The sequence below is a fragment of the Prionailurus viverrinus genome, chromosome B1 (genome assembly GCF_022837055.1).
Source record: "Prionailurus viverrinus isolate Anna chromosome B1, UM_Priviv_1.0, whole genome shotgun sequence".
Classification (NCBI taxonomy): Eukaryota; Metazoa; Chordata; class Mammalia; order Carnivora; family Felidae; genus Prionailurus; species Prionailurus viverrinus.
In genome coordinates this window covers 150018120-150084603 of record NC_062564.1, presented here as the reverse complement: position 1 = coordinate 150084603, position 66484 = coordinate 150018120, and the positions used below count along the sequence as shown (strand labels likewise).

Below are 66484 nucleotides of genomic sequence, written 5' to 3'. Positions count from 1 at the left end.
TCTTTCCTGCTTTGTCAAAGATTAGTTGCCCATACCTTTTTGGGTCCATTTCTGGGTTCTCTATTCTGTTTCGTTGGTCTGAGTGTCTGTTTTTGTGCCAGTACCATACTCTCTTGATGATTACAGCTTTGTAGTATAGCTTGAAGTCTGGGATTGTGATGCCTCCTGCTTTGGTTTTCTTTTTCAAGATTGCTTGGGCTATTCAGGGTCTTTTCTGGTTCCATAGAAATTTTAGGATTGTTTGTTCTAGCTCTGTGAAGAATTCTGGTGTTACTTTCATAGGGATTGCATTGAATATGTAGATTGCTTTGGGTAGTATCGACATTTTAACAATGTTTGTTCTTCCTATCTAGGAGCATGGAATCTTTTTCCTTTTTTTGTGTGTGTCTTCAATTTCTTTCATAAGCTTTCTGTAGTTTTCAGTGTATAGCTTTTTCACCCCTTTGGTTAGATTTATTCCTAGGTATTTTATGGGTTTTGGTGCAACTGTAAATGGGATCAATTCCTTGATTTCTCTTTCTGTTGCTTCATTGTTCGTGAATAGGAATGCAACTGATCTCTGTGCATTGATTTTATATCCTGCAACGTTGCTGAATTCATGAATCAATTCTAGCAGTTTTTTGGTGGCATCTTTTGGGTTTTCCATATAGAGTATCATATCATCTGCGAAGAGTGAAAGGTTGACCTCCTCCTGGCCGATTTGGATGCCCTTTATTTCTTTGTGTTGTCTGATTGCAGAGGCTAAGACTTCCAATACCATGTTGAATAACAGTGGCAAGAGTAGACATCACTGTCTTGTTCCTAACCTTAGGGGGAAAGCTCTCAGTTTTTCCCCATTGAGGATGATATTAGTGTTGGGTCGTTCATATATGGCTTTTATGATCTCAAGGTATGATCCTTCTGTCCCTACTTTCTTGAGGGTTTTTATCAAGAAAGGATGCTGTATTTTGTCAAACGCTTTCTCTGCATCTATTGAGAGGGTCATATGGTTTTTGTCCTTTCTTTTATTGATGTGATGAATCACTTTAATTGTTTTGTGGATATTGAACCAGCCCTGCATCCCAGGTATAAATCCCACTTGGTCGTGGTGAATAATTTTTTTAATGTATTGTTGGATCCGGTTGGCTAATATCTTGTTGCGTATTTTTGCATCCATGTTCATCAGGGAAATTGATCTCTAGTGCTTTTTAGTGGGGGTTTCTGTCTCCTTTTGGAATCATGGTAATGCTGGCCTTATAGCAAGAGTTTGGAATTTTTCCTTCCATTTCTATTTTTTAGAACAGCTTCAAGAGAATAGGTGTTAACTCTTCCTTAAATCTTTGGTAGAATTCCCCTGGAAAGCCATCTGGCCCTGCACTCTTGTTTTTTGGCAGATTTTTGATTACTAATTCAATTTCCTTATTGGTTATGGGTCTGTTCAAATTTTCTATTTCTTCCTGTTTCAGTTTTGGTAGTGTATCTGTTTCTAGGAATTTGTCCATTTCTTCCAGTTTGCCCATTGTATTGACATATAATTGCTCATAATATTCTGTTATTATTGTTTGTATTTCTGCTGTGTTGGTTGTGATCTCTCCTTTTTCATTCTTGATTTTATTTATTTGGGTTCTTTTTCTTTTTGATCAAACTGGCAGGTGGTTTACCAATTTTGTTAATTCTTTCAAAGAACCAGCTTCTCATTTCATTGATCGGTTCTGCTATTTTTTTGGTATTGATAGCATTAATTTCTGCTGTAATCTTTATTATTTCATGTGTTCTGCTGGTTTTGGGTTTTATTTGCTGTTCTTTTTGCAGCTCCTTAAGCGTAAGGTTAGGTTGTATATCTGAGATCTTTCTTCCTTCTTTAGGAAGGCCTGGATTGCTATATACTTTTCTCTTATCACCGCCTGTACTGCGTCCCAGAGGTTTTGGGTTGTGGTGTTATCATTTTCATTGGCTTCCATATACTTTTTAATTTCCTCTTTAATTTCTTGGATGGCCCATTCATACTTTAGAAGGATGTTCTTTAGTCTCCAAGTGTTTGTTACCTTTCCAAATTTTTTCTTGTTGTTGATTTCAAGTTTCAGGGTGTTGTGGTCTGAAAATATGCATGGTATGATCTCGATCTTTTTGTGCTTGCTGAGGGCTGATTTATGTCCCAGTACATGGTCTATTCTGGAGAACGTTCCATGTGCACTGGAGAAGAATGTATATTATGCTGCTTTAGGATGAAATGTTCTGAATATATCTGTTAAGTCCATCTGGTCCAGTGTGTCATTCAAAGTCATTGTTTCCTTGTTGACTTTTTGATTAGATGATCTGTCCATTGCTGTGAGTGGGGTGTTGAAGTCTCCTACTATTATGGTATTACTAATGAGTTTCTTTATGTTTGTGATTAATTGATGTATATCTTTGGGTGCTCTCAGATTTGGTGCATAAATGTTTACAGTTGTTAGGTCTTCTTAGTTATAGAGCCCTTGATTATGATATAATGCCCTTCTGCATCTCTTGATACCGTCTTTATTTTAAAGTCTAGATTGTCTGATAGAAGTATGGCTATCTTCGGCTTTCTTTTATTGACCATTAGCATGATAGATGGTTCTCCATCCCCTTATTTTCAATGTGAAGGTGTCTTTAGGTCTAAGGTGGGTCTCTTGTAAACAGCATATAGATGGATCTTGTTTTCTTACCGTTTTATTACCCTACATCTTTTGATTGAGCATTTAGTCCATTGATGTTTAGAGTGAGTACTGAAAGATATGAACTTATTGCCATTATGATGCTTGTAGAGTTGGAGTTTCTGGTGGTGTTCTCTGGTCCTTTCTAATCTTTGTTGCTTTTGGTATGTATGTATGTATGTATGTATGTATTTTCTATATATATTCATCTTTTCTCCCTTCAGAGAGTCTCCCTTAAAATTTCTTGCAGGGCTGGTTTAGTGGTCACAAACTAAATCCTTCAATTTTTGTTTGGGAAACTTTTTATCTCTCCTATTTTGAATGACAGCCTTGCTGGATAATTCTTGAGTACATATTTTTCTGATACAGCACATTGAATATATCCTGCCACTCCTTTCTGGCCTGCCAAGTTTCTGTGGATAGGTCTGCTGTAAATCTGATTTGTCTTCCCTTGTTGTTTAGGGATTTTATTATCCCTTTTTGCTTTCATGATTCTCTCCTTGCCTGAGTATTTTGTTTAATTGACTATAATATGCCTTGTTCATGTTTGGTTTTTGTTGAATCTCATGGGAGTCCTCTGTGTTTCCTGGATTTTGATGTCTGTGTCTTTCCCCAGGTTAGGAAAGTTTTCCACTATGATTTGCTCACATAATCCTTCTACCCCTATTTCTCCTCTTCCTCCTTTGGGACCCTGATGATTCTGATGTTGTTCCTTTTTAATGAGTCACTGATTTCTCTAATTCTTAAATCGTGCTCTTTTGCCTTAATCTCCCTCTTTTTTTCTGCTTCATTATTCTCTATAAGTTTGTCCTATATTGCTGATTCTCTGTTCTGCCTCATCCATCCTTTCTGCTGCTGCATCCGTCCATGATTGCAGCTCAGTTACAGCATTTTTAATTTCATTCTGGCTATTTTTTACTTCTTTTATCTCTGTAGAAAGGGATTCTAATCTATTTTTGACTCCAGCTAGTATTCTTATTATCGCGATTCTAAATTCTGGTTCAGACATCTTGCTTGTATATGTGTTGGTTAAATCCCTGGCTGTCGTTTCTTCCTGCTCTTTCTTTTGGGGTGACTTCCTTTGTTTTGTCATTTTGAAGGGAGAAAAGGAATTAATGAGGTAGAAAAATTAAAATGAAAAAATTAAAAAAATATGAAAGTTAAAAAATAAACACTCACACACACACAGAAAATCTAATAAATGGTGCTAGATCCTAGGTGTGTTTTGGTCTGGGTGTTGATAGTGGTTAGACAGAAAAAAGGGGGGGGGAAGGAAATCATTTGAGAGTTTGAAAGAGTGATACACTGAAGTAGACTAAAATGAGATGATGGGAGTAAAATAGAATTTGAAAAAAATTACACAAAAGTGAAGAATATAGTAGAAAAAAATTAAAGAAAAATATTTTTAATAAAAACTAAAAATAAAAATGAATTTTTTCTTTTTGTATTCAAAAAAAGAAAAGAAAGAAATGATTGAAAATTTGAAAAAGTGAATACACTGTAGTTGGAAGGAAATCATTTGAGAGTTTGAAAGAATGAATACACTGTAGTTGACCAAAATAAAATAATGGAAGTAAAATAGAATTTGAAAAAATTTACATAAAAGCAAAATATAGTAAAAAAATTAAAGGAAAATATTTTTAATAGAAATTGAACATAGAAATGAAGTTTTTCTCTTTCTGCATTCAAGAAAAAGAATAGAAACAAAAAAAAAGGAAATCGTTTGAAAATTTGAAAAGGTGAATACACTAAAGTAGACTAAAATAAAATGATGGAAGTAAGAGAGTTTGAAAAAATTTACACAAAAGTAAAAAATATAGTAAAGAAATTAAAAATATTAAAAATTGAAAATAAAAATGAATTTTTCTGTATTCAAGAAAAAGAAAAATAGTGTAAAGAGAAAAAAAAAAAGAAAATTGAATAGATGGACCTACAGATTGAAATAGGAGTGAAATTACTTCGTTTTCCCATAGAAATCAGACTATGTAGCGCTTTATAGTCCATAAACTAAGTAGGTGGTGAGACTTGTGTTCTTGAAGAATGAGGTGGCCTCGTTGGGCGGGGCTCATTGTAACGGCTCCGTTCTCCACTAGATGGCACTGCTAGTCCACGGGGGTGGATTGTTGTGGTGCTCGTAGGTGTGTATGCGCATGTGTGGGAGAGGTGAAAATGCCATCACACAGCTACCCAGTCTCTAGTATTGGATCTATGTTCTCCCTGATCGGCAATCGCGCACTTGTCCTCTGTCTTCAGCTTTCATCTGCTCCCTGCTTTTTCACTGTTCATGACCAGGCCCCAACCAGGCACTACCTCTCTCCCAAGTTTTGTATCAAATGCGGCTTTTTACCCTGGTCTCTTACTTCTGAAGGACTGTGGTTTTGACCCGTTCTGCCCCTCTGTGGGAGGGTCTCACTGAGCAATGGCCAAAAGCTGGCTGCACCCAGGAACGCTTGTGGGACCCTGCTGCCCGTGCCCCGAGACTGTGGCCAGGTGCCTGTCTGCCTGCCCCATAAAATTTTGCGAGATAGTGTAGCAGCAGCTTTTCAGGGATTATGGAAAATCACAACACATATCTGGCACCAGGCTTCACCCGTAATGACCTTGTTCCAGCACCAGCGAATGTGGCTGTTTTCTGGGGTCTGCTGCGACCGGTGGCTTCAGTAGTCTCCACCAAATGTCCTTCCAGCAGTGGAACTGATTTTCCCCGTGTGGCCTGAGAACCTCCCGGACCCCACTCTGTTCCTGGCGATTCACCCTTCTCACCAGAGCACCTCCAGGTATCGAGCTATGGAGTTGCAGACTTTGCGTTCCCCTTGTTTACAGTCTTGATGGAATTTAAACCCTCTCCTTTCTCCTTTCTCCTTTTCCCTTTTTAGTTTAGTCCCTGCGGCTGTTTCTAATTTTCCACTTTCTCTCCAACTGCTTTTGGGGAGGGGTACTTTTCCCGTATTCCTCCCCCTCCCAAGTCGCCATCCTCTCTATGCCTGCAAAAGTGGCTCCCTGCCCTCTACCGGCTTCTCTCTCCCCCAAGTTCACCTCTTCGTGCCACATACCTGCTGAATTCTGTGGTTCAGGTTGTGCAGATTGTTGTGTTAATCCTCCAATTAGTTTTTTAGGTGTATAGGATGGTTTAGTGTTGGTCTGGCTGTATTTCATGGACGCGAGACACACAAAAAACTTTCATGTTGTTCTGCCATCTTGGCTCCTCCAATATCTCAATAACTTGTATTTGAGTTCACAGATTCTTCTGCTTCATAGAATATGCTGTTGATGATCTGTATTCATTTTTTCATTTCATTCATTATATTCTTCAGACCCAATATTTCTGTTTGTTTGGTCCTCATATAAGCAAAATATCCTCTTTAATTTTTTTCTAACTTTATCTTTGGCTCATTTTTTTATGATTTCTATCTGTATTGAAACTCCCATTGTGTACATAAATTGTTTTTCTGATTTCATTGATTTTTCTGTGTTCTCTTAAGCTTACTCTGCTTCCTTAGAACAATCTAATTTGTAATTTTTCCAGGCAATTCACAGATTTGCATTTCTTTGTGTTCTTTGGTGGTGTCATATTTCCTTGACTATTCTTGTTCCTTGAAGTCTTGTGTCAGTTTTCACATTAAAGAAGTGATCATTCCCTCCAGGGTTTGCTGACTGGCTCTGGGGGAAAAAAAAAACACCTTCACCAGTCAGTCCAACTAGCTTTCTCAGTCCTTTTCTATGGATATGTCTGCTCCTTACTTCTTGTTCCCTCTTGAGGGGATGTCTTCAGATTGTATGACTTATCCTAACCCACAAAAACAGACCTAGTGTTGAGAGCTTCCCATTCATTTTCCCTAGGACAGAGCCCTGAAATGTTTAAATTTGTGTAAACTCTCCCAATCCCACAGATTCAGGCCAGCCTTTTTCACTTGCCGAAAAGCTGTCTACAAAGGCTTAGTCTCACCACAATGGGGTCATGCACCTTGAGCTATCAAGCTAATAGGAGTGAGGTACATGCAGTGTTGGGGACAACTGTGGGCCTAGCTGGGGAAGGGAGGTGTGAAGATGAGATGTCCCCAAAAGCTGGTAGGCAGGCTTCCTGATGGAGTCCATAATTCTTGCTGATATCACTTCAGAAAACAATTGCTAATAATCAAAAAGCTCAAAGAAAGCTGATGTGGATAACATAAGATTAGAATATCAGTCAGGATTCATGGGTCCATTTCAGAGAATACAGATTTTAACATATACGAAAAAGAGAGTTAACATATTTTACCCAAGACTGACATTCTCTGAAATAAACTTTTTGAAAGTCAGGAAAGTTTCTTTGTATAAAGTGAGTAATGAGAGTGTAAAAATGAAAGTAGGGATGTTAGAAAACTATTACAGTAAATCCAAGTTGGATATGAAAATGTCTAGGTTTAAAGTGATAGTAACAACTGACAGAGAAGAACAGATCAATATATAACTTGGGAGTAGAACTTATAGATACGGTGATCAATTGAATAATTGTTCAATCCTGTTTTTTATTAGTCAGATATGATATTGGAAATGATAATGTTATTATGATATATTTCTTACTGACTAATTCCTTGTATAAAATCAATTTTTTTTTAAGAAAAAATTTTTTTATTTTTTTGAGAGGGAGAGAAAGAGAGAGCACAAGTAGGGAAGGGGCAGAGAGAGAGGGAGACACAGAATCGAAAGCAGTCTCAGGCTCTGAGCTGTCAGCACAGGGTCCCATGTGGGGCTCGAATCCATGGGCTGTGAAATCATGACCTGAGCCGAGGTCAGACAACCGACTGAGCCACCCAGGCGCCCCTAAAATCAACTTTTTAAGCAAAAGGATTATTGATAAATTTATTGTCCTAAATATCATTGGACCCATTTCTACATGGGGTGGTGGTTTCCAGGTGTAGGGATCCAAGCAAAAAAAAAGAAAATAGAATTTTACATTATAAAAAGTTTGTTAGAACAAGAAAGTAAAGAAAATAGAATTGAATGTGCTGGAAGGAAGAATAAGATTATTAAGGTATCTTCTTCATGACTTGCCTTTATTCTGTTTCTTTTCAACATAATATGAATCTGATCTAGAATCAGAACTTGAATTCATATATGAAGTAATAGCAAAAGAAAAAAAATATTTTTTTCTCTTAAAGATAGATGTGATTTGGCAGAAAGGGCACTGAATTCAGCATGAGAACATTTGGATTTAAATTTTCTCCCTGCCCTAATGCCTCTGGCACATATACTCTGCTTCTGGAAGTAGGTGATAACCTCTTTCCTCTAGAATTCCTAGCAGAGTTGTCCGTAAGAAAAATACTACACAGACCATTCTGTTCAAAGGAACTTAAGATACCAGAGAAAAAGTTACCAAAATACCCAGTCTTAATTGAATATGCTTCACATGGTGATGGATTTTAACATCATTTAGAATTTATTCTCAATTTGTTTAAGCCTTTTTGTTTTCATATCCTCTAAAAGAAGTTTTAAAACTCTCATTCTATTTTCTTCCTAACTCATTTCGTTGTTTGTACTGATTAAGAACATTTTTTTAATGTTTGTTTATTTTTGAGGGGGAGGGAGAGAGAGAACACGCGCTCGCACGAGTGGAGGAGGGGCAGAGAGAGGGAGACACAGAATCTGAAGTGGGCTCCAGGCTCTGAGGGGTCAGCACAGAGCCTGACGGATGGCTCAAATTCACGAATCACTAGATCATGACCTGAGCCAAAGTTGGATGCCTAACTGACTGAGTCACCCAGGCGCCCCAACTGTATTGATTTTTTTTTTTTTTAAAAAAAAACAGCTGCATTTGGTAAAACCAACTATGTACTCCAAAGTTCAGCTCAACCTACTATAAATTGAGAAAGTCATGAAAGAGATCTGTGGGATTGTGAACTTCATGAACTTGGTTTAAGCCTCGGTTTAGTTAGAGCAAGAGTTGATCATGAGGACTATAAAAGGTTTCTGGGTTCTTTTCATGCTACATCTATATTTCTTCGACTCTGGAAGGACTGGGAAAATACTTGTGTGGCCCTTGGATTTTAGTCACTGGATTAATTTAAAAGTTATCCTGGATCAACTCCAGCTTCATGGGCATGAGGTAACTGTCCTGGTACCTTCACCAAGTTATCTGTTTGATCATACCAAGATTCCCTTTAATGTGGAGATCCTTCAACTTCCAGTAACTAAAGAAACTCTCATGGAAGAGCTCAATGGTATTCTCTATGATGTTTCCTTTGAACTGCCAAAACTTTCATGGTGGAGCAGGCAAGGAAAACTGACAGAACTTGTCTACAGGTTTTCTAGGACAGCCAAAAGAATGTGTGAGAGTGCTGTCACAAATAAGGAGTTACTCAGCAGGCTACAAGCAGCTAAGTTTGATATCTGTTTAGCTGATCCCTTAAGCTTTTGTGGGGAATTGTTGGCTGAGCTCCTCAATATTCCATTTATATACTCTTTTCGATTTTCTTATGGGAATGTCATTGAGAGACTGTGTGCTCAGCTTCCTATCCCTTCTTCATATGTTCCTGGCATCACATCAGGATTGACAGACCGCATGACTTTTGTACAGAGACTAGAGAATTGGTTACTGTACATAGTGACTGATATTATGTTTTTATATTTTGTATTTCCGGAATGGGATGGCTATTACAGCAAGGCTTTAGGTAAGATATATTTGCATGCATTAAAGATTCTTACTTCATAAGAAAAAGGGTGCCTGGGTGGCGGAGTTGGTTAAACATCTGACTCTTGATTGTGACTCAGGTCATGATCTTGTGATCATGAGATCAAGCCCGAGGCCTGCTTGGGAGTCTCTCTCTTTCTCCTCGCTCTTTGCTTCTCCCCCCACTCATGCACTCACACCTGTGTGCTTTCTCTCTCAAAATAAGCACTTAAAAAATAAAATAAAATGTAAATATTTACCTGACGATATAAAATCTTAAAAAAGGTATTTAAAAAAATTTTTTGTATGTGTTTTATTTATTTTTGATAGAGTGCAAGTAGCAGAAGGACAGAGAGAGAGGGTTAGAATCTAAAGACAGGCTCCAGGCTCTGAGCTAGTTGTCAGCACAGAGCTTGATGCAGGGATTGAACCCACAAACTGTGAGATCATGATCTGAGACCAAGTCAGACATTTAACTGATTGAGCCACTCAGGTGTCCCTTAAAAAAATATTTTTTTTTTAATATGAAATTTTTTGACAAATTGGTTTCCATACAACACCCAGTGCTCATCCCAAAAGGTGCCCTCCTCAATACCCATCACCCACCCTCCCCTACCTCCCACCCCCCATCAACCCTCAGTTTGTTCTCAGTTTTTAACAGTCTCTTATGCTTTGGCTCTCTCCCACTCTAACCTCTTTTTTTTTTCCTTCCCCTCCCCCATGGGTTCCTGTTAAGTTTCTCAGGATCCACATAAGAGTGAAACCATATGGTATCTGTCTTTCTCTGTATGGCTTATTTCACTTAGCATCACACTCTCCAGTTCCATCCGCGTTGCTACAAAAGGCCATATTTCATTTTTTCTCATTGCCACGTAGTATTCCATTGTGTATATAAACCACAATTTCTTTATCCATTCATCAGTTGATGGACATTTAGGCTCTTTCCATAATTTGGCTATTGTTGAGAGTGCTTGCTATGAACATTGGGGTACAAGTGCCCCTATGCATCAGTACTCCTGTATCCCTTGGATAAATTCCTAGCAGTGCTATTGCTGGGTCATAGGGTAGGTCTATTTTTAATTTTCTGAGGAACCTCCACACTGCTTTCCAGAGCGGCTGCACCAATTTGCATTCCCACCAACAGTACAAGAGGGTTCCTGTTTCTCCACATCCTCTCCAGCATCTATAGTCTCCTGATTTGTTCATTTTGGCCACTTTCTCACACCATTCACAAAAATAAACTCAAAATGGATAAAGGACCTAAATGTGAGACAGGAAACCATCAAAACCTTAGAGGAGAAAGCAGGAAAAGACCTCTCTGACCTCAGCCGTAGCAATTTTTTTACTCGACACATCCCCAAAGGCAAGGGAATTAAAAGCAAAAGTGAATTACTGGGACCTTATGAAGATAAAAAGCTTCTGCACAGCAAAGGAAACAACCAACAAAACTAAAAGGCAACCAACGGAATGGGAAAAGATATTTGCAAATGACATATCGGACAAAGGGCTAGTATCTAAAATCTATAAAGAGCTCACCAAACTCCACACCCGAAAAACAAATAACCCAGTGAAGAAATGGGCAGAAAACATGAATAGACACTTCTCTAAAGACATCCAGATGGCCAACAGGCACATGAAAAGATGTTCAGCGTCGCTCCTTATCAGGGAAATACAAATCAAAACCACACTCAGGTATCACCTCACGCCAGTCAAAAAAATATTTTTAAGTGAGGACCCAAGCTTTTTAAGTAAAAAACAAAAAAAAAAAATTTTTTTTTGGTTTTGGATGATTGATTTTTTACAAATTATCACAGGAAGAATATTCTCTATGTATACACATAAATCCTGGTTGCTGCTACTAATGTTTTTGGAATATCTAGAAAACTGTGTGCTGAATTTGACATAATTCTGGACTATTCCTCTCTTGTTTAGTTTTGCTTTTATACAGTCTGGTTTTTGGGTTTTTTTTTTTTTTTTTCCTGATCGACTTGCTTTTTCTCAGGCTTTCTGTTTGCATCCAATTTAGATTTTATTGCTGGTTGCAGGGTTTAGCATGTGACAAGCACAAAACTAGAAAATAAATAAATATATATTGGTTTCATATGCAGTTCTCTCCAAATGGCAAAATGTGATTTTTTTTCCCCTAAAAGACCATGTTTCCAGATTTTTAAATCCCACTGTTTTGTTTTTTTTTTGTTCTTTTCAAAATTGCATTAGAGGTCAAATTGTGAGCTTTGACCCTGAGCACACTGTTTCTCTCTTATTTCAGCAATTCCTTTTACCTCTTTATATTCTACATTCCCATACTATAGATTAGTTCAATGGGAAGTTCCATTATAATTCTTTTTCCAGGGGCGCCTAGGTGGCTCAGTTGGTTAAGGTGTTCCAACTTCAGCTCAGGTCATGATACCACAGCCTGTGGGTTCAAGCTCCTTATTGGGCTTTGTGCTGACAGCTAGGAGCCTGGAGCCTGCTTCGGATTCTGTGTGGAGCCTGCTTCGGATTCTGTGTCTCCCTCTGCATCTGCCCCTTCCCAACTTGCGCGCTCATTCTCTCTCTCTCTCAAAAATAAACATAAAAAAAAAAAGCTATAAGGATAGAAAGTATCTTCATTATTATTTTATGCTTGCCTAGTCTTCCAATTTACAAGTCTGCATATTTTGGACATCTTACATCCTTGTCTTTCTCTGTAAAGTATATTTTAAAAGCAAAATCACTCTTCTCAACAACTTGGTCCCTGGGCATTACTACTGGCATATTAACAGTAACAAAATAATCACTTACCCTCCCTATGAAGTTTTTCTATGTAACCCTAAAGATTTAGAATATTAATACCTTAAGTGTAAATTTTAACATGGCCAAATAACTTATCAACTATTACCGTTGAATCACACTTCCTTGTGATGGGAGACATTTTCACATTATACATATTAGTTTCACTTTGCTTTTAGGTTTCTCTCTATTCATTCTTCTCAATGCCAGAACAAAATAATGTCAGGAAAAAAACTCCCACATAAGATTCTTAAGTTATATCTCTGGAGCTTAAGAGTATAAATTCCTACTATGTTTGTTTATTATAAAATGTTTGTAGATAGCCTTTTGCATCTTTCCTCTCAAATGAACTTTACGGAAAGTTTATGAAGCTCTATGTGTTTACTGAGTTAAGTTTACACTGAATTCAGAGATCAATCAGGGGAAAACTGACCTCTTGCACATCTAAAGTTTTTCAAAACAAATTTTTATTCAGATCTTTTTTATAACAATCAGTAATATTTTACCATTCTTTGCTAAAACTCTTACTTATTTCTAGCATTATTTTTATAGTCTAGTTACCATTAATATCTCTTTTTTATAGTTATAAAGATAAAGGAGATCTGTTGGTGCTTTTGTATTTCACTCTTGAATTCAGCAACCTAAATATAATCCCTTAGCAACTCTACTAGTATTTAAATTAGATTTAGATTAGACTGACAATTCATAAAAAGTCAGTAAGTAATGACAGTCATTTTTTTTTTTGTTTCAGAAGTTGATCTCACTTTTTGGTTTGTTTTGGAGGGTTGTTTTTTGTTTTTGTGTGATTTTGTGAGAGAGAGAGAGTGTGTGTGTGTGTGTGTGTATGTGTATGTGTGTGTGCTGCGTATTCCATTGACTGACTGCTCCAGTAAGATCATGAGTAATATGTGATAACCAAAACTCTTTTCTTGTTATGAATTTTTGCACTTTTACTGAGATACAGTTGAGGTATAACATTTTATAAGATACTCATCGCAATGATTTGAGAGATGTATTACTGTGAAATGATTACCATAATAAGTTTGCACCCATTACCTCACATACTTATAATTGTTTTCCTTATGGTGAGAACTTTTAAGATCTACTCTCTTAGAAACTTGCAAATAAACAAAATAGTATTCTTATCTATAATGATTATGTTGTACACTATATTCCCCAGTATTTATGATCTTATAACTGGAAATGGACATCTTTTGACAACCTTCGTCCCATTCATCCACTCTACACTCTGCCTCTGGCAACCACGAATCAGATCTCTCTTATCATGAGTTTGATTTTTCTAGATTCTGCATATAATCGATATCAAACAGCATTTGCCTTTGCTGATGAAGTATGCTGCCCAAGATATGCCAGTGATTAGTTCAGGATAGTATAAGATCTAACACACAGCACTGTGACTTTTTCTGGGCCTTCTGTGGATGGAAGCAGGTGCTTATTTCTTCTAGATTTGGCCCTAAAAACATGTGGACAGAAACTGCTATGCCCATCACTTACCCATGGTCAGGGGCCAAACAGCAAAAGGCAAAACTGAGCAAAGGTAACAGTATCTCATCTTGGAGACATTTTCTGAGTCATGAATAAAGCGGTGAGTGATCTGTTGCTGGATCTAAGTTGTCTGTTTATTTCTGGTTCCAGAAACTTAACATGAAGTTTTGGAACCTCTTTTATAGTGAACCATCATTGGGGCGCCTGGGTGGCGCAGTCGGTTAAGCGTCCGACTTCAGCCAGGTCACGATCTCGTGGTCCGGGAGTTCGAGCCCCGCGTCAGGCTCGGGGCTGATGGCTCAGAGGCTGGAGCCTGTTTCCGATTCTTTGTCTCCCTCTCTCTCTGCCCCTCCCCCGTTCATGCTCTGTCTCTCTCTGTCCCAAAAATAAATAAACGTTGAAAAAAAAAATTTTATAGTGAACCATCATTGATGGAACATGACTGTCTCTGATTCTTAGCTCTTGGCACCCTAGAATATTCTTTTTGGGAATATATCAGTAATCTGAGAAAGAAGAATGTGAAGGCTTGATAGGTAGATGGAAAACATTTCTTTGACTCAGAAGTTTAAAAATTCTATTACTTTAGTAGAATAAAGTTATTTTTTATTTAGGTTATTCAGAATTTAGGATCTTCATTATGTAATGTATTCCAAGTATTTTTTGAATTATTTTTGAAAAAAATACAACCCATAATTCTTATACAATCATTAAATGAATCATAAATATATATATGTATATGTATGCATATATATACATACACATACATATATATATACATATACATACATACATATATATATACATACATACATATATATACATATATATATATATATATATATATATTCAATCATTGAGGAGGAAACCAGTTAAGAATGCAAGTGTGGTTCAAATATATTTTGAGGAGCTACTTGTAAACAACTGGGGGGAAAAAGTAATGTTAGGGTAATACTACTAAAGTTAGACACAAAACTGCTTAATGTCATATAGAGCAATAAAATCATAATTTGGGGAATGATATTTTCTACCAGACAGAAATATGCAAGCTAACATTTAACCTAACTATATGTGGACTCAAAAGTAAATAGGGAATCAGTAATAAAAAAGTAAAATATAGGCACATTCTTCTAAAGAATTAAATAATTCTTCCATCATTTATTGTTTAAGAGTGTCTCAGTATGACATCAAAAAGGCATGCTGTGGTTTCTTTTGACTTCCAAATTTGAGACAATGGTTTCTAAAAATCTCTTTATCCAAATCAATTATTTTTACTTCCCTTGTACTATATTGACTTCATTTCAATAAATTGCATTAAGTGTCCTAAATTAATCTCTCAGGAATGGAAATTCAACAGCAAAAAGATATTATCTTGTCATGAAGAAGTGAATCAACCATTATGACCCAGCAGTTCTACTCTTAGCTGTGTATCCACAATAAATAAAAACATATGCCCACACAAACATATACATGAATGCTCATAGCAGCATTATTCATAGTAGCCCAAAATGAAAACAACCTAAATGATCATCAACTGATAAATGGATAAAGAAAATGAAGCATATCCATATGAAGAAATCTTATTAAGTGATAAAAAGTAATGAAGAACTGATACAGACTACAACATGGGTGAACCTTGAAAACATTATGCTAAGTGAAAAATGGGAGCACAAAAGACCATTTGTAATTTATTTATATGAAATGAGTGAGATTATTCTGGAACAGACCAATACAGACTGAAAGTAGAGTAGTGGTTGTCAGAGGCTGCAAAGAAGGGGAAACAGAATGACTGCCAATGGATACAGGGTTTTTTAGAGGCGGTAATGAAAATATTCTAAAATTAAATAATGGTGATGGCTGCATAACTTTATGGATATACTAAAAACTACCGAACTGTGTATTTTAGAAAGAAGTATTGTATGGCATATAAATTGCAAAACTGTTATAAAAAAGGTGGGGTGAGTGAAGCATTACACAAAGAGAAGAAGATTACATCCATGGCTGACACCAGGAAGTCACTAAAATGGAGTATGTACTGAGTATGAAGTTGGATTTTCAATACCATTGCCATTACCAGAATCAAACCCATAAATTACTGAGATTTGTTTGTGATTGCTTATACAGATAGATTGTCCTGGTCAATTCAAAATCCCTCATATTTTCTGATCAAAATTTTAGCATATTTAGAATTATCAAGGAGAATATTTAAAAGGCCTTATGGTGGAAAACTATATAGTTACAATTTCCTCATATCAGCAATACTGAATATATATTTCAAAAGGACACAAAACCTCTGGGTAAGTTTCCTTATACCATAGTAATTGACTAGAATTCAGAAATAAAGCTCTGGCTCCTAAAAAAGGAAAATCATTTAATTCAGCCACTAATTTGAGTTTTTATTCTGTTAATGTTCAATTGGTTGCCACATCAGTTGAAAGGCACTCCTTTGTTGCTGTCAGTCAACTAAATATGTCAGAATAGCTAATATTTTGCTATCAAAGAGTACAAACTCTTGTGAAACAGGAACTTTAATTTTGCATAGCAAGGGAGATAAGACTTTTCAAAAATGTATTAAAAGATTTCTATTCCTGGCTGGGTGTGAGTAGGTGTTTACAGCACACTCGAAAACACGAGAAGACAGATGAATTTCAAAGGTCAGTTTTTAAAGAAATCAAAAGGCTTTTGGAGCAACAAGAATGAGACAAATTGTAATTCCAGAAGAGTCAGAGACCCTACTACAATGAGCCAAGGATCACTGCTTGTTTCTTATCCTTTGCTGAGAGTATTTGCCAATTCTGAGCATGAAGTAGGGCTCAGGCTTAGCTGAAGAGAGACTCCGTTGGCAGGAGAAAGCAGCAGGCTTTTGGTCTTGTTCTAGACTTAAATCCTTGCTTGGTTATTCAAAATCTCACTATTATGTGCCTTCAGGGGGAAAAGGTGAATTGATTTTGTGTGGTTTGCATGGGCCCAATATTGGTTCTTTAAAGGTTTTTCTTAGAAAATTAGATGGTCAAACATTTCCTATTTAATATACCAGTTTTCCATTATCCTTCATTTCTATTCAGGAAAACCTGCCACATTATGTGAGATTATGGGGAAAGCTGAAATGTGGTTGATTCGAACTTACTGGGATATTGAATTTCCTTACCCTTATTTACCTAACATTGAATTTGTTGGAGGACTGCACTGCAAACCTGCAAAGCCCCTGCCGAAGGTAAATAAGTGTTTATTTTTGATTGTTTAACTTTTTATCTCCTGGAATTATTTCTAGTTTATTATTTATAATGTTTAATCCCTAAACTGAAAACATAGACACAGCAATTAATGGACATTATTTTCTTAGACTATTATACTACCATAGGTATCTTATAACATTATCATGGCAACCACTAGTGATGTTGTTCATCAGCTATGCCACATATTTGCTAAGGATGAGATTCCTAGCCCCTGAGTATAGTGGAACCATGGAGTACTCTGCACAATGAGACTGAGCTAAAGTGGTATGTATCCCTTCTAGGCCCACTATTTAATTGTCAGATCTGGTTACTACAGAGTTCTCTTTTCCTTTGTTATGTCAAAGGGCTACAGATAGTAGCTACAGGTAATGTTCTAGATAATATATCAACCCGAGTTCCCGATTAAAGAATGGATAAACCAGCTGCAGCTCAATAGATAAGGATTCAACATAAGAAAAAAATAAATTGTTGTCTTAGGCCACTGAGATTTTGTAGCTGCATGTTATATAGCATAACCTAGTCTTAGAAATGGATAATAGTGGGGAAATTATAATACTCTGAGAATATTTCATATAGAGCTATAATGGCCCATCCACAAAACCTGGCAAAAGTTCAACAATGATGAACTGTTTGGTTTTAACAAAGAAGAGAAATTAGACTGAAAAGGTTATCAGGAGATAGTTTATTAAAAAAAAAAAACAACAAATGGGCAATACTAAGTATTCTTCAAATTTAAGATCAATGAAAGATCAGTGTATAATTTTTAAACAGCAATGTGATACAGCTTACCTTTTCATAAACATTGACTATTGTTTGGAATGAAGCAAGATTTAACACAGGGAAATGAGCTGAGATACAGTTGCAATAATTCCTGCAAGAGACTATAGAGATCCAAACTATAATATGATAGTAATTTTTGAGTAGAAGTAGAGAGATTTAAGAAGTACTTACAAAAAAAAATCATTATGATTTGGTGATTGGCTGGAGGTGGGGATTAAGGGAGGGAGTTCGAGAATGAATCCTTGGCTTGTTGTTTCTGTGTATATGTCTTTGTTGGTTTCTTACAGGCAATTTAGCAGAGAATAGTGGCATTTACTAAAGTGAAGAATTAAAGGGGAGCAGCTGTGAGGGAAAATAATGTGTTCATATTTGGGCATGCTAAATTTGAGGTACCAGTGCGATGTTAAGTAAGCAGCTGTTGAATACAGTGTCTTAATCTCAGGGGATAGGCAGTATTTGTGTTTTTCTTCTTTTAATTTTAATACACTGTTTTTAGAGCCATTTACATTCACAGCAAAATTTAGCAGCAAATATAGAGAATTCCCACCCTTTCCTGCCTCTTTCCTACACACAGCTTCTTCCACCATAAATATCCCACACTAGTGGGGCACAGTTGTTACAATCAATATCAACCAATTTCCATAACTTAAAGTTAATTCTTTATGTTATATATATTATAGGTTTTGATACATGTATAATGTCATGTATCGGCCCTTATAGTATCATACGGAACAGTTTCACTGCCCTAAAAATCTCCTATTCTCCACTTATTCATCTATCCTATCCCTAAATCCCTGGGATCACCACTTTTTTACTGCCTCCATGGTTTTGCCTTTTAAATAAGCAATGGTCTTAAATTAGGGATGTCAAGGGATAAAAAAAACATGATTCCATATTGGGTGCTTATCGTGAACATTAAGTTACCCAGAGTAAAAACAGAAGTTGGGGTGGAGCATAAGACTATGAACTAGATGCCTCTGTGAACGGGGGCTGTTCCTAAAAGATTGACAATTGGCATTAGGAATCATGGGTTATTGATATTGATATGTTTTTATGATTAAAAACATAAGATGAAGATACTTTTTTAAGGCATAGGAAAGGAAACCGTTGGAAATACAGTCAGAAGAGAGGAGAACACAGATCAAGTGTCTATCTGGACCCTGACTGATATAAGTATGGTAGAATGAATAGAGTATACTTAAAGGATTATAGGGCAAAATCCAGTTTTCAGTAAGACCAGAAAGTATATGGAATACTCATCGAAGAGACTGAGAATATTTGGGAATTTTTAAACCATGTAACAGGAAGTTTTACTTTATTTTATTGTATAAATTAATATTTTGACAACTTAAATAATATTGGAAATCCATTCTATATTATTCTAAACTATTGCTTTTGCTCAGAAAGTAATCACTTAGGGGCATCTGGGTGGCTCAGCCTATTAAGCTCCAACTATTGATTTTATCTCAGGTCATGATCTCACAGTTTATGATATCAAGGTCCATTTTGGGCTCTGTGCTGACCTTGTGGAATCTACTTGGGATTTTCTTTCTTCCTTTCTCTCTGTCCCTCCCCTACTTGCTCTCTCAAAATAAACAAACATTAAAAAATAAGTAATCACTTAAATATTCTGAGCCTTCTTTATGTTATTTCATAGTTTTTGATAAAATACCCATGCACTGTATAGATTCAATTCTAAAGACAAAGAAAAAACTGTCAGGATAGTGTAAGATTTACTTATAGGCATATTTGCTATATCTTAATAATTCAGTACTATTCAGAACCCTCCTATTGCCTTATTACTGATACCATAACATACCATATGTGTTTACATAATCTATGTTTGTGTGTATTTACATAATTATTTATTTCACCAGTAATATATGTTTCTCCAATGCAATCTTATTTCCCCTATCTCTTCCCACCAGAGCATAGTAGGACACTACAAAAGTGTACAAACACTAACTCAAAAACAGCACACAAATGTGGTTATTATTTGTGGAAAGAATCAAGTTTTATCAGATTTTGTCATGTTTCTTTCTGTTAGAGCCTCAAACCTCATGATTACTTCACTTTTCATCCTCATTATGGGTTACTTTGTACATTCACATTGACTCTTCTATTTGTAGGTAACATACATTTAGTGTCCTTAATCTGCTTTTTATAATTAGGGATATTGCTGAAAATCCTGCAATATTCTAATACCAAAACTAAACACCTGAATTATCCAGGGAATGAAATTTTGTGAAAATGCTTGCATATTAAAGAATTAACAAATAGGTGGATTCTGAGTGAAACAAATTGCTCTCCATCATGTGGGTGATCTAGTCAGTTAAAGGCTTGAACAGGCTTATTTAGATTTTAAATTATTATTACAATATCATATAAATATATGTAGGAGATAAATATTCACTTCCCTTTTTTGTCTCAATAATATATATATTATTACACCACTCCTAATAATCTACTCAGTGTGATTTTTTTTCTCACTGATTGTCTCACTAACTTCTGACATCACTCTTATCCCATGGAAGGCTTTCATATACTCAGTTCTTTTTCTGGTCTTACTATTTTGTTCTATTGTTCACATCATCTAGTAGGAGATCAGAGCAATCATTTTACATATTTCATGTTACATATTACGTATTATTATCTGAGGTACTCCCAAGTATTTCCTTTTATTTTCCAAAGTTCATTAATTATTTATGAAAGATATTCTTCTACATACATTATAGAATATTTGCCGATTTCTCAAGAAGATTTTGCTGTAATTGAAAATTAAAGAGACTGTTGGGTTTACATATTAAGTCAATCCATCTATCATCACAGTGTGATAGTTAATTTTATGTGTCAGCTTGCCTGGGCCAAATACTTAAATATTTTGTCAACTGTTATTCTGGGTGTTTCTGCAAGGTAATTTTTGGATAAAATTAACATTTAAATAGGTGGATTTTCAGTAAAGCAAATTGCTCTCCATTATGTTGGTGAACCTCTGAAGGCTTGAATGAAACAAAAGTCTGACCATTCTGAAGCAAAAGAGAATTCTGACAGCAGACAGCCTTCAGACCTGAAAGACAGTATTGGCTTTTCTCTGAGTCTCCAGACTGATAGCCTATCCTGCAGATTTTGGACCTGTCGGCCTCCATAATCATGTGATCCAATTCCTTAAAATGAATCTCTTTCCTGTCTTCCCCTTTCAATCATCATACATTTTTTTTTCTTGTCTTACTTGATTGGCTTAGTTTATTTAGTACTTGAAAATGGGATAAAAAGATTGCTTTTGACTTCAACATGATTAAATATGCCATTTTTATCTTTAATGCAAAGCCATATATTTCCATAATATTATTGTCACTTATAGGTATTATATTATAGGTATTTCTGTGTTACTTATCTGATAAGTTGAATGGCTACCTGATTTCTAAATGTGGTACTGGAAGCTTATATAAAGTACAAATGTAACCAAAAGAAAATTTAAATTTAGAAACAGAAAAAAAGTAAGTATGCCATTAGCATATCATTATTCTGGCTGTGAATGAAAATAAAGGTTCATGATAATCTTCTTAGCATCCAAGGCTAAATATAAAGTGAAGTACCAGAAGAATTTAACTTAAAGCAGTAATCAAATGCCACATTTGGGGCATTATGGAGAGGATGTTAGAGGCAGTAGAGAGTACTAAGTATGGTCACTGGCTGTACAGTCAACAAGCTTCACTTAGAAATTTGGTTCTGCCGGCTACTGCTGTGTAGCGTTGGACAAATTACTTAACCTCTCTGAAACAGCTCTCCCATGTGGAAATGTATACGTATCTCTTAAGTTCACCATATATATCTAAGTTAAATAATGCATCCAAAGACCTCAGCACATGGCAGGAGATAACACATAGTCAATAATTTGTAAACACAGGCACACACAAACATACCTCAAAAGTGTTTAGAACACATTGGAAGGGAACCTCCAAAGTAAATTATTTTTATTTGCCTGATAACCAGTGATCATATTTCATACTCCAAAATGGTTAACATGGAAAGACAGAACTGTTCAGTAATTCAAACACAGTGCTAAAGTTATATGGCTTTCTTGTTCTTGTAAGCTCTAAATTTTCATTATTACAAAGACTGTTTTCTTTACAGGAGTTAGAAGAGTTTGTCCAAAGCTCTGGAAAGGATGGAGTTGTGGTATTTACTCTGGGTTCAATGATCAAAAACCTCACAGAAGAAAAGTCTAATCTAATTGCATCAGCCCTTGCCCAGATTCCACAGAAGGTCGGATAATCTTATCTTTTTTTGAGGGGCAGCCATTTTAAAATCCATGAAGTTCTCCTTAAAAATCTACTTAACGAATGTTAAGAAAAGCTATTAGTATTGTTAATATCAATTTAACTGAACTTTGAGGAAAAAGCATTAAATGCTAGAGAGGGCCACTAAAAACATTTGATTATTATCTTGCTTTAAACTTGGCATTACTATCAGGAACATATATTGTAGTATTTTTATTTTTACTAATAGGATAAAATAAATCATTCACTAATCTGAAGCAATCTGTTGGCTCTATGTCTAGGATTTAAGGCTTCTATGTAATCTAATCTTATTTTGTTGTTCTTGTTTATTTTTAAGTCTGAGGCACACATGCCAGTTATAATGAATATGATAGTAAAGGAAAAGATATTTTAAAAATATGAACTTAATTCATAATTGGGACTATATATAATTGGGACTTTTAATTGATGGTTTTGAACCAGATCCTGGTTTAGCCTGGAACTGACAACTTAGCTTCCTAGAATACTCCTAAATAAGGATTCTCTTAAACAGTTAAAAATTTTAGTAATACAGTAAAAAATTTGTGCAGTTCACTCTATGATGTTCTTAGCAAAATCTGATTTTTAAGTTAATAACATTCTAGGTTATAACTTAATAATGTTATTAAACTACCAGGGATATTTTTTTGTTTTCTAGCTTTAGTCAAAATAGACAATTACATGTATTTTTAAGTTCCAAACAATCATGACAGTGCTTAAATTCATAACTAAATTCCTTTGGAAAATTGTTTGTGGAAGCAGTACCCATTTAAATATTTAATTTTTAAAAATCTTCATAAAAGTATTAAATTTTTAATTGTATTGAAATATGTTTAGAGGTGACATCAAGGTAAAGTAGGAAGCACCAAGGAAGCACCTAAACAGCAATTATACTAGCAAAAACTCTGAAGTAACTATATTAGAACTCTACAGTCTATCTGAGCACTTGCAATTTGCGGAGAAATATTGGCTGATCAATTGTAATTAATTTTGGTCAATTGTAGTTAATTTTGGCATTGCAGGAGCTTCAGATCCTGTATCACCCAGCCTCATGGCAGCTAACCTGCCTCTATTACTGTGTGATTTGGTGGAGCCAAGATGGACAAAAAGGATCTTATCCTCTAAATATTATGATTCTGCATTCTGATTGCTAACTACTGCCTTCCATCCACTGATATGTAGAAACAAAAGTTGGTCATAATTATTTCAACACCCATTAGTTGAAGCAGCACTGTTTTTTTTTTTTCTTTTTCCCTCTTTTCTCTGCCTGTGAGCCAGACATTAAGGAATGAGGCCATTCAAAACAACCTGACATACAATGGAATTTAGAAAGCAATGTCCATGTCAAGGGAAAGATACAGGTTCAAAAAAAATGCTTTAGATATAGAAGATCTAAAGCATTCACCTCAGTCTGATTCCTAGCAAAGAGACACTTTTCAATAATGAAAATAAATAAGCCTCAAACCCTAAGGAAAGAGAGAATCCTATTTCCAGGGGCACTGGGTGGTTCAGTTGGTTGAGCATCCCACTCTTGATTTCAGGTCAGGTCGTGTTCCAAGGTCATGGAATCAAGCCCTGCATTGTGCTCCATGCTGAACATGGAGCCTGTTTAAGATTCTCTCTCTCTCTCTCTCTCTCTCTCTCTCTCTCTCTCTCTCTCTTCCTCTCCCTCTCCCCCTCTGCCCAATACCCTGCCTGTATGCTCTCTCTCTAAAATTAAAAAAAAAAATTGCCTAAAAAAATCTGATTTCCAAAGTTATTATATTGATTACAAAAATCGTTTGTCCAGTTCTCAACAACAAAAAAAGTGACAAGGCATACAAAGGCATATGTAAAACTATGGCCTATCAAAAGGACCAAAATATATTGAGAGAAACCGTTCCTTTTTTTTAAGTTTATTTACTTATTTTGAGAGAGAGAGAGAATCCTAAGCAGTCTCCACACCAGCAGTGTGGAGCCCAACACAGAGCTCAAACCTATGAACCGTGAGATCATGACCTGAGCCCAATCAGATGTTTAACCAACTGAGCCACTCAGGCACCCTGAGAGAAACCATTCCTGAAGAAGCCTAGCTGTTGGAAGTACTAGATAAAGAAAACAATTGCCCTAAAGATGCTCAAATAGTTAAAGGAAGACCCTGATAAAGAGAAGAAAATGATGTAGGAACAAAATAAGAATATCAGTAAAGAGAAGGATATCATAAGAATGACCAAAAAGAAATTCTGCAGCTAAAAATTATAATAACTGAAATAAAAAATTCACTTCAGGGATTCAAAATCAGATATGAGCCAGCAGAAGAATCAACAAACTTGAAGAAAGAATAATTGAAATTATCAAGACAGAAGGACAAAAAGAAAAACAAAAGTGAACAAAGCCTAAAGGACTTATGGGATAGTATAAAGTGGAAGAACAAACACACTCTGAGAGTCCCTGAGAGTAATGCGCAAAAATAATTTGAGGAAATAATGGCTTAAAAGGTCCCAAATTCAATGAAAGACACAAATCTAAAAATCCCAGAAGCTTAATGAATTTAAAGTAGAATAAACTCAAAGGGATCCACACTAAGATACATAATCAAGTTGTTGAAAGACAAAGACAATGAGAGAATCTTGGGAAGCAACTCAACACATAAAAGGTGACTAGACGATTTCTCAACAGAAACCTTGAGGCCAAAAGGTAATGGGTTGATATATTCAAAGTGCTGAAAGAAAAAATTGCCAACTGAGAATTTCATTTCAGGCACATTTCTTTCATATATGAGGTCAGAAATTAAAACATTAACAAATAAACAAAAGCAAGGGAGATCATTACCACTAGACCTCCCCTGCAAGAAATGAAAGGTCTTTATGGTGGAAATGAAAGGCTACTAGACAGTAACACAAAATCGTGAAAAAATAAAGATGTGCAGCAAAGGTAAAAACTAAGGCAATTACAAAAGCTAGTATTATTGTAGTTGTAATTGTATTCGACTTTTTACTTTTTTTCTTATTTTTTTTTAAATTTAATTCATTTTTTAAATTCACATCCAAGTTAGTCAGCATATAGTGCAACAGTGATTTCAGGAGTAGATTCCTCAAAGTCCCTTACCCATTTAGCCCATCCCCCCTCCCACAATCCCTCCAGTAACCCTTTGTTTGATCTCCATATTTAAGAATCTCTTATGTTTTGTCCCCCTCCCTGTTTTTATATTATTTTTGCTTTCCTTCCCTTATGTTCATCTGTTTTGTCTCTTAAAGTCTTCATATGAGTGAAGTCATATGATTTTTGTCTTTCTCTGACCAACTAAATTCGCTTAGCACAATACCCTCTAGTTCCACCCACATAGTTGCAGATGGCAATATTTCGTTCTTTTTGATTGCCAAATAATACTCCATTGTATATATATACCACCTCTTCTTTATCCATTCATCCATTGATGGACATTTGGGCTCTTTGCATACTTTGGCTATTGTTGATAGTGCTGCTATGAACTTTGGGGTGCATATGTCCCTTTGAAACAGCACACCTGTATCCCTTGGATAAATGCCTAGTAGTGCAATTGCTGAGTCATAGGGTAGTTCTATTTTTAGTTTTTTGAGGAACCTCCACACTGTTTTCCAGAGTGGCTGCACCAGTTTGCATTCCTACCAACAATGCAAAAGAGATCCTGTTTCTCCGCATCCTTGCCAACATCTGTTGTTGCCTGAGTTATTAATGTTAGCCATTCTGACTGGTGTGAGGTGGTATCTCATTGTGGTTTTGATTTGTATTTCCCTGATGGTGAATGATGTGGAGCATTTGTTCATGTGTCTGTTGGCCATCTGGATGTCTTCTTTGGAGAAGTGTCTATTCATGTCTTTTGCCCATTTCTTCACTGGATTATTTGTTTTTTGGGTGTTGAGTTTGATCAGTTCTTTATAGATTTTGGATACTAACCCTTTATCTGATATGTCGTTTGCAAATATCTTCTCTGATTCTGGTCGGTTGCCTTTTAGTGTTGATGATTGTTTCCTTCCCTGTGCATAAGCTTTTTATTTTGATGAGGTACCAATAGTTCATTTTTGCTTTTGTTTCCCTTGCCTCAGGAGACGATGTGTTGAGTAAGAAGTTGCTGTGGCCAAGGTCAAAGAGGTTTTTGCCTGCTTTCTTCTTGAGGATTTTGATGGCTTCCTGTCACATTTAGGTCTTTCATCCATTTTAAGTTTATATTTCTGTATGGTGTAAGAAAGCAGTCCAAGTTCATTTTTTTGCATGTCGCCGTCCAGTTTTCCCAGCACCATTTGCTGAAGAGACTGTCTTTATTCCATTGTATGTTCTTTCCTGCTTTGTCAAAGATTAGTTGGCCTTACGTTTGTGGGTCCAGTTCTGTGTTATGTATTCTGTTCCATTGATCTGAGTGTCTGTTTTTGTGCCACTGTATTCCTCTTTTTAAAATCTTCTCAAAAATTTAATTGTATTCTACTTTTTAAAACCTTCTCAAAGATTTTTTTTAAAATGCATAAATAGCCATTATTAATCTAATCTATTTTTATAAACATAATGTATAAATGTGTATCTTGTGTCATCAGGAACAGAGAGTGGGGGATGTAGCTATGAAGGAGCAGAGTTAACGTATCCTATTGTACTTTACAACTTATAAGCCAGAAAATAAATCACAAGAGTAATTACAAATACTTTGAAAATGAATGAAGACAATACACCAAAATTTATGAGATGCAATGAAAGCAGTGCTCAGAGGAAAGTTTATAGCTATAAATGTCTACATTGAAAAAGAGGCAAGATCTAAAGTCAACACCTAATTTTACACCTTAAAGAACCACCTAAAAAGAACACCTAAAAAGAAAGCTAACTAAACCCAAAGGTACCAGAAGGAATGAAATAACATTAGAGCAGAAATAAGACAGAATAGAAAAATAATAAAGAAAATCAATGAAACCAAAAGTTGGTTCTTTGAAAATATCAACAAATTTCTGAAACTTCTAGCCAGGCTGGCAAAGGGGAATTAAAAAAAAGAAAAAGAAGATGCAAATAATTAATATCAGAAATGAACCTGGGCAGATTACTGACTTCACAGAGATAAAAAGGATTATAAGAGCTTATTAGGAACAATTGTATATCAACTAATTAGACAACCTAAAAGAAATGGATAAATTCCTTGAAAAACACAATTTACTTTAAAAAAGAAACAAATATTTCAACAAACCTATACCAACTCAAAACATTGAATTGGTAATCAAAAACCTCTCAATGACAAAAGGTCCTGGACATATAGCTTCACTGGTAAATACTACCAAACAGTTAAGAAATAATTAAATAAACTAATACTTTTCAAATTCTCCAAAAAAATTGAAGAGGAGGGATCACTTCCTAAATGGTTCTGAGGCCAAATCTGCCCTTATACAAAAACCAGATAAAGACAGTAAAAGAAAATAAAATTACAGACCAAGATCCCTTGTAAATATAGATGTAAAAATACTCAATAAAATATTTGCAAATAAAATCCACTAGAAAAAAATTAATTATTTAAAAAAATGATATCCACTATAATATTGAAAGGTGTTTCACCATAAATGGGATTTATCCCAGGAATGCCAGAGTAGTTCAGCCGAAATAAATTAATCAGTGCAATACATCACATTAATATTTATGAAGGAAAAAAAAAATCACATGATTATTTCAACTTACCCAAAAATGGAATTTGATAAAATCCAACATTCTTTAATAATAAAAAAATCTCAAAAATCTAGGAATAGAGGGTAAATTCCTCAATATATGATAAAGAGTAAACTCCGAAAACCCGTAGCTAACATCACACTTAATGGCAGAAACTAAAAGTTTCTCCCTAAAATCAAGAACAATACAAGGATGCCTAATCTCATTGCTGCTATTTAGCATTGTACCAGAAGTTATGGTCTGGGCATATTACACTAGAAAAAGAAATGAAAAAGCATCCAAATTGGAACAAAAGAGTAAAATAATGTTTATTTGCAGATGACATCATCCTATACATAGAAAATCCCCAAAAATCCACAAAGAGCTAATAGAGCTAATAATCAAACTCAACAAAATTGTGGAATCAATACACAAAAATCAGCTGTGTTTATACACACATATTTGAACAATCTGAGCATAAAATTAAGAAAACAATTCCATTCCCAAGAGCAACCAAACAAATCAAATACTTAGGAATAAATCTAACCAAGGAGGTGAAATATTTGTATGTTGAAAACAACAAAACATCATTTCTTCAAGAAACCAGAGAATATCTAAATAAGTAAAGTCATACCATGTGCATGGATAGAAAAACTTAACATGGTTAAGTTGTCAACATGATCGAAAGCAATGTACAGATTTAATGCAATGCCTATCAAAATTCTAACAGACTTTTTTGTACAAATGAAAATCCAATCCTCAATTTCATATGGAACTGCAAGAGCCATAAATTGACAAAACAATCTATGAAAAAGGATAAAGTTAGAGGACTCCCATTTTTCAACTCTGAAATTTGAAATTTACTATAAAACCACAGTAAATTAAACAATGTGGAACTGGCAGAAGAGACATATAAACCAGTGGCATGAAAGACAGAATAAAAGTTAACCCTCACATATATGATCAGTTGATTTTCAACAAAGGTACAAGACCAGTGGGGAAAGGAGAGTCTCTGAAAAAGTGCTGGTAAAATCCTGATATCTACATGCCAAAGAATGAAGTTAAAACCCTATCTTACACCGTATACAAAAACTAACTCAAAATGGATCAGAAACCTAAACTTTAGAAGAAAAACTATAAAACTTATAGAAGACAATATTGGAGGAAAACTTCATCACATTGGATTTGGCTTTGATTTCACAGATATGACACCAGAGGCATAGGCAACAAAAGAAGAAAATGGACTTCATCAAATTAAGAACTTTTGTGCATCAAAAGATACTACCAAGAAAGTAACACAACATACAGATTTGGAGAAAAGCTTTGTAAATCATGTATCTGATAAGGGATTAATGTCTACAATACATAAAGGACACCTAAAACTCAACAACAAAAACCCAATTCAAAAATGGAAAAGGACTTGAACAGATATTTCTCCAAAGAATATATACAATGGCCAATAAGTACATGAAAAGGTGCTCAACATCATTAATCATTAAGGAAATTGCAATCAAAAGCACAAAAGATATAACACTTCAAATCCATTAGTATAGCTATTATTTAAAAATTGGGAAATAACAAGTGTTAGTGAAAATGTGGAGAAATTGGAACTCTTGCACATTGTTGGTAGGAGTGCAAAATAATGTAGTATCTATGAAAAACAGTTTTGTTTTTCAAAGAATTAAACATAAAACTCTCATATGACCCAGTGTTTACAATCCTACCTACATATCCAAAAAAAAAAAAACCCAAACAAATGAAATCAGGGACTCAACGAGATATTTGTACACCAATGGTCATAGCAGCATTATTCACAACCACCAAATAAATGGATAAACAAAATGTGGTATATACACACAATGGAGTATTATTCAGCCTTAAAAAGGAAGGAAATTCTGATATGATATAACATGAATGAACCTTGAGGACATAATGCTAAGTGAAATAAGGCAGTCAGAAAAAGACAAATACTGTATGATTACACTTAGATGAGGTACCTAGAGCAGTCAAATTCATAGAGACAGAAAGTAGAATAAAGGTAACCAAAGTCTGCCAAGTGGGAGGAATAGGGAGTTAATTGTTTAATGATACAGAGTTCATGTTGGAGATGATGGACAGACACATTTGAGTTAAAAATAGTAGTAATGGTTCTACAATATTGTGAATGTATTTAATGCCACTGTATTATATACTTATAATACATTAAAATGCTAAATATCATTACATATATTCGACCACAATAAAAAAGACATTGCTTCTTTTTTAAAAAATGTTTTATTTATTTATTTTTGAGAGAGAGAGAGCACAAGCAGAGGAGGGGCAGAGAGAGAAAGGGAAGCACAGGATCCGAAGAAGGCCCCAGGCTCCAAGCTGTCAGCACAGAGCCCAACGTGGGGCTCAGTCTCACGAACCATGAGATCATGACCTGAGCTGATGTCAGACGGTTAGCCAACTAAGCCACCCAGGCACCCCAACAATACTTGCTTCTATGTCACTGTCAAGTGTATAACAAAAGTTCAAAACACTTACAAATTCCTAAAGGGAATGTAACATCCTTCTCCTTTGCCTCTGGAAACATTGTTTAAAAAAATTCCCTTAACCACAAAGGCCTAATAACACCAATATGTAGTTATTCCATATACAGATTGTCTGTTTTTGTTTCTTCACCTACTGAGAATGGCCCTGATGATGACAGTCTATTAGGATTATTGCAAGCATTTGAAAACATAGTTGCCGTTTCAGTGCTTTAAACGTTCATTACTTAATCATTTAAGGCCTTATTTTGTTCATTTGTTACAGGGAGGCATTGAACTAGGCTAATTCTGAGTAAGTGTCTCATTTTGAAAGGATGTGCTTCTGAAAATCTTCTAATAGATTAAAGGTATTTATTTTAACAGGTTCTGTGGAGATACACAGGAAAGAAACCAGACACGTTAGGACCCAATACCCGGCTATATGAATGGATTCCCCAGAATGATCTTCTTGGTAAGACCAAAGAGAAGCAAAACTCAACAGAGCTGAATGAGGGATCCTCTGAATGATAATTTAGTAACGGATCAATCCAACAAATTTGTGTTAAAAACAAGCAAAAAACTCTTTAATTTCTTCTTCGCATTTCTTCTGGAACTTGTTAAAGAAAAAATTCTTCATGATACTTGTTAAAAACTGTGAGGCACACTTTATTCAAGACCATTATGATGAATATAGATACTAGTTCATGGACTTTTGCAGTGAAGCAGAGAGACTGGAGTCAACTCTGAATACAATAAGACAAAGTGGGGATCTTATAGCCAAGGAGCAGAGTGGGGGTCACTGGGTAGAAAAATACTAAGAGGAAACATCAGGGCAAGGGAGGGATTCTGGCTACACCAACCTAAGCAGATTCTTGCTGAAAACAGACCAGGGTCATCAGACACCACCTGGGGAAAGTGAAGGATGAGGAAACCAATCAGATATAAATATGGGTGATCAGATACCAAACTGGGGGAGTCTAGCTAAACTGATTTAGTAGGATTCTTGCTAAAATTGGGCAATGCAGAGAGAAATTCAGAAGCTCCAAAATCAGAGCCTAGTTGAGAAGAGAGTTCAAAGAAATTTGACTAGAGTTTGGTCAAGGAGCAAATCTTTCCCGAGCTCTAAATTACAATCAAAATATAATTCTCCCATTTATGACTCCTCAGAGTCAGAGTCAACACACTTTTAGATCAGGCTCTCATTAACTCTTGCATAAAATACTGCAGCAGCCTCCTGGTTCTCTATATCCACTTACTCCCACCTCTCTTCTTTCCTCCTCTGTTTGAAAAAAAAAAAAGTGAGAATCCTATTCACCATCTCTAATATTATAAATGTCTCTATACTACTATAAAATCAAATGTAAAATCCCATTTTATTAAACAGAGTGCTTCATGAACTTTCCCTAATTTATCTTCCTAGACTGTTATGCCAACATTCTCCCACTGAAACCCTGTACCTCCCACCACTCCTTCCCTTATCCATACAAGAATTTCATTTTTTAAATCCCTCCATCCTTTTTTTTTTATTAATTCCTCACCCCAATTTGTCCAACTGGCAACTACTCTCCATCATTTAAAGTCCACACAGACCTTCTTAGAGGTTTGTGAAATGACTTACTTGCTAGAGTAAGTAATTGCTGCTTAGCCTGGAATAACGAATTGCTGCTTTCTTTAGATCTTATAGGAATTTATATATAGTCTCATGGCACAGAATTGTGTAGAAGATGCTGCCTAAATCATAAGAGACTTTTAAAGACATAGAATGGGTGCCTAGGTGGTTCAGTCAGTTAAGCATCCGACTTTGGCTCAGGTCATGTTCTCACGCTTGGTGATTTCAAGCCCCATGTAAGGGGTCTGTGCTGACAGCTTGGAGCCTGGAGCCTTCTTTGGATCCTGTGTTTCCCTCTCTCTCTGTCCCTCCCCAGCTCATGCTCTCTCTTTCTCTCTCTCTCTCTCTCTCAAAAATAAATAACCATAAAAAAATGGAACAAACTGAGGGTTCCTGGAGGGAGGGAGGGAGGGAGGGGGCTAAATGAGTGATGGGCATTAAGGAGGATGCTTGTGGGATGAGCACTGGGTTTTATATGAAAGTGATGAATCACTGGATTCTACTCCTGAAACCAATACTACATGGCATGTTAACTAACTTGAATTTAAGTATATGTTACCTAATTGAATCAATGGTTTATAGGTGTCACGATTTTCTGTTTCTGAAACTCTCACAACTTTGAATAATGATATGTTTTTTCCTCTTAGGTCATCCCAAGACCAGAGCTTTTATCACTCACTGTGGAACCAATGGGATCTATGAAGCTATTTACCATGGGGTCCCTATGGTGGGAATTCCCATATTTGGTGATCAGTATGATAATATTGCTCGTATGAAAGCCAAAGGGGCAGCTCTTAAAGTAGACTTACATACAATGACAAGTTCCGATCTACTTAATGCTTTGAAGGCAGTTATTAACAACCCTTCGTGAGTATAGAATATATTCTTTCCTGAGAAGCATCTGGTGTTTTAAAAGGAGTAAATTGTTTCATTCAATTTTTAAACTGACACTTTTTTGAGATGGAGAGAGGGTGCAAGTGAGCAGGGGGCAGGGAGAGAGAGAATCTCAGGAAGGAAAGAGGGAGAGAAAGGAGGGGGTGAGAGAGAGACAGAGAGAGAGAGAGAGAAGCAGGGCTCACCTGAAACAGGGCTCGTGTTCACCAAAAGTGGGGCTGGAGCTCACTGGATGTGGGACTCAAACTCACCGTGAGATCATGACCTAAGCCGAAGTCCCATGCTTAATGACTGAGTCACCCAGGTGCCCTAAGCTGACACTTTTAGGTAATCAACAGCAAATAACTAGTATCAGATTCAATTGTTTTATACTCCTCAAATTTTATGTAGGCCCTTTGATTCACCTACTGTTAATAGGTAATAGATTACAACCTCAAAGAAATACTGTTTATTTAAAGAAAATAAGTTATTGTTGAAGAGATGCAGATCTTTATTTTTTCCTAACAATTTTATTGTTTATTTCTTAAAAATTGCAAATATTACCAGTATAAAGAATTAGGCAATATAACAAAAAATAGAGAAATAAAAATAAAAAATAACTTTCCTGATGCAGATATAACTAGTTAGCAGTAGAGAAATATTACTTCAGATATTTCCTTTTGCTAATCTATAAATAGGGAAGAAAAAGAAATAATTTTATAAAAATTGGATCATGCTACTTTTTGATTAAAAAAATTCTAGGGGCGCCTGGGTGGCGCAGTCGGTTAAGCGCCCGACTTCAGCCAGGTCACGATCTCGCGGTCCGTGAGTTCGAGCCCCGCGTCAGGCTCTGGGCTGATGGCTCAGAGCCTGGAGCCTGTTTCCGATTCTCTGTCTCCCTCTCTCTCTGCCCCTCCCCCATTCATGCTCTGTCTCTCTCTGTCCCAAAAATAAATAAACGTTGAAAAAAAAATTAAAAAAAAATTCTATATTGGGGTGCCTGGGTAGCTCAGTAAGTTAAGCGTCTTGACTTCAGCGCAGGTCATGATCTCACAGTTTGTGAGTTTGAGCCCTGTGTTCGGCTCTGTGCTGACAGCTCAGAGCCTGGAGCCTGCTTCAGATTCTGTGGCTCCCTCTCTCTCTGCCCTTCCCACATTCGCATTCTGTCTGTCTCTCTCAAAAATAAATAAACATTAAAATTTTTCTTTAAATCCTATATTGGTATATACTAACTTAAAACAAGAGAAAGAAGATGCAATACAATTGAGAGATCCAAACAGCAAGATAGAAGACCCTAGCCTCTCTGTTGCCTGGCAAAGGTCAACCTTATAGAGCCCTCCAGGAAAGAAAACAGCTCCAGAAAAGAACTAGAGTCCACTTAACAAATTTTAGCAACACGTCAGAACAACAACAACAACAACAACAAACTGAAAATAACATCCCAAGAGGAAAAGGAACACAGATTCATTTTGCTTGCATCATCCCACTAACACTCCAGCTCAAACTCAGGCAGGGGGAGAGGGGGCCCCTTATCATTGGCCTGCCCCTCAATACTGCTTCCTATCACTAGCTCATTCCTAATACCTTGCTTAGCAAATGAGATCAAAAGTCTGTATTCTCAACCTACATATTCTATATTTCTTTTTTTTTTTTAAGTTTCATTTATTTTGAGAGAGTGAGAGATAGCTCGTGAATGCACATGAATAGGGGAGGGGCAGAGAGAGGGAGGGAGAGAGAATCCAAGCAGGCTCCACACTGTCAGCAAGGAGCCCCATTCAGGGTTGAACTCACAAACCGTGAGATCATGACCTGAGCCAAAACCAGGAGCCAGAGGCTTAACCCACTGAGCCAACCAGGTGTCCCTCTACATTTCTATTTCTAAACTTTTTAATGGTATTTCCAATTAGCAAGTCTTTTCTCCCTTACTTCCAATTATTACTTAAACTACAAACAATTCAGCTGATAGGGCCAACGTATCTAGTAATCTCTCAAGAGGAAATAAATTGTCATAGGCATTCTGTACTCGATATCATTTATGACAATTTCTTATATAATTATGTAATATCCTTTTAATGATAGAAACATAATTTTAGGTATCTCATGTTCTTAATGAATTTTTTCAAATTGCTATCTATGTATCCAATCTTTAGCTATAAAGAGAACGCTATGAGGTTATCAAGAATTCACCATGATCAGCCTACAAAGCCCTTGGATCGAGCAGTCTTCTGGATTGAGTTTGTCATGCGCCACAAAGGAGCCAAACACCTTCGGCCAACCTCCCATGACCTCACCTGGGTCCAGTACCACTCGTTGGATGTGATTGGGTTCCTGCTGGCCTGTGTGGCTACTACTATATTCCTGGTCACAAAATGTTGCCTGTTTTGTTGCTGGAAATGTGGTAAGACAGGGAAGAAGAACAAGAGAGAATAGTTTTCTTTAATAGTTTAGATAGAAAACAGGGCCCATCTGAATTAACCAGCCAGTGATTTGAACAGATTCCTTTCCTAGTTTTCCCAGTTCTTGTCCATTCCTCAGCTTATGAAGTCAAAGATCAAAGAATCACCCAAGGATTTCACCACATGATTTGGAGTTAAGATGTATAATACCTTATTCTTTAAAAAGAGAAGATAAACACATGCAGGTTCCTACTACTAAAATCCTAGTACTTTATTCACTTGTTTTAGCTCAACAAATTAGGATGGTGTTTGAGAACTCAGGAATGCAATAATAAATTCTATTTTCAGTACCAATCATATTAAACGTTTTCTAAATACCTAACATCATTTTGCATCCAGTATGTTATAATTACTGCATATTCTCTAAACTAGACAAAGTAGAAAAAAGCATGCTATAGCCAGAGGTTCCCTTCTAATAGAAATATTAGGAGATTCAAAGTTTCTACTGCTGTGAATCATGTTTTAAAACCATTAATTTCATTTCATATGACACATTGGTCTTTGTTCCCCTCAGAGTACAAAACACTATTTTTTGTCTTTGATTTGAAGATTGCCCTTGATTTAAAAATTAATAATAATAGTACCAGATTTGTACCGTAATACTTTGTGACTTTAGAGAACTAGTTGATTTTGATTACTTAGAATTATAGATGGTATGGTGGAACAAAACCAAACAATTATAATTTAATACCTGCCCTTTACTCTTCCCACCAATTTTACTTATAATATCCATGTTTGGAAAGAAGAGGCAAAACTATAACTCTTTAACTGCACTGCAGATAATTTGAGGGGGGGGGATATGCATTTCTCAGAATTCTGTCTGCTGTGGGGATGATTTCTCCATCTAACAGAAATGCAGTGGGTTTTCCCATTTCATCCTTTCCCTTGCCCCAGCACTTCTCCTGGTCCTCTCAAAAACTGTACTGTGACCACTATACCAAGCACAAATACTTAGGCTTCTTGATAACTAGCATTCGCCAGAAATCTGCAGTAAGCATGAGGATATACATTGAATTTCAATAGAAGTAAGGATTCTCTCTCTCTTTCTTTTCTAAAAAAAACCATCTTCCAGTACATCTGCCAATTCTTTACCCTTGAGGTTGAAGAATTATTTAATCCAACTGGAATTATGTATTAAACAAGCTCAGTAAATGATTTACCACAGTTTGATATTTATAATCCAAGTTTAATAGACCTAAAATTATAGCTGCATCTTAGAACAATATAAATCATTTGGAGGATTATCTGTGTTTTACAGGAATAGTGGCCTAAATAACAGCAAGGCAAACAATTCTTAGGTGTTAAATTAACAATAAAGAAATATAAAGAAACAACATATTTTCTCAATTTGATGAGGTTTGAAAATAATTATGATGCTTTGAAGAATAAAGTTTCAAAATGTAAACCGTAATGCTGCTTGGTTTAAGATCTATCAAAGCAATGTATCATAGTGCTGAATTATTTTATCTGGCAATTAGATAATGTGCTTTCCTATAATAGTCTTTAAAATCATAGTTTAAAGATATTCCTTCTCTTTTTTGTTATAAAATGACATAATATAAAGGAGTTAAAGTAAAGATTTGCATGCCTTGTTAGCAATTCCCGAGTTTATTCAAAACTACCTTAACAATTAAAGGAATATATTCTACCTTGTGGAGATGAAAGCTTTTCTTAAAAAGAAATATTTGCCTATTTAAATAATCTATAAAGCATAATATTAAATATATAAACTCTGATAATAATTTTAGGTATACAAAGGCTAAATAAAACCATTGAAGCATTATATTTTTTCCAGTTTAAGTTTTAATAAGAACACATTTTTCAGGAGTTGAATGACTTCTGGCTTTTCTAGTCAATTAAAACGTAGATCATAATTTAATTGAAAATGCTAATAGGTAGATGTAATTGTTTTGTACATGAGCACATATGTTAACACAAAGAATGTTCTACATGTTGTGAATAAAAATTCATTCATATTGTATGTTTTGATTTTTAAACTTGTTTGGCTTTTTCAATGAGGGATTTGTTTCTGTTATATTCTACATATTTTACCAAAAGTAATGATTCACCTGCAGGCTCAGATCTACCATACTCCCTACATTAAAGGGAATAGTATTTGTGAATTTCTTTTTGGTATTTGTGGTGTTTTATTTTTTAAAGAAATTAATGCTTCTTTTTGAGAGAGAAAGAGAGAGAGAGAGAGCACAAGCAGGGGAGGGGCAGAAAGAGAGGCAGACAGAAAATTCAAAGCAGACTCCAGGCTCTGAGCTGTCAGTACAGAGCCTGAGGCTGGGCTTGAATTCAGGAAGCATAAGATCATGACCTGAGCTGAAGTCAGAGGCTTAACTGACTGAGCCACCCAGGCACCTCTATATTTATGATATTTTAAACTGTTATAGTTAAGACTAAAATGTGTCTGGTGCCTATGGAACAGAAAAATGTAAGTTCCACAATTTACACTGAATCACTACGTGCCTTCTAATCTCACTTTTATTTTCTCCCTGGGTTCTTTGCTTCTCAATCCCACTTCAGTTCTGCCATTGTTCTGATTCTGGCTCTAAACGCAGCTAAAGAGACTGAAATCTTAATCTCTCAGTTTAGTTTCTGTCAATTATTTTTCCCAGAGACGGTCCTTTCATCCGCTCAGTTGAACTCCCTTCACATATGATACCAGCAATCCGTATGATACCATGAAATGCAGACACTTACTTTTTACTTTTAAAGTGATTGTCAGATTACCAAATCATGATTCTGTGATTAAGGGAAGCTACCCCCTCTGTCCTGGGGATCCTTTATGCTGATTAGCATGCCTCATTTTAGTTCCTGTCTCCTTTCCAAGAACTCCTAGACATAAGAGTTTGTATTAACACTTTATTTCCAAGTATATGCTCCCATTTCTTTTTTGAAAAAATCCTATGTTGACTTTCTTTCACAGATGAGGAAATTCTTTCTTTATAGGAAATGGAAGAATTTTCCCAGAGCTCTGGGGAAGATGGTATTGCAATGCTTTCACTGAGATCAGTAATCAAAAATCTCACAGAAGAAAACACAAACATAATCAGTGGCCCTTGCCCAGATCTTATGGAAAGTTAAATAAACTTTAAACTCTATCATACTATATACATTGCTTTCTACCAAAGGAGGTAATATTTCAAAATGCACGTGTAACCAGATATCTTTTTACTCATTTGCTTAAATTCTGCAAATCTTGCTTTGGATTGCTTTCAGGAAGTTATATGTTATAAATTAAGGATAAAATGTGGGCAGTATGGCTAGGAGCAAAAGAATTTCTAAATTCATCCATCAGGCAGGCTTTATTCCCATTGGAGGGGGTGGGGCAGTTTCTAGATAAAGTGTGAAACCTGCAAGAAGTTTCAGAGGGAGTCATGTTACTCCCACTACCTGTTAACCAGTGTAGAATTGGCAGTGTTGAGTTTACAAGCTCTAACTCTAGATTAAAATGACCTCTAACTCCTGCCTTTGCTCATATTCCCTCTTTTGCCAAACCAAATGCAGTGTAAAATTTGGGAATAGCATACTTATTTTATCTCCTGAGAGAGATTCATAGGCCATGATGAGTCCACTAAAACCAAAAGCCAGTAGAGGAGAAAACCAAAGCCAGTCCAAAATCGCTAGTCCTTTTTCTAGTTTCAGGTGGGATATGGCAACAAAAATGTTGGGACATAGGTTCCTGAATTTAATGTTTCCTTACTTGCCCATCCAGAATGTGATCAAGCCAATCAATCCAATTTCTTCTAAAAAATAAGGTTAACAACTCGAACATTCTCAGCTGGGGTAAGAGTGTACAGATATACACTTGGTTAAAAAATAAGTGGGCAGAATTATGTCTAACCTAGGAAAAAGAAACAAACACTCTTCTCCCTCTGCAATCTTAGTGTTTTTCTAAAATTATAAGATCAGCTTTCTCATTGTTTTTGAACTACATGCCAGGCTCATGCCTGATCTAAACTACTTCCAAGAAACCTACACTACTTTTATCACAGTGTTATTTTAGAAATGACCTAGCATATAGTACATAACAACTTGTAATTTTAAAAAATGCCCTAGGGGCACCGGAGTAGCTCAGTCGATTAAGCATCAACTTCAGCTCAGGTCATGATCTCGCCCTTAGTGGGTTCGACCCCCGCATCGGGCTCTGCTGACAGCTCAGAGCCTGGAGCCTGCTTCAGATTCTGTGTCTCCCTCTGTCTCTGGCCTTCTCTGCTAGCGTTCCATCTCTCTCTCTCTCTCTCTCTCTCTCTCGGGTGCATATGTGTATAGAACGGTGATATCTTCTTGATGAGCTCACCCGTTTATCATTATATAATGACCTTCTTTGCCTCTTGTTATCAGTTTTGGCTTAAAGTGTATTTTGTCTAATATAAGTGTAGTTGTCCCCCCTCTCTCTTTTTAAATTATTATTATTATTATTATTATTTTGGTTTCTACTTGCATGGAATACCTTTTGCATCCCTTCACTTTGAACCTATGTGTATCCTTAAAGTGGAAGTAAGAAGCTTTTAGGCACCGTATAGTTAGCTGGGTCTTTTTTTTTTTTAATCCATCAGGCCACCCTGTGTGTTTTGATTGGAGAACAATCCCTTTATATTTATTATAATCATTAATTTGTAATGATTTGGTAATGCCATGTTATTAATTGCTTTCTGGCTGTTCTGTAGTTTTATTGTCCTCCTTTTACTTTCTTTCTGCCTACCTTTGTGGATAGGTGATTTTCCATGGTTGTGTGCTCTGATTCACTTCTCTTTATCTTTTGTGAATCTGCTATAGGTTTCTGCCTTGTTGTTACTATTAGGCTTACATAAAACATCTGATAAATAAAAACAATTTATTTAAACTGATAACAACTTAAAGTCAATTGCATAAAAAGTTCTTCTCTTTACTCACCCCTTTTATTTTGATGTCACAATTTACCTCTTTTTATATTGTGTATTCATTAACAAATTATAGTTGTCATATTTATTTTTAATTCTCTTTTCCTTTAACCTTTATATGTATATTTACTATTGGACTACTGTGTTGTATATTTTCATATGTTTTCATTGAAAACATGTCGGGTAAAGGACTTTTTCATTTAATTTCAGCTAAAGTACTCCTTTTCACTATTTCTTGTAATGTGGATGTGTAGTAATTTTTATTTTAAAGAACTCCTTTGATTTCAGCTAAAGAACTCCTCTCAGCATTTCTTACAAAGCAAATATGGAATAATGAACTCCCTCAGCTTTTATTTGTCTGGTAAAGTCTTTATTTCTTCTTCATTTCTGAAGGATAACGTTGCCCGGTAGGGGATTCTTGGCTGGCAGTTTTTTCTTCTACCACTTTCAATATATCCTTTCACTTCCTCCTGGCCTGAAAGGGTTTTGCTGAAAAAATTTTGCTGGTAGCCTAATGGAGGTTCCTTTATAGATTACAATCTTCTTTTCCCTTGCTTTCAGGATTCTCTCTTTGTCTTTGATTTTTGACAGCTTCATTGTAATATGTCTTTGAGAAGATTATTTTGAATTGTAGTTATGGGTGATCTATTAGTTTTGTTAAGTTGGATATCCAAGTCTCTCTCTGGTTTGAGCAGGTCTCAGCTAGTATTTCTTTAAATGAACTTTCTGCCTCCTTCTCCCACTCTTCTCTTTCTGGAATTCCAAAGATTCATTTATATGTAGATAAGTTTTCTTTTTACTGATGTTCTATAGACTTTTTCTACTGTATTTTTTTTTTTTAATTCTCCTCTGATTGGCTTATGTCCAAATTCCTATCTTCTAACTCACTAATTCTATCTTCTGTTTGGTCGATCTCCAGATCTCCAGATCTACAGTTTCTATTTGATTCTTTTTTATTTCCACTTTTTGTTAAATGTGTTATTTTCTTCATGTATCATTTTTCTGATTTTATTGAATTATTTATGTTTTTTTTGGAGCCAGTAAAGTTTCCTTAAAATGGCTATTTTGAATTCTTGATTGGGTAAGTTGCAGAATTTTGAGTCTTTGTGATAGTTACTGGACAATTTTGTGACCTTTTGATCATGCCATGTTTCCTTGATTTTTGATGTTCCTTGGAGTTTTGCATTTGAGGTTATCGGTCACCTCCTCCAATTTTTACAACTGCTAACAACTGAGAGATACATTACATTGGTTTTGCTTATATCTGGGGCTTTCTCAGTGTTGTATGGATACACTTGTTTCATGCTTCTTGCCCCCTTTTGTGGCAGAAACCTTAAGCTTCTTATGTCTTTTCCAGATCTTAAAACTCATCAGGCCAGTTGCTTGAAACTTTGCTTTTGTTTTCCTAAAGAGACACTACAGTTCAAGTTTGTGGTTTCTCCCTTGCCCATAGACCTTGGCTAATTTTCTGTGCACAATCCTTTTCTAACAGAGCTTACTTTTACTGCCAATCTCAGATGTATGTCCAAGTAGCCATTCACAGAGTTGGGGGAAGAGTGAGTTTGGCCTTTGAGCACTGAAAAAAAATTAAAAATAAATAAAAATCATTTCAAGTGCTAAACGTACTTTGATTATTGAAGTGTAAGTGCTCAAACTAGTTTAAAGAATATTTGTTGGCAAATGCTCACCATATTTTAATTAAATGTGATTTACTTCCTACAGCTTCATCACTCACTGAAAACAGAAATTCTAGATTTGAATCTTAGAGTCCAGCTTTGATCAGGTTTGGAGAGATCAATAGTGCTACATCCATCCTTAGAATCCCTCCTTATGCAGGCAAATTCCTCCAAAGGGAATGGCCAGAATTTTGTGTTTCAAAAATAAATCACCTCAAAAAGAAATTTACATTAGATTTTAAATTTTATTATGGTATATGGAGCTATTTAGGAAAGTTGTTTCTTTCACAACTTACAGTAATTTTTCCTCGTGGCTTTAAAGATATTTTACTTAGATCTTCTCCCTCTATACATATCCTTCAATAGTGAAAGTTCTCAAATGCAATTCATCTAATGAAGTTAAAGTCTTTGAATAATTATTCTTTCAAAATTGTAGGCTATATTGTGTTATTGAAAGTATTTTTATGAATAAGTTGTATATAAAGCTATTTTCCCCATAAACAAAATTTAGGTTCTCTTTTCTCATTCTTTCTATATTTTCTCAAAGCTTTTTTTTCATCTCATCTCTTTAACATATAAACACTGAGTCTTTCAGCAGAGGTGATATTAAAAATGACTCCTCTGTGTTTTAAGTAACATAAATCTCTAATAAATGAAAAAATAAAAAATTATAAAGATACTGGGAAAAATTAGAAACTAATTCACAAAGATTTAACAATTCCTCACAAAAATTATTTAATGATGAGTTTTCTATAAGGAGAGACGTGTAAGTATCTCAGTTGATCAAGAAGTTCATGATCTAAGATCTATAATAACAAAATAGTCTTAGTCTCACAGGCTAAATTCATTTCAAAATAAAACTCTAATGATATGTTCCTGCCAGGAAAGTTTACAACAGGATTTTTTTAAGTTCATATAAAAAGTATGAGGTAATTTTAGGGAAATAATAACATTTTTAAACTGGTACATATAAGTTTGGTATATTTCCTAATTAAAATTATCAGTAAAAATTATCTCACTCCAACTTAAACTATAACAAAACCCTTAGGATTACAGTTACTTAGTATTTTCTTTGCAATTCAGATCATTAAAGATCTTTCCAATGATTGTCCTTAAGAATATCTTCTAATTACAAATTTGTCATTATTTCTTAACCAAACGTCCTTTCCCATTTCTTATCCTTCTTAAAGTAATTAGGCATTCAGTGGAATTCTAATTCCATGCTTTAAAAAATAGTTTTGAATGAGAAATATATGGAAAAGTATTTATCCCGTTTAAGAATATAAACTCCCAACTCAAAGGAACCAGCATATTTAATGAAAAATATACTTACACTTGAAGACATCTGACATGAGTTTCCTTAAACAAGGAGACAACCAAATAAGCATAAAATAGAAAAATAAAACACTGTAATCAGCTTTTTCAACCACACACGCGCGCACGCGGGCGCACACACATACACACACACACACACACACACAATGTTCTTTCTTTTCCTCAGATAATCTGGAGAGCTCTAGAGGAAATGACCATGTATCTAATTCACCAGCCCCCAGCTAACATACCATAGCACTTTTTTCTGAAACTGGGGCTAAAAATGTGAAGAAATCATTACTCAAATAAAGTGAGGCATTTCAAATCACAAATTTTATTTTCTAACTTTATGCTTTGGTTCATTTTTTTTTAATTCCCTAAATCAGACATTCTTTTGATTATATCTGTTATTCACCACAGAATTGCTAAAAACCACTGATCTACAGCCAGTGAACTTAATCTGTTATCAGTATTATTTGTGCAATGTTAATAGGTGCATCCTGGCATGAGTGTAAACTATTTTGTTCTTTATTAGGGGAAAAGGGTGCTTACTTTGTTTTCTGAATCTTAGGAAGTCTGGAAAAATAAGAGGGTGTTCACTCTCTCAGTTCAGTAAGTTACCAAACATCTATATTAAGAATATTCCTGGGGTGCCTGGGTGGCTCAGTAGGTTGAACATCCGACTTCGGCTCAGGTCATGATTTCATGGTTTGTGAGTTCATGGTTTATGTAGTCAGTTCATGGTTCATGACAGCTCAAAGCCTGGAGTGGGCTTCAGATTCTGTGTCTCCCGCTGTCTCTGCCCCTTCCCCATTTGCTCTGTCTCTCTCTCTGCAAAATAAATATACATTAAAAATATTTAAAAAAAAAAAGAATATTCCCTTGCCACAAAGCTTCTTCAGTTTCTGCTTTAATTTGTCTACTCAAGACTATTCCTAGTTGTTTGCACTGCTTAAAAATAGGTTTGGACTTCCATTTCTGGTCCTTATGGTGTTACTGTGGGCAGACTAGACCTCTACTGTAAATAAATAGAAAATGCGAAAATTATATATAACAATTATTTTCAGACATTGAATATTAGGCATCACAGGAAGATGATAACTAAAAGAAGGTAAACTAATGAAGTGAATCTTAAGGTCTCTCCAGTTTTCTGACTATAGCCACTATGTAATTTGCAAATTCAAAATAGCCCACACTATTTTCTACTGAAAATTAAGGTACTGAGAAAGGGCTTTGTTTTGACACGCAAAAGTCAGTTTTCACACATGACCTTAAACTATCTTGATTTTAATACCAATTTATATCTTTCAGCCTTATCAACTGTTTTAAATGCTAAAATTCCAGGTTAATGGAATGTGACCTTTCCACAGAGCCCATGCAGATAAGAAAGATAAAGTAATTCTCAGTATACGTGGCTATTGCTGTCAGGGAAAATAGCCAGAGTGGAAAAGATCCAATTTGGGAAACTGGCACCCTCAACTATTCCATATCAGGGATACAGTGTTCGACTCTATAGCTAGCAGATTTGATATTCTTGACACTCAGTTTAAATAGTAGTTATATCAGCTTTGGTAAATAGAAGTCCATACATGCATGCCTAAACATGGCCTTACTGTCTGCTACGATGGTCACTTCATTAATTTGTTATTGGGGCCAGCACTGGGATGGCTGTTTATAGAGACTGGCTGAGTGATTTTGCCTACTTTAGTGTTTAGCACCTATTCCATGATGGATGTTCTCTGGTGGGCATTAACATGGCATCTCATGGTCAAGGGTTCTAACAGGGTCCTGAAACATGCCAGGATTTCTTTTTTTCAAATGCATGTAATTCTTCAGTCCAGATGGCATCGTCTGGCTGTGCTGTTATTCTCCTAGGCTTGCCAGAGATTCCACACATATAGAATGTGCAAAGCCTTTTTGGCTGCCTATATATTTTACCCTTAGCTCTGCCTGCTGTATATAACCATATCCATAGCTTTACATGGGTTAGGACTGCCTGGTTGCCACTCTGACCTTACTGCTCATTGTGATCATTGTGACCACTTGGCTTCTAACAATTGCGTGCTATCAACTTGTTTTTGAGCTGTTTTGTAACTACAAACAGACCTGGCCATCAGAGGACACCACACTGAGCATTCCTCATAACTTCAGTCAGTATACAATCACTGGCAGATTTTCCAGATTTATGTAGCATCTCTATCTTAATATATGCACTTCTCCAAGCCCTTTGATTCCTTCTTCCACTGTTTCCCATGGCACTTCCAGCATGTCAGTTTCACTTTGTGTGGGCCATTCCTTACCACCGCTTCCTGAAGTGTGAACAAAGGTATTGAATTCTATGTCCTGAGAGAGAGTGCTCCAAAATAAAACTATGCTTCCTTCTGCAAGCTTATATTCCACTTTCCTAAATCCAGTCCCTCAGCATATAGTTCTCTATATAATTTCCCAGTTCCTACTAGGAGATATTGCCTATGTCCTCCAGTTCTTTTGAGTTTGAGTAATATCTTCCTCGTTACAACTGGCGGTGAATGATCCAGCTCCAAAATCCAATCTCAGTGTCTACTCTGATTCCATTCTTGATTCCATTATCAAGCTGAAGATAAGCTTACAGGGAGATTATTAAGGAGTGATCTTGGAAACAAAGTCTGTGAAAATGAAGGATTTGAAGAAAGATTGAACAGTGGAAAAAACAGAGACAGGGCACCTGGGTGGCTCAGTTGGTTAAGCATCTGACTTTGGCTCAGGTCATGATCTCACAGTTTGTGAGTTTGAGCCCTGCAATGGGCTCTGTACTGACAACTCAGAGCCTGGATCCTGCTTTGGATTCTGTGTCTTCCTCTCTCTCGCTGCCCCTCCACTTTTCGTGCTCTCTCTCTCAAAAATAAACACTTTAAAAAAATTTAAAAACATGGAAAGAAAAAAAAGAGACTTACAGTATCCCTCCCCTTATCCACAGTTTTGTTTTCTGTGGTTTCAGTTACCCCTGGTCAACTGCAGTTCAGAGGCAGATGATTCTTCTGACATATCATCAGAAAATCAAAGGTAGTCTAGTGCTATATCGCCATGCTTACATCATTCACTTCACTTCATCTCATCACATAGGCATTTTATCATCTCATGTTATCACAAGAAGAAGGATGAGCACAGTACAGTAAAATATTTTGAGAAAAAGACCACACTCACAGAACTTTTATTACAGTATATTGTTTTAATTTTTCTATCTGTTATTTAGTTACTGTTGCCTAATTTATAAATTAAAACTTTAGCTTAGGTATGTATGGATATGGAAACATAGCATATACAGGGTTTGGTACTATGTGTGGTTTCAGGCATCCACTTAGGGTCTTGGAACATATCCTTGCAGATAAGGGGTGGGGAGACTACTGCAATGAAGCTTCAGCCTAGGTCTCAACCAACCCAATCTGAAAGTAAGATCACCTTTAAGAGTTTCCCCAAATTGAAATGAAGAGGCAGGCATTGGATATGGGCTGCCCCAGGAAAAAGACATCACTTTAGACTACATAGTTCTGTTTAGCAGAAGCAGCTCTTAAAGGAAGCTGATAGACGAGAGCAGTCAATCTTCTCATCAGCAGAGGAATAACTTCTATATTCCCAAAAGGAGAATCTGGGTAACACATCAAACATCCACCAAAGGGCATTGCCATATTAAAGGATGTTGCAACTCTGTGGACAATGCTTTGCTTAGAATCTTCTGTCCAAATCCTTTTTAAGAGAGAATCTCCTCTCATTTCAAGTCAACAGATTATTGATAGCAAGAAAACAAACCTATTCCATGACATGAGTCTTCCCCTTTCTACTTCTTTTTTTTAATGAAATTTATTGACAAATTGGTTTCCATACAACACCCAGTGCTCATCCCAAAAGATGCCCTCCTCAATACCCATCACCCACCCTCTCCTTCCTCCCACCCCCCATCAACCCTCAGTTTGTTCTCAGTTTTTAACAGTCTCTTATGTTTTAGCTCTCTCGCACTCTAACCTCTTTTTTTTTTTTCCTTCCCCTCCCCCATGGGTTCCTGTTAAGTTTCTCAGGATCCACATAAGAGTGAAACCATATGGTATCTGTCTTTTTCTGTATGGCTTATTTCACTTAGCATCACACTCTCCAGTTCCATCCACGTTGCTACAAAAGGCCATATTTCATTTTTTCTCATTGCCACGTAGTATTCCATTGTGTATATAAACCACAATTTCTTTATCCATTCATCAGTTGTTGGACATTTAGGCTCTTTCCATAATTTGGCTATTGTTGAGAGTGCTGCTATGAACATTGGGGTACAAGTGGCCCTATGCATCAGTACTCCTGTATCCCTTGGGTAAATTCCTAGCAGTGCTATTGCTGGGTCATAGGGTAGGTCTATTTTTAATTTTCTGAGGAACCTCCACACTGTTTTCCATAGTGGCTGTACCAATTTGCATTCCCACCAACAGTGCAAGAGGGTTCCCGTTTCTCCACATCCTCTCCAGCATCTATAGTCTCCTGATTTGTTCATTTTGGCCACTCTGACTGGAGTGAGGTGATACCTGAGTGTGGTTTTGATTTGTATTTCCCTGATAAGGAGTGACGCTGAACATCTTTTCATGTGCCTGTTGGCCATTCGAATGTCTTCTTTAGAGAAGTGTCTATTCATGTTTTCTGCCCATTTCTTCACTGGGTTAGTTGTTTTTCGGGTGTGGAGTTTGGTGAGCTCTTTATAGATTTTGGATACTAGCCCTTTGTCCGATATGTCATTTGCGAATATCTTTTCCCATTCCGTTGGTTGCCTTTTAGTTTTGTTGGTTGTTTCCTTTGCTGTGCAGAAGCTTTTTATCTTCATAAGGTCCCAGTAATTCACTTTTGCTTTTAATTCCCTTGCCTTTGGGGATGTGCCGAGTAAGAGATTGCTACAGCTGAGGTCAGAGAGGTCTTTTCCTACTTTCTCCTCTAAGGTTTTGATGGTTTCCTGTCTCACATTTAGGTCCTTTATCCATTTTGAGTTTATTTTTGTGAATGGTGTGAGAAAGTGGTCTAGTTTCAACCTTCTGCATGTTGCTGTCCAGTTCTCCCAGCACCATTTGTTAAAGAGGCTGTCTTTTTTCCATTGGATGTTCTTTCCTGCTTTGTCAAAGATGAGTTGGCCATACGTTTGTGGGTCTAGTTCTGGAGTTTCTATTCTATTCCATTGGTCTATGTGTCTGTTTTTGTGCCAATACCATGCTGTCTTGATCATTACAGCTTTGTAGTAGAGGCTAAAGTCTGGGATTGTGATGCCTCCTGCTTTGGTCTTCTTCTTCAAAATTCCTTTGGCTATTCGGGGCCTTTTGTGGTTCCATATGAATTTTAGGATTGCTTGTTCTAGTTTCGAGAAGAATGCTGGTGCAATTTTGATTGGGATTGCATTGAATGTGTAGATAGCTTTGGGTAGTATTGACATTTTGACAATATTTATTCTTACAATCCATGAGCAGGGAATGTCTTTCCATTTCTTTAAATCTTCTTCAATTACCTTCATAAGCTTTCTATAATTTTCAGCATACAGATCTTTTACATCTTTGGTTAGATTTATTCCTAGGTATTTTATGCTTCTTGGTGCAATTGTGAATGGAATCAGTTTCTTTGTCTTTCTGTTGCTTCATTGTTAGTGTATAAGAATGCAACTGATTTCTGTACATTGATTTTGTATCCTGCAACTTTGCTGAATTCATGTATCAGTTCTAGCAGACTTTTGGTGGAGTCTATCGGATTTTTCATACAGTTGTTTTAGATTCTATATTGTTTATTTCTGCTCTGATCTTTATTATTTCTCTTCTTCTGCTGGGTTTAGGCTGCCTTTGCTGTTCTGCTTCTAGTTCCTTTAGGTGTGCTGTTAGATTTTGTATTTGGGATTTTTCTTGTTTCTTGAGATAGGCCTGGATTGCAATGTATTTTCCTCTCAGGACTGCCTTCGCTGCGTCCCAAAGCGTTTGGATTGTTGTATTTTCATTTTCGTTTGTTTCCATATATTTTTTAATTCCTTCTCTAATTGCCTGGTTGACCCACTCATTCGTTAGTAGGGTGTTCTTTAACCTCCATGCTTTTGGAGGTTTTCCAGACTTTTTTCTGTGGTTGATTTCAAGCTTCATAGCATTGTGGTCTGGAAGTATGCATGGTATAATTTCAATTCTTGTAAACTTATGAAGGGCTGTTTTGTGGCCCAGTATATGATCTATCTTGGAGAATGTTCCATGTGCACTCGAGAAGAAAGTATATTCTGTTGCTTTGGGATGCAGAGTTCTAAATATATCTGTCAAGTCCATCTGATCCAATGTCTCATTCAGGGCCCTTGTTTCTTTATTGACCGTGTGTCTAGATGATCTATCCATTGCTGTAAGTGGGGTGTTAAAGTCCCCTGCAATGACCACATTCTTATCGATAAGGTTGCTTATGTTTATGAGTAATTGTTTTATATATTTGGGGGCTCCGGTATTCGGCGCATAGACATTTATAATTGTTAGCTCTTCCTGATGGATAGACCCTGTAACCATTATATAATGTCCTTCTTCATCTCTTGTTACAGCCTTTAATTTAAAGTCTAGTTTGTCTGATATAAGTATGGCTACTCCAGCTTTCTTTTGGCTTCCAGTCGCATATAAATAGTTCTCCATCCCCTCACTCTCAATCTAAAGGTGTCCTCAGGTCTAAAGTGAGTCTCTTGTAGACAGCAAATAGATGGGTCTTGTTTTTTTATCCATTCTGATACCCTATGTCTTTTGGTTGGCGCATTTAATCCATTTACATTCAGTGTTATTATAGAAAGATACGGGTTTAGAGTCATTGTGATGTCTGTATGTTTTATGCTTGTAGTGATGTCTCTGGGACTTTGTCTCACAGGGTTCCCCTTAGGATCTCTTGTAGGGCTGGTTTAGTGGTGACAAATTCCTTCAGTTTTTGTTTGTTTAGGAAGACCTTTATCTCTCCTTCTATTCTAAATGACAGACTTGCTGGATAAAGGATTCTCGGCTGCATATTTTTTCTGTCTAGCACCCTGAAAATCTCGTGCCAATTCTTTCTGGCCTGCCAAGTTTCAAAAGAGAGATCAGTCACGAGTCTTATAGGTCTCCCTTTATATGTGAGGGCACGTTTACCCCTTGCTGCTTTCAGAATTTTCTCTTTATCCTTGTATTTTGCCAGTTTCACTATGATATGTCGTGCAGAAGATCGATTCAAGTTACGTCTGAAGGGAGTTCTCTGTGCCTCTTGGATTTCAATGCCTTTTTCCTTTCCCAGTTCAGGGAAGTTCTCAGCTATTATTTCTTCAAGTACCCCTTCAGCACCTTTCCCTCTCTCTTCCTCCTCTGGGATACCAATTATGCGTATATTATTTCTTTTTAGTGTATCACTTAGTTCTCTAATTTTCCCCTCATACTCCTGGATTTTTTTTATCTCTTTTTCTCTCAGCTTCCTCTTTTTCCATAACTTTATCTTCTAGTTCACCTATTCTCTCCTCTGCCTCTTCAATCCGAGCCGTGGTGGTTTCCATTTTGTTTTGCATTTCATTTAAAGCGTTTTTCAGCCCCTCGTGACTGTTCCTTAGTCCCTTGATCTCTGTAGCAAGAGATTCTCTGCTGTCCTCTATACTGTTTTCAAGCCCAGTGATTACTTTTATGACTATTATTCCAAATTCACTTTCTGTTATATTATTTAAATCCGTTTTGATCAGTTCATTAGCTGTTGTTATTTTCTGGAGATTCTTCTGAGGGGAATTCTTCCGCTTGGTCATTTTGGATAGTCCCTGGCATGGTGAGGACCTGCAGGGCACTTCCCCTGTGCTGAGGTGTATAACTGGAGTTGGTGGGCGGGGCCGAAGTCAGACCTGATGTCTGCCCCCAGCCCACCACTGGGGCCACAGTCAGACTGGTGTGTGCCTTCTCTTCCCCTCTCCTAGGGGCGGGATTCACTGTGGGGTGGCCTGGCCCGTCTGGGCTACTTGCACACTGCCAGGTTTGTGATGCTGGGGATCTGGTGTATTAGCTGGGGTGGGTAGGCAAGGTGCACGGGGGCAGGAGGGGCAGGCTTAGCTCGCTTCTCCTTAGGTGATCCACTTCAGGAGGGGCCCTGTGGCAGCCGGAGGGAGTCAGATCTGCTGCCGGAGGTTTGGCTCCGCAGAAGCACAGAGTTGGGTGTTTGCATGGAGGGAGCAAGTTCCCTGGCAGGAACTGGTTCCCTTTGGGATTTTGGCTGGGGGATGGGCGGGGGAGATGGCGCTGGCCAGCGCCTTTGTTCCCCGCCAAACTGAGCTCTGTCGTCTGGGGGCTCAGCAGCTCTCCCTCCCTTTGTCCTCCAGCCTTCCCGCTTTCCGAGCAGAGCTGTTAACTTATGTCCTCCCAGACGCTAAGTCGCGCTTTCTGTTGGAACACAGTCCGCCCGGCCCCTCCACTTTTGCAAGCCAGACTCCGGGGGCTCTGCTTGGCCGGCGAGCTGCCCCTCCACCCCAGCTCCCTCCCGCCAGTCCGTGGAGCGCACCGCCTCGCCGCCCTTCCTACCCTCTTCCGTGGGCCTCTGGTCTGTGCTTGGCTCCGGCGACTCCCGTTCTGCTAATCCTCTGGCGTTTTTCTGGGTTATTCAGGCAGGTGTAGGTGGAATCTAAGTGATCAGCAGGACACGCAGTGAGCCCAGCGTCCTCCTACGCCGCCATCTTGACTAGAATCTGACACAGTTTTCCTAACACCATTCATTGACAAGATTATCCTTTCCCCATTGGGTATTCTTGGTTCCCTTTTTGAATATTAGTTGACCATTTATATAGGGTTTAATTCTGGACTCGGTATTCTGTTCTAGAGGTCTGTATGTCTATTTTTATGCTGGTCCCATAGTGTTTTAATTACTATAGTTTTGCAACATAGTTTGTAATCAGGGAGTGTTATGACTTTGGCTTTGTCCTTCTTCCTGAGGGATGCTTTGCCTAATTGTAGTCTTTTGTGGTTCCATAACACTTTTATGCTTGTTTATTCTATTTCTGTGAAGAAAGTCATTGACACTTTGATAGGGATTGTATTGAATCTATAGATTGTTTTGGGTATTATGGACATTTTAGCAATATTAATTTTTTACACCCATGAACATGGGAGGTCTTATCATTTGAGTCTTGTATTTTTTTTCCACAATGTCTTATAGTTTTTGTTGTATAGACCTTTCATTTCTTTGGTTAAATTTATACCTAGATACTTTATTGTTTTTGATGCTTTTGTGAATAGGACATTTTTGTTTATTTTTTAGATGTTTCACTACTGGTGTATAAAAATGCAATTGATTTCTGTATGTCAATTTTATATTCTGCAACTTTAGTAAATTTGTTGATTAGTTACAATAGTTTCTTTGGGTGAGTCTTTGGAATTTTCTATATACGAAATTATATAATCTGCAAAAAAACACAACTTACTTATTCTTTTCCAATCAGATGTCTTTTACTTCCTTTTTTGCCTAGTTGTTCTATCTAGGACTTCTAGTACTATATTGCATAGGGCTGTCAAGAGTAGTATACTTATCTTCTTCCTGATCTTACAGGATAAGCTTTCAATTTTTCACCATTTAGTATAGTGTTAGTTGTGGATTTGCCATATATAACCTTTATTATGTTGAGTTGTATTCCTTCTATGACCAATATGTTGAGGGTTTTCTTTTTACCATGAAAGGATGTTGTATTATATCAAACCTGTATTTGTATCTATTGAGGATTGGATTATTTTATTTTTTATTCTATTAATGTGATGTATTAGAGTTACTAGTTTCCATATATTGAACTATCCTTGCATCTCAGGAATAAATCCCACTTGGTCATGGTGTATAATCCTTTTAATATGGTCTTGAATTCAGTTTGCTAATATTTTGTTGAGAATTTTTACATCTATATTCATCAAGGATATTGATTTGTAGTTTTCTTTCTTGAGGTGTCCTTATTTGGCTTTAGTATCAGGGTGATGCTGGCCTTGGAGAATGATTTTGAAAGTGCTTCCTCCTCTTCAAGTTTTTGGGAGAATTTGAAAAGGATTGGCATTAATATTTCTTTATATGTTTGTTAGACTTCACCAGTGAAGCTGTCTGTTCCTGGGAATTTCTGGTTGGAAGGTTTTTGATTACTGATTCGATCTCTTTACGCATTATTGGTCTGTTCAGATTTCTCTTTCTTCATAATTCAGTCTTGATAGGTTCTGTGTTTCTAGGAATTTATCCCTTTCTTCTAGGTAATCTAATTTGTTGGCATATAATTGTTCATAGTAGTTTTTTGTGATCCTATGCATTTCTGAATTATCAACTATAACGTCTTCTAATTTTGAGTCTTTTTTCTTAGTCTGTCTAAAGCTTTGCCAATTTTGTTTATCTTTTCAAAAGGACAGAGAAAAAATATGCAATATCTCTTATATGTGGAATCTAAATAAGCCAAACTCATAAAAAACAGAGAGAGGTTAGTGTGGTTATCAGGGGCTAACCACCAAAAAAAGTGGAGAAATAGCAGAGATATTGTTTAAGGGTACAGACTCGCAAGTAGCAGTAAGTATGTCTTAGAGAGCTAATGCAGAGTATAGTGAATACAAAAATAATGTATTGTAGTCTTCAAATTTCCTAAGAGACTAGATCTTAATTATTCCAACCACAGAAAGGAAATCATTATGTGACACAATAGAGGTGCTATAATTACAATGGCAATCATATCACAATATACAAATGTATCAAGTCAACCTGTTGTGTACCTTAAATTACACAATGTTATATATCACATTTCAATTTAAAAAAAGAAAGCATACAAAATATTAAGCCAGGCATATCCTGATATAAAGCATGAGTAACTCTTATTTCCTTCTTTGTGATTTTTTTATACTTTTGTAAGTTTTCTTGCAATAAGCTTAAATTATTTTCATAAGCATGTCAGGGAATGAGAACAACCAGTCCACATCAGTCATTAATCCACAGAGGATATATTACTGTAATACCATAAGGAACCATCTTCCACAGTACAAATGATGAAGCTTTAGGCCAATGAAACAAAACACTGAAAACAGGTAACCTTAACTGTTGGTACACATCACTGAAATCACACATGTTACAAGGATGCACTGGGTGAATTACAGGAAAGTTCAGTGATCCTCATATTAAAAATAATGTCATCTGGGGGCGCCTGGGTGGCGCAGTCGGTTGAGCGTCCGACTTCAGCCAGGTCACGATCTCGCGGTCCGTGAGTTTGAGCCCCGCGTCAGGCTCTGGGCTGATGGCTCGGAGCCTGGAGCCTGTTTCCGATTCTGTGTCTCCCTCTCTCTGTGCCCCTACCCCGTTCATGCTCTGTCTCTCTCTGTCCCAAAAATAAATAAAAACGTTAAAAAAAATTAAAAAAAAAATAATGTCATCTGGGTGGAATTATACTTTGAAGAATGCTCTACAAAATATAGTCCACAGGGTCACCAAAGCTTGAAAACAGTTTCCTTTTTCTGTAAAAACATTTTTGAAAAGAAGTTTTTTGACAATGATTAGGATGAGAAAGTAGAGTTTTTATATTGGAAAGTTAGATCATTATGTTCCAGAGAGAAAAGAATAACCAATTTAAAGAAAAGAAGCAAAAAAAAAAAAAAAAAAAAAAAAGTCAAAGATTAGTATATGGTTTCGACCAGGTATCCAGGAAACTTTTGTTCCTCTACAATTTTTTTTTCTTTTTTCTTTTTTTGGTAGGAGGGTACACTGAGCAACGTGGAGTTAGTCTAGCATAGAAAGTAATATTTGTTTTTAACTGGCATGGATCAGGGACAAGACATGATGATTCTGAAACATTTGCAGGCAAATATGTCCTCACCAGGAGCCTTATATAGTTTGAACTGAGCTACTAAGGAGGATGACCACATGTCTGCTGGACAAAGCCCTGCATACTTCTCCCACCGCAGTGCAAGTGCTCTCTGAGACACTCACTGTGGTGAAGACCAGGGCCCCTCCATTGACTTCCAGCTACACACAGCACATTCTGATGAGACATCAATTTTACAATATAATTTCAGGGCATATGGTATCATATGTAGACAAACCCAGCAATATTGTTACTCAAATATGTAGCTACAGAAGTATATTTCCGGGTTATAAAGAAGATTCGTAGGATGCTTTCACAAAAGTTCAAACTATAATACCATACTCCTCAATGTCAGCAATCAGTAATTTAAGGACACAGTTCGGGAAATTTTGAAAAATTTGAAGGCAAGGTATAAAGAATTATAAGGCTGAGATAATGTTAGATATAAACTCATCTTAATCGTAAGTAACATTTTCTAGTGCTCATAGTCAGGTAAATGAAATTCTAATGAGTAAAATAATTCTCCAGAAAACCTGCCTGGAATAAACACAAATGATTTAGTAGAAGTATAACAATAAACGATAAATGCTGTGTGGCTCTCTTCCAAAAATCCACGGTAGTAATTAAAAAAAAAGTTTTTTTAAAAAAATATTTATTTATTTTTGAGAGAGAGAGAGAGAGAGAGAGCGAGAGCATGAATGCGGGAGAGGAATAGAAAGAAGGAGACACAGAATATGAAGCAGGCTCCAGGCTCTGAGCTGTCAGCACAGAGCCCTACATGGGGCTTGACCTCACGAACTATGAGATCATGATCTGAGTCAAAGTCGGACGCTTAGCTGACTGAGTCACTCAGGGGCCCCCACAGTAGTAACTGATAGCATTATTTATAAAGAGTCTGAATATAATACTCTCTAAGAGTATCTCCTCCACACTATTGTGTGCCGGCTCTTTAATTTCTTGCTTACACACACACATACACTCATTTGCACAAATATATATAATAGAGAAAATTGACCTCATGGACACATCTCTTTCCCAGGATATGAGGGATTAGATCTGTTAAAAAACATCCATTACTGAAAACAACAAGGAGTTTCCTCAAAAGATTAAAATAGAATTATCAAATGATCCAGCCATTTCATTTCTGGGTATATATCTAAAAGAACTGAAATCAGGATCCAGATGACAGATTTGTACAGCCATGTTCACAGCCACACTATTAACAAGTGCCAAGAAGCAAAAGCAACCCAAGTGGCCATCAAGAGATAAAGTAATAAGCTAAACATGGTATGAACAAGAAATGGAATATTACTTGGCCTTTAAAAGGAAGGAAATTCTGACACATGTCACAACACGGACTAAGTTGACAGCAAGTGAAAGGAGCCAGTCACAAAAAGACAAATGCTGTGCAACTCAACTTACATGAAGTATCTAGACTTGTCAAATTCATAGAAACAGAAAGTAGGATGATGATTGCCAAGGGCTAGGGAAGAGGGAGATAGAGAGTTTTAATAGGTATAGACTTCCAGCTTTACAAGACAGAAAAGTTCTGAAGATTGGTTGCACAACGAATACACTACTGAACTGTATACTTAGGCATAAATAAGATGGTAAAATTTATATGCATTTTACAATTTAAAAAAACAGCTGCTCCCTTAATTCCTGATTATATTTTATGTGTTTGTTTCTACAGTTGTCCTTTAAATAGTGTTTGCTTTGCTGTTCCTTTTTTTGTGATAGAGCAAATTCTTTTTTCACAGGAAATGGGAAAGTTTTCCCAGAGCCCTGGAAAAAAATGGTATTGTGGTTTTTACTCTGGGGACCACGGTCAGTAACATGACAGAAAAAAGTGCCGACGTGATTGCATCAGCCCTTGCCAGATTCCACAGAAGGTAAAGTATCTTATAGCAAACAGCTACTTAATATGTCAAGCTCTGTAAAAGTTTTGATTATAAACATTTCCTGCAAGACAGGTAACTATTATGCCTACAGATTTACCTCAGATATCCATTTAAAAACCAAAATAAAACACAGCAGGGGCTAAAGTAGTACCGAGGGTGTCTGACAGTAACTTTGACATTGACACTGTAATATATATCTATATACCATATGTGAATTATATATATATGTGTATGTGTTTGTGTGTGTGTGTATATATATATTTATATATGAGGTGCACGATGAAATTTTGGTATTATAATGGTATTGTGGGCAGGTACAAAATCACTAAATTCTACCTTATCATTTGTTCCTTTTCACTGAAGGATTCCTGACGACCCTGTGCACGCTGTAGATGTTATCAGAAAAAAGTTAAACTTTCACAGTAGCTGTACTAGCACAATAATGTTAAGCAATATTGATAAAAATCTGAATGCACCATGCAGTTTTTACACATGCCATATAATCCTTTTATTTCCTCTAAATTTTGAATAGGCCTATTCAGTGTGCTTTTCAGGATGGCCAGAGCTCACCAAGCCGTGTCCAGGTATCTAAGCCAGCCACGATGATTTAGAGAAAGAAAAATCAGTCTGTCCTGGTTGACTGGGCCCTACTAAAATCTGAAACAAGAAAATAAAAGATAGTTGAGATGGGTCCTGTCCTTAAGTGAACCCTGTGCATTATAAAATCTGGCCTCAAATGGACTCTGCTTCTAACTACTGCTCCTGATGGAGAAAGAAGGAATAAAAGGAGTCATGCAGAGGGAAGACTGCATGTAAAGGGCTCAGATGCATCCTTCACCTTAAGATATAATAGTTTCTACTAACATATTAAAAATACCTGGGGTCTTTGGGTATTTGCGAACTACTTTTTAGTTTCCCATCTGATAGAATCTTCACTTAATCACCTATGCTAATTTTTTTTTGCTGAAAATCTAAAGTTACTTTACATTCTGCTTAACAAACAGAAGTTAAACACTAGTAAATTATAATCCAAGTCATGGGGATTGCTTGGAAATTCCAAAATCGGCACCGTATTTTGGTACTGGTATATACATAAACCATGTTAAACAATGCCGTCAATGCTTTGTGCTTCATTTTTTAAGTACTGGAAGTCAGCTGAATAAATTTTAGCATTACAATTTTGGAACTTTTTCAACAGCCACACTGCTATTTATACATTATCAACATCGAAAGAATTTCTCTGTTTACATCGAAAGAATTTCCAAACCAGCAGTAGTGTTAATACTCTGGATTCATGTCAAAACTTATCAATTGAAATTTTTCTTGGGGGTAGTGTTTTAACAATCTATAATCTAAAAGAAGTTATACTTATTTCCTAAGCAGAATTAATTATTAATTATAAGGAAATACAAATACTTCTCATAAGTAGTTGATTGCATATATTAGCCTTTTTGTATATCAAAAGATACAAAACTCCATGTAATAACTTGAGAAAAAAGTGGATATAAGTAAATTCCCTTCTTAAGAGCCAAAAACAAATACAGGCTAATATTAAGTTTAGAAAATGAGAGCTAGTATATATAGCAACATAAATGTGTAGATTAATTTGTCACTGTTTTCTGCTGTAGAATCATGACAGCCTTACAATTTCTTAAATATCTGAATTTGTCATTGATTATGCCACTATGATTTGCCTACGCCACAATATGTGACTTTACTCCATAGTTGACTTAACATAAAAAATATGTACATGTTATATGAGCATTTCTATTATAACAGTGTCTTACTGGTTCTCGTTACCTAACACCTCCGGCCCTCATTTCTTTATCCATCATATGGAAGGGATTTAACTGGATGTCTTTGAATCGCCCTAGAATCCTAATATGCTGTAACTTTGAAGTTCAACTACAGAAAAGTATTTTATCTTAACAGGTTTTATGGTGGTTTGATGGCAAGAAGCCAGAAACCTTAGGACCCAATCAATACTCGGCTGTATATGTGGATCCCCCAGAATGACCTTCTTGGTATGACTCAGGAGAACAAATACTGAAAACATAACAGCTGAGCAATGCGATAATAGCTCAACAAAAAACAAATTTAGTGACCATTTATTATTGAAACATTAAAAAATAAAACAAGTTATTTTTATTATTTCCAGTCCTAGGAAAATTAAGGAAAAAATGTAAGAGTTGGCATTTCATTACATTCCTTATGGCCCAAATCAAAATACTTTTATTTCAGGTGTAATTACTTTTCACAGGTGAATTTTTCAATAACTTCCAAAATTGTTGCTGTCTTTTAATTCTCTCCATACACCTATCTATCTTTCTCCTAGTTGCAGGGGTATTTCACATGCTATTGAAAAATAACAGCGCTTTTATTGTACTCCATTTTCTATAGGAAAAAATATACAATGTTTTTCATTAATTAATAATACGTTTCATGAATAAATGTGGATTTTCCTTCTTCTGTTTCCAGTGTCACCACCATCACCCTTTCTGCTGCCCTGAAGTCCTTTATATCAGACTCAATGACTTCACTACTTTAAGAGAATGTTTCCAACATGCCCCCTCTTTTTTGCACATGTTTCTTTTTATCCAAAATGTTCTTCCAATTTGTTCACCTGCCAATCTTGTGTTCATTTTTGAAGTTCAAATGACACACCACTTCTTTCATGTAGTCTTCACTTACCTCTCCAGCAGACTTACATGCTTCTTGCTCTGAGCTCTGAAAGCAATTTAAATGCAATTTCACATATATAATATTCTGTTATCTAAAAAATACTGCCTCTAGATTCAGTGCATTATAATGCTCATTTCTCATTTTAAAGACTTATAAAATAATTTTATTTTTATTTATTTATTTAAAAAAAAATTTTTTTTCAACGTTTATTTATTTTTGGGACAGAGAGAGACAGAGCATGAACGGGGGAGGGGCAGAGAGAGAGGGAGACACAGAATCGGAAACAGGCTCCAGGCTCTGAGCCATCAGCCCAGAGCCCGATGCGGGGCTTGAACTCACGGACCGCGAGATCGTGACCTGGCTGAAGTCGGATGCTTAACCGACTGCGCCACCCAGGCGCCCCCTTATAAAATAATTTTAGTAAAATTCTCTCAATTCTAGGTCATCCAAAAACTGAAGCTTGTATAACTCATGGTGGAACTGATGATCTATCACGGGGATCCAAAGGTGGGCATTCCTTTGCTTGTGGATCAACCTGGTAACATCGCTCACGTAAAGGCCAGAAAAGCAGCTGTTAGACTGAACTTGAACACAATGTCTAGTACAGATTTGCTCAATGCGTTGAAGTGAGTCATTAATGATTCTTCACGAGTACATTTTTTTTTTTTTTACTAGATACTATTTCTAGAGAGATGCTAATATGAAGGTCAGGTGAGCAAAAATGAGTCCTGACATGAACACAATTATGAGTAAGATCTGCTCAATGTTTTGAAGATAGCCATCAATAACCCATTTTGAGTGGCACAGTAAGTTTTCTTCAATGGTTTTAGGGGAAAAGTTTGTAACAGGTTTAAAAACAGTGGAGAAATTTTAGGGTGCCTGGGTGGCTCAGTCAGTTAAGCATTTGACTTCAGCTCAGGTCATCTCATGGTTCGTGGGTTTGAGCCCTGAGTCAGGCTCTGTACTGACAGCTCAGAGCCTGGATCCTGCTTTGGTTTCTGTGTCTCCCTCTCTCTCTGCACCGCCCCGCCCCCCACTCACACTCTGTCTGTCTCTCTCAAAAATAAATGTTTAAAAATTTTAAAACAAAGAATAGTGGATAAATTTTGAAATATCAATAAAAAGAATCACTGAAGTGGTTAACAGAAAGATTAAGAGGAAGCACTGAGAACAAAGTTGAAGTCGGGAACCATGAATGTTGTTATAGTGATGCCAGCTGGGTTCCTTTGCACGGGTACCACTTGTACTGGCCTTGCCACTCTGCCCCTTACCTGCAGCCCTGAACTTTAAACCCCAGGATTAGGGCAAAAATGAAAAACAAAGCAGGGTGCCTGGGTGGCTGTTGGTTGGGCGTCCTACTTCAGTTCAGGTCATGATCTCGCAGTCCATGAGTTCGAGTACCGTGTTGGGTTCTGTGCTGACAGCTCAGAGCCTGGAGCCTGTTTCAGATTCTATGTGTCCCTCTCTCTCTGCCCCTCCCCCACTCATGCTCTGTCTCTGTCTCTCTCTCTCTCTGTCAAAAATAAATAAAACATTAAAAAAAAAGAAAAACAAAGCAAAACAAGAGAACAAACCACAATACAAAAAAACAAGGAGAAACAAAACAGCCAAAGATCAAAACAACCAACATACCTGGCCCTATGCCCTACACTGGGGAGACTATACCCAGAAGCTTTCTAAGCAGCAGAGACTAGTGTCTGTATCTTCAAACATACTTTGTCTAGGCTCTGACATGTAAAATCGCAAAAGCAGTTTCTCCAAACACCTCTGTCCAAAGAATCCGTTTGGACGTCTGGAGAAGGAAAAGGAGGAAAATATCAAAACTGGCATCATCTGCGAGGTTCAGAAAAACAGGAGGTACAGAGTATGCCTGCTTTCCAACACTTCCCACAGGGCTCTGAACCAACACGCAAGTCTCAGAAAACCAGGAAGGAAAACTGAGTTTTACAGAAACTGGAATAAAACTGACCAGTCTAGTTTCATTACCCAAGCTAGATGGGAAATGCAAAAAAAATCAAAAAAAGTAAACAGAAAAAAAAAAGATTAGTACTGTTATAGTACTAATCTGCACAATTATGATTTTCTTTCAGCATGAGAACTAAATTGTTTTAAAACTCGTCTAAAATAGTTTACTTTCTGTAAACCAGTATGACCTGATCAGTCTCAAATTCCCATTAAATACTTCCCAAATTTTCTATGGTAATATTTTGATCCCACCACAGATAAATGATAAATAACTAGGGCTTTCAAATTTACTTGATTAAAAATTATGTCAACACTACTTATAAAATTTAGTTAAATTCTATTAATTTTGTTTATGCTTGTTTTTGTCTTATTTGGTAGAAGAACCATAAAATCAAAAAGCAATTGACTTAGAAGAGATATATTGGAATATTCCTTTTAAAAGTCAAATTTTCTGTATCAGAAATATTTGGTTTCCAAATTAGTTCAGGATGTTACTATTCCTATTATTATTCCTATTATTATTATTATTCCTATTATTCCTATTATTATGTATACATAATTATATCATAATTATGTATGCATTTTCTCCTTTTGGTTTCATAATGACTTTAGAAATAAAATTTTGCTTGAATATATATCGGTTATAGTATCATTTGCATTTTAAATGGACATTTGCATTTTAAAAACAATGTTATCTAGTTTTAATTTAGTCCAACTATTATTCATCTTAAATAAGCACCACGAGAAGCACATTTTTTTTAAGGATTGTATCTTCCATTTGATGGTTTTATGTAAAGTCACATCTTTCTAATATAGATGTCTTTCTACATTTTAAAATTTTTAATAAGGTAAAGCTGTGCCCAAAAAAGAAAATTAGCTGATGTATACTGAATGTTTGTGATATGGTACACATTGTACTAGTAAATTCTTTGTAGGGAGTAAGTAACTTCTTCACTATAGTCTTTGCTTATTGTATTACAAATATGTTTCAGGATTACTTCTCTCCTCTCAAAAACCCAGCATTCTCACTGGTTTTTACAGGACAGACACAGATATTACCTCCACTGTACTGCTACAGTCCCATGTTGTAGTACTTTGTGATTTAAAGTTTGTAAGCCCTCTTTATTTAGCCTTCTTCCTTGTCTGTTAGTTCATAATCATTTCAACAGTAGAAACCAATGAAACTGGCAATGCCTGAAAGTGGAATGCTGAGCACTCTCCAGATTCTAAAATGACAATACCAACAAGAAAAACTACAACAGCAAACACAAACTGGGTCACCAAATGATAGGGTCAAATCCAAGAATCAATACATAATTCCTCAAAATAATCAGATAAGAAAGGTACTATTCCTATCCATTCAGAAATGAAAACCCGAGGAACAGAAACACTAAAAAAAGCACACAAGTGTCAGAGTCAGGATTTCAAGCCAATACAATCCACTTCCACACTTCTAATCACTAATTTCACTGCTATCATGTCAATACCAGCTCCTGATCAGCTCTGCCCGGACATGTCCATTAACCTCATCATGGACTTATATCCTATCTCTGGATTATAATAATATTTTGAAACTTGCTCAACAGATCTATTAATAATTCCTGACTGGATAATTCAAAATTTGCACACAGAAATCATGTATTTCAATTTTTTTTCTTGCCTTTCTGAACTAGAAATACTTGTCCTTGCCCAACTTCTCTTTCTTCACAGCTTGAAATCCTAGACATTAGCAAATTCTAGCCCGTTAAGATCTCTATAATCATCTCTAAGAAAAATGATAGATTTTTCTTCCAGGGTTATGTGGCACTCATTTTTACCCTCCACGTGAAAATCAACATACTTCTCCAGTTTGTTCTATAAATTATTTGATTTTCCTCCAGCTACAAAGAGAATGGTATGTGGTTATCAACCATTCATCATGATCAGCTTCTAAAGCCTTTGGATGGAGCAGTCTTCTGGACTGAGTTTGTCATATGGCACAAAGGAGCCAAGCACCTACGGCCAGCTTGTTACAACCTCACCTGTTTCCAGGACCACTCTTTGGATGTGATCGGATTCCTACTGGCCTGTGTGGTAATTGCTACTTTCTGTGTCATAAAATGTTGCTTGTTTTGTTGTCAAAAGTTTAAAAAAGAAAATAAGAAAAAAAAAGGGAGTAGGCTTTTGAGACACAGTAGGCGTAGTAAACATTTGAAATAGCTAGTAAGCACAAGCAAAGTCATTCTATTTAATTCAACCACTGTGGATCAAGTTGTGACAGATTCTCCTCCACATGTTGTAAGATGTGTGCCATACCCAAATATTTTCCTCTTGGCTAAACATATTGTGTTAGTTAACCCATTCCACCCTAAAGGGGAAATAACTCTATGTATTTTTTGACAAACATTTCTTCAATATTTATCTTGAAATTCTTCAATTCTGTTCATCAAATCAAAGAAGATGTGGTACCTATAGATGGATTATGCTCAATTTATAATTCTAATTGTATAAATCCTCAAATAATTCTACTTTAATACTGACATATATAATTTCCTAACTGAAAAAAAAACAGGGATTTCACTAGAGCCTTATTCTGTGGTTTAAGAGTGAGAAGCCTGATTGTTTTTACCAAGCATTTTCAGAAACATCTACTGTATAAATAAAATCAATCAAATAGAACATATGTGTCCCTGACAAAAAAAACAACAACACAACTGAACAGTTGTTAAAGGTGGCAAGACAGATTTTATTCATTTATTTATAGAAGGGGAGAGAGATTCCAGTATGAAATGAGTTCAACTCCAACTAAGATAAAGGTGACTGATGTTTTTAAAGGGAGAGAAGACAGGGAACAAAAAGGGACTATGGAAAAGTAAAAAGGGGAACAAAAAAGAGACGAGGTGACTAAATGGAAATGGAAGATTACAGAAAGGAGTAAGTGGAAAATTACTGAAAATGGTTTGGCAAGTTGGGTTTGACAATGTCTGTTTTGTTGTTTGGTAGGATCATAATTTCTTGAGCAAAGACTTTTTTTTAATGTTTATTTATTTTTGAGAGACAGAGAGAGACAGAGTGTGAGTGGGGGAGGGACAGAGAGAGAGAGAAAGACACAGAATCTGAAAGGCTCCAGGCTCTGAGCTGTCAGCACAGAGCCCGACGTGGGGCTCGAACTCACAAGCCGTGAGATCGTGACCTGAGCCAAAGTCGGACGCTTAACCAACTGAGCCATCCAGGCGCCCCAGAGCAAAGATTTAAATAAGGGAGCTGGGGCCAGTTTGAAGGACACAAGCCATGACCTACATACAGATGGAAGAGAAGTTAAAATTTGGACAAGTTCCTTAAGCACAGTGTTTAGGCAAGTCCTTTGTGTTTACAGTTCACAACCCTCATGAAATACAAAATATTCCTTCCTGTAAATTTCCTTTGTTACAGGAATCTGAATGGTTCTTACTGGATTCCTACCTAAATCTGGGCAACCAGTAAAAAAGATCTTTGGTTAAAAAGACTAAAGATAATTTCCACACAAAGCCTTGGGTATGTTTCAATTACTCTTCTCAATCGATCAAACAATGCTTTATAAGTGGATGGTAAAACACAAAATAAAAGGAGGGTAGGAATGCTAGGTGAGGCCCAGCAAGATTTGGCCCAATCCTCTGGATTATGTTAGATTTCCCTCCTCCTGCAATATGATCGCCCATATTTTGGTCTTACCTTGTCAAGTCAGTCAGATATTTCCAACTCTAATACCTGGGATATTGAGAATATCAAAACAGAAACTTATATAATCTTTTTATTGCTTTTTTCCCCCACACATCTCATAGAAAAATAAATTGCAGATGGCATAAAGAACCGAATATTGTATGCAACAATTTTTAAGTCCATGCATAAGAAAACATTTGAAATAGCAAAAAGATCTCCAAAGCTTGCCTTTAAATATTGGTAATCGAGCCTTTCGAACACAACTTAAAAAGTGAACCACAAAGAGAAGAAAGAAACCAAGTTAAGAGCAGTTCTTCTGCTTGACAAGAGACATGTTTAAACAGTTGGACAGAAATGAGGCATACTTTGCACTTTTGATATACGAAGATATTTTTATAGCATTCTTCTATACAACAAAATTACTTTCAGCAATAATCACTGATGAAACTAATTATAATAACATCCAGAAAGGAAACAATGAATATTTATTAAACTTGGAACATATAATAGTAAAGTACAAAAAAGAAAAAAGTAAGGCATTAGTGTTCTTTAATACATTAATATCTTTTTTAAAAAAAATAGGATAGTGGGGGAGGGATCAGAGGAGAGAAACCTTACACATACACATTAGCATGAGGCATAAGGAAGCCCCGCTATGCAATACTGAAACTGAATTCCAACTTACTGGTTTTCTTAATGAAGTTAACTTCTGCAGATTAGGTAATGACTTTGTCAAAACTGATCTTTTCAGGAGGAGGAGCCAAGATGGCAGAAGAGCATGGAAGTTTTGTATGTCTTGCATCCATGAAATACAGCCAGACCAACACTAAACCATCCTGCACACCTAGAAAACTGGAGGATTAACACAACAATCTGCACAACCTGAACCACAGAATTCAGCAGGTACGCAGCATGGAGAGGTGAACTTGGGGAGAGAGAAGCCACAGCGGGCAGGGAGGTGCTCTTGCGTGCAGAGAGAGGATGGAGATGGTGGGGAGATTATGGGAAAAGCACCCCTCCCCAAAAGCAGCTTGGAGAGAAAGTGGAAAATTGGAAACAGCCGCAGGGACTAAACTAAAAAGGGAGAAAGGAGAAAGGAGAAAGGAGAAAAGAGAGGGTTTAAATTCTATTAAGACTGTAAACAGGGGGAGCGCAGAGTCTGAAACTCCGCAGCTCAATACCTGGAGGTGCTCTGGTGGGAAGGGAGAATACCCAAGAGCAGAGTGGGGTCTAGGAGGTTCTTGGGCCACATGGGAAGAAGTGGTTCCACTGCTGGAAGGACATTTGGTAGAGGCTGTGAGACCACCTGGGCCCAGCAGACCCCAGAGAATGGCCACATTTGCTGCTACTGGAACAAGTTCATTGTGGGTGAAGCCTGGTGCCAGATGTGTGTTGTGATTTTCCATAATCCCTGAGGCACTGCTGCTACACTGTCTTGCAAACTTTTTCTGGGGTGGGCTGGCACCTGGCCACAGTCTCTGGGCATCGGCAGCAGCACAGTCCCACAAGCATTCCTGGGTGCACCCGGCACCTGGCCATTGCTCGGTGAGACCCTCCACAGAGGGACAGAGTGGGTCAAAGCTGCAGTTCCTCAGA

General features: G+C 36.5%; 1 protein-coding gene and 1 pseudogene across 1 annotated transcript; both read left to right on the top strand.

Moving 5' to 3' along the window:
* Positions 1-8381: 8381 nt before the first annotated feature.
* LOC125164241 (UDP-glucuronosyltransferase 2C1-like) lies at positions 8382-37038 on the top strand. Its single transcript, XM_047856838.1, has 6 exons — positions 8382-9304; positions 16644-16792; positions 21729-21860; positions 30421-30508; positions 32293-32512; positions 34669-37038. The coding sequence occupies exons 1-6, from the start codon at positions 8584-8586 to the stop codon at positions 34946-34948; spliced, it is 1590 nt and encodes a 529-aa protein (XP_047712794.1). The 5' UTR covers positions 8382-8583; the 3' UTR covers positions 34949-37038.
* Positions 37039-55863: 18825 nt separating this feature from the next.
* LOC125164872 (UDP-glucuronosyltransferase 2B31-like) lies at positions 55864-63409 on the top strand (annotated as a pseudogene).
* Positions 63410-66484: the final 3075 nt, after the last annotated feature.

Coding starts and splice junctions, on each gene's coding strand:
- LOC125164241 (XM_047856838.1), top strand. CDS start 8,584: ATGAGGACTATAAAAGGTTTCTGGGTTCTTTTCATGCTACATCTATAT. Junction 9,305..16,643: donor CTATTACAGCAAGGCTTTAG/GTAAGATATATT, acceptor ATTTCTATTCAG/GAAAACCTGCCACATTATGT. Junction 32,513..34,668: donor GCAGTTATTAACAACCCTTC/GTGAGTATAGAA, acceptor TCCAATCTTTAG/CTATAAAGAGAACGCTATGA.